This window comes from Oryctolagus cuniculus, chromosome 1 (assembly GCF_051225735.1).
Source record: "Oryctolagus cuniculus isolate XC-2025 breed Fujian yellow rabbit chromosome 1, ASM5122573v1, whole genome shotgun sequence".
In the NCBI taxonomy this organism is placed as follows: Eukaryota; Metazoa; Chordata; class Mammalia; order Lagomorpha; family Leporidae; genus Oryctolagus; species Oryctolagus cuniculus.
In genome coordinates this window covers 61,787,066-61,859,154 of record NC_142867.1, presented here as the reverse complement: position 1 = coordinate 61,859,154, position 72,089 = coordinate 61,787,066, and the positions used below count along the sequence as shown (strand labels likewise).

The following is a 72,089-nucleotide window of genomic DNA, read 5'->3' as shown; positions in this document are numbered from 1 at the left end:
GCATTGGTCAACTTTATGCTACAAAATTACTTTCTGGGCAAACACAATGGCCATGAAAAAAAATAGCAGAGACTTCTACTGTCTTTACCAATAAAGTGTTCAGCAATTTTATAAAAAACACACAAAGTGTTATTAGTAATTGCTTTTTCATTATCCCACGTAGGCTTTCAGTCCTTTAGTCTTATTTATAACTAATCATAATTATATGATGTTATAACAAAATAATAATTTTTAAGAAAACTTTGATGATGAGAATTTGTCACAGTGGTTCAGATGTTGCTTTGGAGAGCCATATCCCACAGTGGAATGTCTGGCTTCAATTCGCAGTTCCTGCTCCTGATTATAGTTCCCTGCTAATTAATATATTGGGAGGCAGCAGGAAACAGCTCAACTACTCTGGTTCCTGCCACTCATGTGAGAAACCCAGATTGTGTTCTGGGTCCCTGTCTTCAGTGTGGTATAGGCCTGACTGCCACAGGCAATTAGGGAGTGAACCAGCAAGTGGAAGATCTCTCTTTGTTTGTCAGTCTGTCTCTCTGCCTTTCAAATAAATGTGAAAAGAGAACAGTACAGATAATGACTTGATTATACATAGAATCTATAAACAGTTATGCACATTTGTAAAAAGAATAATACCAATATAAATTTTTAAGACAATCCATTTAATTAAACCACCAGATGGCATAATATATTTTATTGTTAATTATTATTACTTTATTTTATTATTTTGAATAATTATTTTATTTATTTTTATCTATGTGATGGGAAATATTTTAATTATTTTGTTAACTTAGAGATAAATATTTTCTAGTATATAAAAGGAATTATAATCACAGTAATTAGGGTAAATGGGTTTATAAATGATAAAATATCACCTAGATACTACAACATGTAAATAACAAGACTGATGTAGGAAGAGGAAAGCTAAGAAAATTTTACATGCTTATAAAATACATGAAATGAGCAGTAGATGTTCAGCTAGCAGTTAAGATGCCTGGATTCCATATCTGAGTACCTGTGCTAGATAATCTATCTCTGCTTCCAGACTCCTGCTTCCTACAAATGCAGATCCTGGCAGACAGTGATGATGATCCAAGTGATTGAGCTATTGCCATCCATGTTGAGCACCCAGTTCCTGGCTTTGGTTCTGTTCAGTCCATGGGAGGTCTTTTTCTATTTATATCTGTATGTTTCTCTATCTCTGTGCCTCTCAACTAAGTAACTAAGAAAATAAATTTTTAAGAGTAAAATTGATCCAGTGAACATAATCCTAATCAGATGCCATGATTTTTTCGTCTGGAGAACTGCCTTGGGATAGCCTTGTTCCTATTAAATCAGAATACTGAAGATACTACCAAGTAATCTGGGTCTTGCAGTCAGACCTAATTGGAGACAATTATATTCACTGCCCTGCAAATATTGTGTCTGAGACAAGTTGGTGTCACCAAACTCAGTAAAGAAGTACCTGCTTTCCTGCCTTGGAGGTCCTATAGCAGCCTAGTATTTGTCCCTCTGAGTCATACTTACTTATTTTACATTCTCTGATGTCCTAACACAACTCAGAATGTTTCCTTGTAATAGCCTGCTTTCTTGCTCATTTAATCTAATCAAAAGTGATTTCTAGAGTGTGTAGTCACAAGATGCTATATTACAATAAATAATAAAGGAGATAAAAATAGACATCTTTTGAAAACTAATGGAAGTATTAAGAAGAAAGAAAACCAAGAATTTAACCTATTTGATCTATAGGTCTTATATATAAGAACATATCAAGGATTCCATTTATAAATCATTCACAATTACTACTATTTGAGTGATTAAGCATTTTTCTGTTCAGGTAACATGTATTAAATTACCTGCATCTTCTGGTTCCTGTGATTTCAATGGTCATGCTGGGATAAGAAGTAACCCCTGATATCATGCATTTCACATTCTATCTTCTCCATAGGAAATTGGAATAGAGCTGGTGTTATCTATACCGAAAATGCATTTAAATTTCTTTTTTAAAAGTATCTATTCATATATTTATAAGAATTACAGAGATAGAGGGAAAGATAAAAGAGAGAAAAGGAGAGTGAGAGACCAAGAAAGATTCTTTCATCCTCTGATTCACTCCAAGTGAATGCAATGGCTGGAGCTGGACCAGGCAGAGCCAGAAGCCAAGAACTTCTTCTGGGTTTCTTACATGGGTGTGGGAACCCACACATTTGGGCCATCCTCCACTGCTTTCCCAGGCACATCAGCAGGGAGCTGCAGTGACTTGAATGAGCACTTATATTTGATGCTGGTTTTGCAGACAGTGGCTTAACCCACTGTGCCACAACACTAGCCCCAAATTTCATACTCTATTATGCTGACATTCCACTGATTATTATTTTAATACATTGAAATACTCCTTGTGGTGTCTAAATTCCATGCCTGTTTCTTGTTAGCTCCACCTTAGGAAGATAGCATGAAATATAAATATTTTAAATTCTAATCAAAGCTGAGATATTCTGGAAGTACATATTCCAACATTAATCAGACTTGATATTTAAAACATTTTCACCCATCCTAGGCACCCCTGTTCCTCTTTTCTTCATCTCTCTTGGTTCATTTCAGTTGGCTACAGAGTCCTAGTACTCGCACTCTTATCTCCTTGGTCTTTACCCCATAGACAATGGGGTTCAGGGTGGGTGGCATCAGTAAGTAGAGGTTTGCCAAGAGTATAAGGATGTGCCCAGGCACATGGTGCCCAAAGTGGTGGGTAAAGAAGGAAAAGAAGGCTAGAGTGTAAAATAATAAGATGACACATAAATGAGCTCCACAGGTTCCAAAGGCCTTTTTCCGGGCTTCCCTAGAAGGTAGTCGGAAGACTGTTTTCAGGATAAGCCAGTAGGACAGGGAGATGAGGACAAAGTCCAGCCCTGTGGTGAGGAGAGCAGCAGTGAGCCCATAAATGCTGTTAAGTGCAATGCTGTTGCAGGCCAACTTAGCAATGCCCATGTTCTCACAATAGGTGTGGCGGATGAGGTTGCTCCGGCAGAAGTGGAGCCTCAGAACCAGGAGGACACCGGGAGTGACCACAGCCACGCTCCGAGCCACCAGAACCAGGCCCACCTTGCCAATGAGAGAGCTTGTAAGTAGGGTAGCATAATGGAGAGGTGCACAGATAGCCACATAGCGATCAAACGCCATGGCCAATAGAACAGCAGATTCAGAGAGGAACAAAGCATGGACAAAAAACATCTGAGTGAGGCAAGCAGGAAACGTTACCAGGGAAGGGCCCTTCCAGAAGATGAGAAGCATTTGAGGCACAGTGACAGTACAAAGCAGGACATCGTTGAGGGCCAGCATCGCCAGGAAGATACATGGGTTCGTGGAGGCTCCTGTCCTGAGCCACCACTGCCGTGACCAGCCCATTGCCCATCACAGCCAGGAGGTACATGAAGCTGAAAGGGATGGAGATCCAAATCTGCAAGTCTTCCAAACCTGGGACACCAGTCAGCAGAAAGGTGGTGAACTGAGTAGCTGTATGGTTGGATTTCACTACTGAGAGATGGTCGGATTCTATTTCATGAAAATCAGAAAGAAAAATGCAGTAAGCATTATTAGGAAATTAGCAAGTATTCTTTCTTCCTTGTTAAGACCTAATCATTGCTTTTAGCATAATGATGTGGAAGGAGCAAGAAAAACAATAAAGTGGTCCCAGATAAGTTACTTAAATAATTCAATGATTGTGGACATATGCCTTTTCTTTTACAGGGAAGTTTGTTGTCTTTGCAAAAAAAAAAAAAAAAAAAAAAGTGAATCAGAAGATTTAAGAATTGCATTCTTTTTTCTTATAACAATTGTTCTAATCATATAATTTATGTCTATGTCTTGAACTTTTATTGCACCTATTTGATTTTTGTCTTTCTAACTTGACAATAAATTTTTAATTACATAAAAGTGCCTTTTATTTTCTTTCCATAAAACTGAATGGAAGACTGGATAGGGTAGTCCACGTCTGCATTTACAAATTGAATAAGAGGAGAGGAGTGAAATGGCAACTTGACATGTAACCACAGGCAGCATGAACTTGCCAACAATTTTTCCCTTCCTAAGGTAATGAAAAATATTCCCTTAGCCAAATTTTCTATCACAAAGAAAAAATCATTACTCATCTGCTTTTCCATGAAACCTTTGATGGTTATGAGTGAATTATGTAATTTAATGTGCTGTACAAAGTATGACATATTCATGCTCTAATCAGTACTGCCTCACAAGGATTACAACATGAAATCAAATTAGATAAATCACAATTCAGAGTACAGTATGCTTCCATCAGAGTAGCAAAACTCACTGTCAAATGTGAAGTCTATTAATAATTTCATACTTAACTCTGACAGAGCTTTCTCTAGAGTAGAGTGACTATCATTTTTCTATCTACTGACAAGAGTACAAGATGAACCCACAGCAACTTCTTAAATATAATAAGGGTTCTAATTTTAGTATATCAAATAGTATGTTAAACTAAAAATGGTTATTCTCTAAAAAATACCCCAAATGTAAAATTATTCATTATTCAGAGCTACAAAAAATTCAATCTTATAATAAAAATTAATACTTTTGGTAAATAAATAGTGCATGTTTATCAACACTTTGTGGCTTTAACTCTTAGGAAGCTCCAAAATTGTGGAGAATCAATGTTATTAATTCTAAAAAAGAAAAAAAAAGAAAAACTCTATCTAATCTAGAATCTACACAAGCTGCAGTTTTCATGTGAGTCTTCACAGCACCAAGATTACACTGTATTACAAGAAAGCTATCAACATCGCTTGCATTCATTGAAATCTTCCTTTTCACCTTATCCTGACCTCTAGCAAGGAAGGAGAGCAAATCATCACATTATGAGCGTGTGCTTGTCCTATTCTCCTTCACACTGCTTCCTCTCTCCTCTCCTCTCCTCTCCTCTCCTCTCCTCTCCTCTCCTCTCCTCTCCTCTCCTCTCCTCTCCTCTCCTCTCCTCTCCTCTCTTCTCCTTTCCAGTTCAGGACAAAAGTATAAGATTTCTAGTCTGAGAGCAAACACATACAATAAATATGGAGATTTTAATGAAAATTCCAAAAGACAAATATATTTGCATGATTTTTTTTAAATATGGAGGTAACCACTATTTTATAATGTCCTTAAAACTGAAAGTTTGTTTGATTTCTCCAGTTGCCTCCTAGCATTGCCAGTCTTTTCTGTATAACCATAATGTAGAAAACAGTTGCATATTTAAATATAACAAATTTAAATAGAAGTTACCACATAGCACAGAAATTGACAATATAGTAGTAATATAAATAATGATTAAAAATATTTATTGGCACTTACAATATACTATATATTTTCCTAAAATCTCTTCTAAGCACTTTACATGTAATATCCAATTTAAGCATCACTGCTACTATATAAAATAAATTGTTATCACCCCAATTTTATATAGAAAGAAACATGGGCACTGGAGGAATGCTGTTCAAGAGTGACAGTCACTACTGAGTATGTAGAACCTATCTTCAGATCCAAGGATAACAATTACATAATGCACAGTTTTCACTGCAGCAATGTTCTAATTTACCTTTTAGAGACATAGTTTTGTTTTGTTTTGTATTTTTTTCTAAATCATTGGGAACAAAAGGCAGATTATGAATTTCCTCTTGGCAACTCTCACAGTGATTAGTCTTAGGTCTTGGATAAAAAGATCTCGCTTGTGAGAACTCAGAGGGGATGTGTGTATATACTCATTTGCATTGTACCTCAACACCTGTAAAAAGAACCTTGGGAATAACATCTAGGCATAAGTCAATTGAATGTTTTCTTTGCTTAGTAGTTGCCTTTACCCCTGAGAGTTCACAGTCAATATTTGGATTAGTTTCCTAGATTAAGTTTTTCATATTCATGAAATGATGCTTCTAATTATGAACTACGTTTGGTAACTTTCTATATCAAATAGAATTTCTGAGCAGCATGTCTGCATATTTTTGTCAACTCAGTATTAAGTGTTTATAGAAAATTATTAGAAATAAGGAGATTCCCTGCACATGACAATTCGGGAACATGAATGTATTTGTGACAAGGCCATATTCCTGATGATGTTTTAAAATACTTCAATTAATTACCAAATGTCTTTCAGTGTGATAAGTTGAGGTTTACTCAGGGAAAATTGTGATGGTATATTTAAAAAACTACAACTTTTCAAACCTGGCTTTTAAATATTAATAGGCATTATTTTATAATGAACCGTTAGGGTTACAGAAAAATTATTCAGAAAGAATGGAAAACACACCTATTCCCTTACTGTCACTCTTATTTCCCTTTTCATTAAGGTCTTACATTGGTAGAATAAATTCATAACAATTGGTCAGTGAATTGTTGATGCCTTCTTATTAGCTGAAGTTCATATTTACATTAGACCTCACCCTGTATATTTATACACATTTTTGTTTTTAAGTTTTTTATAAAAAGAGAATGCATTTCATAAATACAGTTCTGATAATCATGTTTACCTCCCTAAATCTCCATTCCTTTCTTCCTTTCTTTTTTCCCTTTAATTTTTGCAATAACGTAATTTCAATTTAGTTTATAATGCACCACTAGTCATTATGTTCAACAAATAAAAAGTATGGAGACTGTTGTTCCACAGGAGTATAGACAAAGGTTAAAATCAATAATCAAATCATAAGATGTCAGTTTCTTCCTTATACTTTGCTTTTGTTATATTCTCTATTAACTACCACATATCAGAGAAAATGTTTGATATTTGTCTTTTGGGGTGACTTATTTAATTAAGCATAGAGGTCTCTAGTTACATCCATTTTGTTACAAAAGACAGGAGAATTTCATTCCTTTCTATGGCTTAGCAGTATAGTCAGTGTTACAGAGGGAGAGAAAGAAAAATCGTCCATCTGCTGGTTCACTCTCAAAATGACTCCAACATTCATGCTGGGCCAAGCTGAAGCCAGGAACCAGAAGCTTCATCTGGGTTTCACACATGGGATCATGGGCCCAAGTATGTGGGAAATCTCTCTCTGATTTTGCCAGGTCATTTGCAAGGAGCTGGATCAGAAGTAATTATTTTGGACATAAACCAGTGCCCATCTGGGATGCTAGTGTCTGGAGTCTATTCCAAGAAGTCTTTGCTTTTGTCAACATCTTGCAGTTTCCCCAATGTTCTCCTTTAGTGATTTGATGGTTTCAGATCACAGATTTAGATACTTGATCTATTTTGGGCTTCATTTTGACTTTTGTATAAGGTGCAAGTTTTCACACTTCTGCAAGTGCAGATCCAGTTGTCCCAGCACAATTTGTTAAAGAGACTGTGCTTTCTCCAGGGATTGATTTTAACTCCTTTGTCAAAGATCAGTTGGTTGCAGATGTGTGGATTGATTTCTGGAGTTTCTATTCTGCTCTAATTTGTCTACATGTCTATTTTTGTGCCAGTACAAAGATGTTTTGATTATAACTTCTCTGTAGTATATCTTGGAATCTGGTATTGTGATGCCTCCAGATTTATTTTTGTTTTATCAGATTGCTTTAGCTGTTTGGTGTCTCTTGTGTTTCCACATAATTTTAGCATAGTGTTTTCTAGATCTGAGAAGAATGGCATTGGTATTTTGATTGGAATCACATTCTGTATGTAAACTGCTTTTGGTAGTATAGACATTCTGCTGATATTAATTCTTCCAATCCAGGAACATGGAAGATTTTCCAATTTTTTGTATATTCTATTTCTTTCTTTAATATTTCATAATTTTCCTCATAGAAACATTTCACCTCCTTGTTTAAATGTATTCCAAGGTACTTATTTTTTTTTTTGACATTTAAGGTGATAAAGGAGTGTCGCTCCCCCTCTTCGTGGAGGAACGACACAGGACCCTGCGCTGTTCCCTCGTCTGCTCGGCCCTCCCCGGGTTTGCTGCTGGTTCCTCCCGGGTTGGCTACTGTCCCTTCCACCTCCGTGGAAGGGCAGTTCCCCCTGGCCACATTCCCCACTTCCGCAGGGGAGCGGCACACCGCCGGCCGGCTCGTCTCGGGGGGCTGCACAGGTGTTCCTTCAGCTAGATGTTCCCCATAGATGTTCCTGGTGCATGCCGTCTCTCTCCTCCTTTATAGTCCTCCTCCGCCAATCCCAACTCGGCTGCCCACACGCCGAGTACGCTGCTCTCCAATCAGGAGCAAGTCCTACAGTTAATTGGTTGAACTGGAGGCAGCTGTGCGGAAGCTGTTTACTTCTCTCCCAGCGCCATATTGTGGGAGAGCAGATGCATAGAATAAGTCTTAATTCCAGTAACTTAGTCTAGTCCGGATTGCTCCCCACAGATCCCCCTTTCTTTTTATTTTTTTGGCGTTGATACGCGCCTGTCTTCGGTGTCCCGCGGCACACACTCTGCTCTACTTGCTAGAGTTGCCACAGGCTCTTACAAGTCCTATCCATCAGGCAAACCGAATCCGGGTCCTCTCTTCGCCATGTTGTGAGGAGGTTTTTAGGCGCTGATGCGTGCCTGTGTTTGGTGCCCTGCAGCGCATGCTTTGCTCTGCCTGCAGGGGCTTACAAGCTCTATCAGGCAAACCGAATCCAAGCCTTCTCATTGCCTTATTGTGGGGGAGACTTATTAGTGTTGGTTCGTGCCTATCTTCGGTGACCTGCAGCTCATACTCTGGTCGAGCTGCTTGCTGGCGCTTACCGCCTTAAATCAGGCAGACCGAATCCAAGCTTAATATTGTTGTATTGTGGGGAAGCCTTACTGATGTTAATTCGTGCCTGTCTTCGGTGACCTGCGGCGCATAAGCTGCTAGCTGCCCGCAGGTGCTCATCGCCTCACTTGATTAGGCAGACCGAATCCAAGCTCTCACATTGCAGTGTTGTAGGGAGGCCTTTTTATTTCTCTATTTCTCTATCTCCGGGCATTCCTATTTCTCCCATTTTACTTCTGTCTGCCAACATTCCCATTTCTCTCACTCCACTTTTCTCTTATCCCCGCAGCTTCCCGCTGCCTCGCCCTGCCGGCAGCTTCACGGCTCCGCGCAGCTTCCTGGCGCCTCACCCCGCCGGCGGGTTCCCGGCTCTGCGCGCACGCTCCGCGGTCTCCACGCACTTCGCGCCCGCACCACGGCCTCGCGCCAATGCCCCGTGCTCTCTCTGCACGCGGCGGCTTCCGCGAATGTTTCCGCCACCACCGGCATTCAGTCCAAGTTCCCCGGACTAACCTGGCGAATCCTGGCGGCCCACGTCTCTGCCTCTGGTTCCAGATCTTCGCCTCTTGCTCCCCAGGGTGACTTGAAGAATTCCAAGATGGCTTGGCCTGCACTCGCGGCTTCATCCTCCCTAACATTTTTCTCTACCCGGTGTGTTTCCCTAAGTTTTCTTCCAACAATATTCCTCCCTCATTTCTCCTGGCCTCTCCCCACAGTCCGTATCCAAGTCTAAGTTTCTTATAGGTTTCACTTTCACTTTCAACCTGCAGTCCGTATCTGAGTCTAAGTTTCTTCTTGCTTTCACTTTAAATCCTAACTTCTTTCCCACAGTCCGTATCCGAGTCCAAGCCTCCTCCAGGTTTCACTTTCGCTTTCAATCTCCTAGCTTCCCCGCCATAGTCCGCATCCGAGTCTATGAAAGCTTTCACTTTCGCTTTCAATCCTAACTTCTTTCCCACAGTCCATATCCAAGTCTATGCCTAGGCTTTCAATAGCTTCTTCCAGCACCTTTCTCGTCCGGCTTTCCCCTAGGCTCTTCGCTAGTCTCTCTCTCCGGTATTTTCCTGCTTCTTCCCGTTTCTTCCCTCCTAAGTTTCCTATCCGTCCTAGGTTTCCTATCCGAGTCAGGTTTCCTATCCGAGTCACGGCACCATTATGTCGCTCCCCCTCTTCGTGGAGGAGCAACACTAAACCCTGCCTAGGCTTCATATCCGAGTCACGGCACCATTATGTCGCTCCCCCTCTTCGTGGAGGAACGACACAGGACCCTGCGCTGTTCCCTCGTCTGCTCGGCCCTCCCCGGGTTTGCTGCTGGTTCCTCCCGGGTTGGCTACTGTCCCTTCCACCTCCGTGGAAGGGCAGTTCCCCCTGGCCACATTCCCCACTTCCGCAGGGGAGCGGCACACCGCCGGCCGGCTCGTCTCGGGGGGCTGCACAGGTGTTCCTTCAGCTAGATATTCCCCATAGATGTTCCTGGTGCATGCCGTCTCTCTCCTCCTTTATAGTCCTCCTCCGCCAATCCCAACTCGGCTGCCCACACGCCGAGTACGCTGCTCTCCAATCAGGAGCAAGTCCTACAGTTAATTGGTTGAACTGGAGGCAGCTGTGCGGAAGCTGTTTACTTCTCTCCCAGCGCCATATTGTGGGAGAGCAGATGCATAGAATAAGTCTTAATTCCAGTAACTTAGTCTAGTCCGGATTGCTCCCCACAAGGAGGAGAGAAAAAGGTTTAAAATTAAACATATTCCATTTCACACATGTACCATGGTTTCTTTATCTGTTCAACCACTGATAGACATTGAGGCTGTTTCTGTATCTCAACTATCGTGAATAATACTGCACTGGAGGAAATCCTGCCATTGCCACAACAGGGATGAACATGAAGTACATCAAGGTAAGTGAGATAAGCCAGACACAGAAAACAAATGCTGCATAATGTTGTTTATTGGTGGAATCTAAAAAGTTGACTTCAGAGACAGAGTAGAACAATGGTTTCTAGGAGATGGGAAAAATGAGAAGTTGTTGATAGGGTAAAAATTTACAATTATAAAATAAATTAATTCTGGAGTTCTGTGTTCATAGTTAATAATGTATTGTTTATTAGAATTTTTCTGAGTGATTTTAAATATCTTTACTACACACACATGCACACACATAGAGGCATACAGATAAAATGGTAACTTTTTTTAGTGATGGAGGTGTTGATTAATATGTAGTAATTATTTTACTGTGTATATATCTACCAAATTACCACACTGTATACCTCGAATATTTCAATTTTTTAATTATTCCTCCATAAAAGTAAAACAAATTTAAAATTAGTGTGGCTGATATTCTGGCACAACAGGTTAAACTGTTGTCTGTAATGTCAGCATCCCATATGAACATTTCAAATCCTGATTGCTCCACTTCTGATCCAGCTCCCTGACAATATGCTTGGAAAACAGGGGAAGATAGTCCAAGTGCTTTGGCTACTTCCACCCACATGTGAGACCCAGATGGAGCTCCTGGCTCCTGATTTTGGCCTGGACCAACCCTGGCTATTATAGTCCTTTAGGCAGTGAACCAGCTCTCCACTATGCCTGGGAAAGCAGTGGAAGATGGCTCAAGTCCTTAGGCCCCTGCACCCACGTGGGGGACCCAGAAGAAGCTCCTTGTTTCAGACTTCAGATCAGCGAAGCTCTGGCAATTGAGGCCAATTAGGGAGTGAACCCGTGGATGGAAGACCTTTCTCTCTCTCTCTCTGCCTCTCCTTTTCTCTGTGTAACTCTGACTTTCAAATAAAATAAATAAATCTTTAAAATCAAATGGAAAGCCACTGTAAAAGATGTGAAATGAAGACTATTTTTAATGAGCTCTTCTAGACTCATAAAAACATAACAAAGATAAGACAACTTGAAGACAGGTCAATAGAAATTTCTCAGACAAAAATACAAGGATTGAGGGGAATGAAAAACACAATAGCAAACACTCTGGAGCCATATGATCTACTATATGAAAAAACATGACACATGCATGATTACATACCAGGAGAAAAAGAAAATGGAGTAGAAGGGACACATGAGGTGGTAATGTCTTTGAACTTTTGAAAATCAATGATTGAAACTACACCACAGACCCAGAAAGCCCATTCAACACCAAAGAGTAATAATACTAAGATGACCACATCTAGTCACATCTTACTCAGCAGAAGGAATCATCAATCAGAGAAACCTTGGAAAGAAGCTGTGAAGGGACCACTTCCCAATAGAGGTACAAAGGTGTAGCAAAACTGTATTGAGAAACATGAAAGCAAGAGAGTAGAGTGAAATACTTAAAGTACTAAAAAATCCAAGATATCCTAACTAGTTAAAATGTTCAAAAATGTGAGGAGAAATGCAGATATTTTTCAAATCCAAAATGACAAGAAAAAAAATTTATTCTGGGGCTGACGCTGTGGCATAGCAGGTAAAGCCGTTGTCTGTAGTGCTGGCATCCCATATGGGTGCCAGTTTGAGTCCCAGCTGCTCCACTTCTGATCCAGCTCTTTGCTGTGTCCTGGGAAAGCATTAGAAGATGGCCAAAGCTTTTGGGCCCCTGCACTCATGTGGGAAACCCGGAAGAAGCTCCTGGCTCCTGGCTTCAGGTCGGTGCATTTCTGGCTGTTGCAGCCAACTGGGGAGTAAACCAGCGGATGGAAGACCTTTCTCTCTGCCTCTGTCTCTCCTTCTCTCTGTGTAACTCCAACTTTCAAGTAAATAAATATTTTTTTTAAATTATTCTAAGACAGCAAATCTGTGTTGCAACAAATGTTGAAAGAACTTCTTAAAATAAAAGAAAAATTAAATACATCAGAAACAATCTTCCATTGTGAAAAGTGTCACAGGAGAAACAAATAGAAATAAAATGCAACACAACTTTTCTTATAGCTATAAAGGGAATAACACTCTAAGTGTTAATTGCAAATGGATAATGGAGTAGAATGCCCCTTCTATTTCAACTATAGGTCACCTCTACTCTGCTTTTTCTTTATGAATTTTCTCTTCCTAATATTTCATAGAAGTGAACTGATGCAATACTTGTCCTTCCTCTGGATTATTTCACTGAGTATAACGTGGAGGTTTATCCACTTTGTAGCATGTGTCAGAACTTATCGCTTTTCATGGTAGGGTAGTCTTCATCCCATATATGTATATCACATTTTATGTGTTTATTCATCTGTTGAGGGGGACCTGGATTATTTGTACATGTTGGCTATTGGGAACAAAGGTGCATTTAAAGTTGCCATATAAATGTATGTTAGGGTAGTTGATTTAAGTTATTTTGGATATTTATTTAGGAGTAGAATTTCTGAATAATATGGTTATCTATGGTTAGCTTTTTGAAAAATCATCAAATATTTTTGGGCAGAGGCAACCCAGTTTTATAAACCCATCAATAATGTATGAGAGTGCCAGTTTCTCCATATCCTCAAAAATATGTATTACTTTCCATTAAAAAAAGCCAGGGCGCTCAGTAGGTTAATCCTTTTCCTGTGGTGCCAGCATCCCGTATGGGTGCCGGTTCGAGGATTAATCTACTGCGCCACAACATCAGCCCTCATTTTGAATTTTTGATCTTCTCTTTTATTTCTTCTTGATTATCTCTTACACATGTTAATTTAGTTATTATTATTTTTAAAAAACCCTTTATTTAATGAATACAAATTTCATAGCTACAACTTTAGGAATATAGTGGTTGTTTCCCCCATACCCGGCCCTCCCACCCCGACTCCTGTCCCACCTCCTCCTCCTTCTCCCATCCCTTTCTTCTTTAAGATTCATTTTTAATTAACTTTATATACAGAAGACCAACTCTATACTAAGTAAAGATTTCAACAATTTGCATACACACACACGAAGTATAAAGTACTGCTTGAGAACAAGTTTTACAGCTAATTCTCATAGTGCATTTTACTCTTCATAGTAAAAATATAAATGACTTAATTACTGAGTTTATACTATTAGCAGATTCTGAATTTGTCTCTATGGTTACTTTTGCCAGTGAATTTCTTACTTTCTGATGTTCTCTTCTTCAGTAGCATCTATTGGTAGTTTGAACTAAGAGCCTACTCCGTATGCTCATGTGGACTCAGGGGTCCAAGCCCTTAGGCCATCTTCCATTGCTTTCCCAGGCCATAAACAGGGAGCTGGATGGGAAGAGGAGCAGCCTGAATACGAACCGGTGTCCCATATGGGATGCTGCCACTGCAGGCGGAGGCTTTAACCTATATTCTGAGGTGCCAGCCCCTGGTACAGTCTTCTTAACTAGCAATTTCTCACTCCTTTTGCACAGTAAATATCTTATCCTAGTGTCTCCTAGCCTGTAAGATTTTTACTAATAAGTCTACTGTCAGCTGAATTCAAATATCTTTAGATGTTACTCAGGTTTTTGCTTCCCATTGCTTCTTAAAACCCTGGACATTTTTCAACAATACCTCTTGTGGCGGACTTAGTAGAGTTACATCTGACTGGGGACTTTTGATCTTCCTGTACTTGGATAGTTGTATCCTTCTCTGTAACTTTGGCATTCTCAAGTCCCTATTGAGACCCAGTAATGTAGAAATTTGCTGTTATTATGCTATCCCAAAATTTCTGTATCGTCTTTCCATTCTTGTTCACTTTTTACTCTTTCTCCAACTCTATTTCTTTTTCACAAATATTTGTTTATTTTATTTGAAAGGCAGAATTACAGAGAGAAAGGGAGAGAGAGAGAGAGAAAGAGCGAGAGAGAGAGAGATGAAGGAGAGATCTTCCATCTGCTGGGTCACTCCGAAATGGCTGCAATGTGTGGAGCTGGACCAAACAAAGCCAGGAGCCTGGAGTTTCTTCCAGGTCTCCCACATGGGTGCAGGGTCCCAAGCACTTGGGCCATCTGCCACTGCTTTCCCAGGCACATCAGCAGGGAGCTGGATGGGAAGTAGAGCAGCTGGGAATTGCACTGGCACGCATTTGGGATGCTAGCACTGCAGATGGCTGCTTTACCTGCTACACCACAGCACTGACTCCCCTTCTACTCGATTTCAAATAGCTCATCCTTAAGCTCACTTACTAATTCTTCTGTTTGTATGCTTCTGCTAAAAGTAGATTCTTCCCCCCTCCTTCTTTTTCCATTTTAATTAGTTAACTATTCCACTCAAGTATTTCTGTTTGATTTTATTTTGTCTACCTCAAACTCTGTTAAGTTTCTCTGATAAAGTATTGAAATATTTCTGTGTTTCCCTGGAGGTTTTTGTTAAGTTTCTACGAATCAGATTTTTTTAAAGATTTATTTATTTATTTGAAAGTCAGAGTAACACAGAAAGAGAAGAGGCAGAGAGAGAGAGAGAGAGAGAGAGAGGTCTTCCATCCGATGGTTCACTCCCCAGTTGACCTCAACAGCCGGATCCATGCCGATAAGAAGACAGGAGCCAGGATCTTCCTCAGGGTCTTCCACATGGGTGCAGGGGCCCAAGGACTTGGGCCATCTTCCACTGCTTTCCCAGGCCATAGCAGAGAGCTGGATGGGAAGTGGAGCAGCCAGGTCTTGAACCAACGACTATGTGGGACGCTGGCGCTTCAGGCCAGGGCGTTAACCTGCTGTGCCACAGTGCCGGCCCCTACAAATCAGATTTTTAAAAATTCTCTGCTTGAGATTTCATCATAGTGGTTGCTCTATGGCTGCTTTATAGTGCTTTATTTTGTCTGTCAGGTGAAGATATGGGTCCTCAAATATTCTTGACACATGGTTCTATATAATAACTTCTTAATGTGGAAGGAATTGGTATTTATTACAGTCTTCATAATTTGGCTTTGGCTGTAGCTATTCTTCCTAAAAATCTAAATGCCTTGATCATGGACACTATTTCAGGGGTGAATAGTGCTCTACATATGTCCCTGGTTGCTATAGTTGATGTATTGCCATTTTTGAACACTAGAGGGTGCCCCAAGTCCAGGTTTGTTGTGATTTTACAGTTGATGCTTGAGATGAACTGGAAGATTGCCTGAAAGGGACAGTCTATGGGCATTGGCACAGCAGTTACACTGTTATTTGGAATGCCTGTATACTATATAAGAGTGCCTAGGTTTGAGTTCTGATTCCACTCTCCATTCTAGCTTCCTGCTAATGCACATACTGGGAGGCACGAGGAGACAGCTCAAGTAATTGGGTCCCTGCCACCCATGTGAGAGACCCAAGATTGAATTTCTGGTTCCTGGCTTTGACCTGGCCCAGCCATGACTGTTGCAGGCACATGGTAAGTAAACCAGTAGATGAGATATCTCTGTTTCTCTGTGTCTCTCTACTTTTCAAATAAATAAATAAAATTAAATTATTAAAATTAACAAGTAACTATATTTAAAAAAAATAACAATGAATAAAAGATATAGTCTGTTACTGCTAGCTCCACCTGGGCCAAGGTGAACCCAGATGTCTCTTTCACAGTTATCAACAAGTTTGGTCAGCTGTTACAGGATTCTCATTGACAGTGGGTCTCACTGTGAAGGGACCAGTCCTAGGCCCTTTGTAATGATTTAATACCTATTTCCCTCTTCTCCCAAGTGGCCAATGATTCTGTCCATATTGTACAGCCTGGCACTGGGGGAGGAATGGCTGGGCAGTATTTTGATACTCAATGCTACAAGGTTGGGTAGCACCTGGAGCCTGCAGCCTGCTGAGAAAACAACATAGTGGCAGCACCTAAATTCACGCTCTGTGGGCTGTATGGTGCTGTGGCGTGCCTGCATGCTCGGTCTGGAATAACCAGCTGCAGATAGTACTGGACAGAATACAAGTCCATCCAACTTGGCTGTGTGTTTCTTCCTGGCATGGGGTGGGTCCAGAAGCTCTGCCCATATGGCCCTGGTGGGTCCAGATGTTCTGTCCATAGGTACTGGCCTAGACAAAAGGGTTATTGCCATTATTCTGGTTTTAAGTTTCACCAGATTGGCACTGAGTTTCCAGGCAGATTCCTAAACTTATTTCCCTTCCTACCCCTAGCATGTGGGGTCTTTCAGGCTCTGCTGCCTGAGGTAAGGCAATGGGTGGTGAAAGCAATCCCATGACTACCAGTCTAAGGAAGTGTCAGAGGCTTGCCTAGCGGGTGCTGGCCTGGATGCCGAGGCCACGGGGTTCTCTATGTCGTGGGTTTCACCGAAGTGACCATGTGCTGGGTGCTAAGCCAAATGCCTGGACTTAGTTCCCCCACTCTTCCCTAAAAGAGCAGTCTCTCTCTGCACAGGGCCCTGCTTAGAGTTGTGGGAGGGGTGATGCAGCAACTCTTTTCTTTCTGCCTTCTTCAAGCCCTCTTTTGTTATAATTATGCTAAAACCACTTACTGTTTCCTCTCATCTGATTGCTTTAGCTCCTGTGCTGACAGTTATATGCAGAATAGCTATTTAAATCTCTGGTGAGATTATTGCAGGATTCCATGCTTACTTTCTTGGTCACGTCAATGTAACTTTAAGAACATTGCATTTTGAGTCAAATTTACCTCATAACAAACCCCAGTTTTGTCCACTTTTAACCATGTGATCAATTATCAAATATCACTGTTTCAAATTTTCACCTAAAATAAAAAAACATATATTTGATTTTAGAAAAACAAAACAGCAACGAGGGGCGGCCAGCACTGTGGTGCGGTAGATTAATCCTCTGCCTACAGCACCGGCATCCCATATGGGCACAAGTTCTAGTCCCTGATGCTCCACTTCCAATCCAGCTCTCTGCTATGGCCTGGGAAAGCAGTAGAAGATGGCCCAAGTCCTTGGGACTCCACAACAACGTGAAAGACACTGAGGGGGCTCCTGGCTCCTGTCTTTGGATCAGATCAGCTGAGCTCCGGTCATTGCAGCCATCTGGGGAGTGGACCAGCGGATGGAAGACTTTTCTCTTTTTCTCTCTTCTCACTGTCTGTAGCTCTACCTCTCAAATAAATAAATAAAATAAAATTTAAAAAATGAAAAATATAAAAGCAATATGTCAAGAACTTAGTAAATTGTAGATTATTTTAACTGCTCAATAATTAAGTCATGTGATATATTTTTAATGATATTAATATTCATTAATTCATCCTCTCAACAAATAACTTACTTAGAAACTATTTTAAACCAGCCACAGGGAAATAATAGCCTCATCCTCAATAGGCCTTCTCTGAGTTATACTTTTGCATCCAATTAGCTAGTTATTAACCACCTAAGTATTCCTATTTGAGGTTCAAAATGTTGTTTTTTTTTTTTTTCACTTTTTACTTGACTCATTTATTAAGTTTCTTTTTTTTTAATTTTATTTAGTATATATAAATTCCCAAAGTACAGTTTATGGATTACAAAATGTTTTATAAAAGTGTGGTTTGCCATTAAGCTTTCAATTGCTCCTTCCAAATAGGCTTGTAATTATGCTCACTCTTCTATATTTTTTAATAAGAATGCCTATGGATCTTCTAATATCAAAATTCACACTTATGTGTTTATGACACCTGGAAAAAAGAGGGAGGCATAAAAATTTTACAAAGCTAAGTACTATATTTGTTTATGATGGCCAGTTTTGTCCCAGGCAACTGAGAAAAATGTTATCTTCTGTCTAGCACCCCCAGTGCAACTTCCCCCTGCTTTCATTATATATATGTATACTTGAACAAAATGGTCTGCCTCATTATTTCCAAGGGAAAATTCAGAAAATCTCAGCTAATCCTCTCCTGTTTTTTATTTTTTATCTTGGACAACTCTTAGTCTAGGTGTTGGGTTCTCTTTGCTTGTTTTATCCTGTGGTCAGAAGCCCTGAGAATATATTTTCATCCTTAATGCCCCTGGAGGAGGTTGATAAGACAATTTTGCAGATATGTGTGTGAGGTAAATAAAAGATTTTTATTTGTTTTAATGTTTATCATTTATTCATTTGTGTCTGAGAGAGGGTGATATCTTCCATCTTCTGATTCGCTCCATCAAATGCCCTCAAAAGCCAGAATCCGGAACTCAATCCACGGCTTCCATGTAAGTGGCCAGGACTTCAACAGACTCTGATATGGGATGTGGGCATCTCAAGCAGCGGCTTAACCTGCTGTGCCACAACACCCAATCCTATGTATTTTTGTGTACACATCTGTTGTTCTTATTATAGAAATTTGGGAATGGAATTATATACCATTCATATTGCCTGATTTTAATTACAGAATTATTATTATGATGTTGTGTCCACTTAAATTTTTTTTTCTGAAATTGTTCCATTCTTTTCATGACTCTCAACTCTTTTCCCTCTGTGTTCAGCCCCAGTCATGACTAAATACCCAAAGCCACACAAATGGTGATGTGGACGTCCACCTTGCTAGTACCAGGTGATCTGCAGTTGTAATTGGTAATAATTTGAATAATGAATATTATTTCCTTGTTCTTTCTACTAGAGGTTTATGAATGCAATAAACTAGTTTATGGGAGTCTTTTTGTGCTATTTGGAGGACACCCACTTAGTGGATACTCAGGAGATGCTAAAGGTAATGAGGGAAATTCTAGGAACAGTATTCCACAGTTCAGAGTAAAGCACCCATAGAAACATTTACCAAGACTAAGATTTCTGCAGCTGAGATATTTGAAGACCTCTTGTATTAAACTATTTGTGTCTGTTTTATTAAAAACTAATTTCTCTACTCCATGTGATTTTCTGAGTCCATTTGAAACTAAATCCTTTCTCATTATCTCTAAATCTTGAGATTCCTAGAGTTTATTCTTGAGCTATCTTAAAATTTATGGACACTTTGTGTCTTTGTTTTTAATAATTTTCTGTATACTAATTATTAACCAATCACTTTTTGGAGTTCGCAATTCCTTCTCTGAGTTTTAGCAATGTATATCAGGTAGTTTTAGGTAATTATGAAATTATCTCTGGAGATCTTAATTAAACGCATATAGAATTGAACTCATCATCTTTTCATCCATGTTTATTACAATGTCAGTAAAACACATCACCATCTACCCAGATATTAAAATCCTAGCAAAAATATAATTAGGATATATAGTGGGAATAGCCATAGTTATCAACAAAATGTCTTTATTTTGTATTGATTTTGTTTGATTAGTATAGTTATTATATATGGGAAAGTTAGATCTCTTCTTTTTTATAATAAATATAGGATACAGGTGTCTTCCTAGAACATATTACTCAAAGTACATCTTTGGCATTGAACTTCTCATTAGGTTTTTGTTTCATCACTGTCAACTCCAATTATTGCAGATACTTACTGTATGGTGCCTACTGAAATTTCAGGGAATGAATAAATTGAACAAGTCTCTATAATAATTCATGTTGTGATTTTTTTGCCTTTTATCTACACTACACTTTCAAATTTTTCATTTTATTTTCTTGTGCTACTAGCTGTTAATTTTCTGCATCCATTCCATTGCATACCCCATTTAAGTTTCCCTTAAAAGGTGATATAATTGAATAAGCCAAATGTAACAGTTTTATGAAGAATATGTAAAGAAATACCTATTGCATTCAGCATGAGAACTATGGCAATGAATTTCATGCATTTTCTTTTTTTTTTTTTATTTGACAGAGTTATAGACAGTGTGAGAGAGAGAGAGAGAGAGAAACAGAAAGGTCTTCCTTCCTTTGGTTCACTCCCCAAATGGCTGCTATTGCCAGTGCTAATTCAATCCAAAGCCAGGAACCAGGTGCTTCCTCTTGGTCTCCCATCAGGGTGCAGGTGCCCAAGCACTTGGGCCATCCTCCACTGCCCTCCTGGGCCTCAGCAGAGAGCTGGACTGGAAGAGGAGCAACCGGGACTAGAACCTGGCGCCCATATGGGATGCTGGCGCCACAGATGGAGGATTAATCGTGTGAACCACAGTGCTGGCCCCCATGCATTTTATATTCAAATCATTTTTACTTTCAGGTCGGCAAATGTTTATGTTCAAGATCAATGTGATTTTTTTTTTTTTTTTTTTTTTTTTTGGCAGGCTGAGTTGACAGTGAGAGAGAGAGACAGAGAGAAAGGTCTTCCTTTTGCAGTTGTTTCACCCTCTAATGGCCACCGCGGCCGGCACGCTGCGGCCGGCGCACCACGCTGATCCAAAGGCAGGAGCTACGTGCTTCTCCTGGTCTCCCATGGGGTGCAGGGCCCAAGCACTTGGGCCATCCTCCACTGCACTCCCAGGCCACAGCAGAGAGCTGGCCTGGAAGAGGAGCAACTGGGACAGAATCCAGCACCCCGACTGGGACTATAACCTGGTGTGCCGGCGCTGCAAGGCAGAGGATTAGCCTATTGAGCCATGGCGCTGGCTGATCAATGTGATTTTTAAAATATAATTTATAGCTCAGAGAACTTGGCTTGTATTTCTTTCCATCATAGTGATTTAAAAAAGAGGGGTGATAATCTTCTGATCCGTAGTCAGACCCGTTATCCATTGCACTACTGGCCCCGTGCTGAGGGGTGATAATCTGGTCAGGGAAACTATTAGTTTAAGAAATGGTAAGCCATACCATCTTTGAAATTTCCATTGAACAAGAGAAAAAAATGGTAAAACAATGGAAGCCTCAAAAAGTGAAATTAAAATGTTCTTGTAGGCCTCACTTCTACATATCTGGAATTATACTCATTGTCACACAAACATTTCACCTTTATCAAATCTTCCTCAAATAAGTAACCCATTCATCCAGCCACTCTTTCACCAAGTAAATAAAAACCAAATACCAGATATATACATTCAGAGAACAGAATGCAGATATGAACAAGAAGGGGATATTTCCTAGTTCATGGATATTGTCTTTTAGTAATTTTTTTTAAAAAATTCTTTCAATATTACTGAATTTGAAACTTGTACATTAACCCACTTGACCAAAATTTCTCCTTCCAAATCTCTAAGACAAAGAGCCATGTATATATTTGAAGACAGAGTATTCTGTGTATATTTCCACAACTGTAAAGTTTATAAATTGTTTTAGTCTCCTTTCCATTTATAGTAAAAATCCCCTTCATGAAATTTAAATAACGTGAACCTCTTCTCCAAAGCAGAGGCTATATCTTAAGTTGCATTTTTATTTGCAGATGCTACAGTAGTATACTGTATGTGATAAGTTCTCAATTAAATTATTCAGTGAAAATTTGAGTGGAATATGAATTAATATTCTTCACTGGATGAAACTTCTTATGAAAGACACATGAAGACAGATGTCCTCTTTCTGGTATTCTTCTTGTTATTGATTTTACTGTGTATTGTGTGAATCATCATACAACAACCATAACTACAATATCTCCATCTTTTTCTTACTCCAATAGATATTTAATGACCCTGTGTATCTCTGACGACAGTTCTACCTGACCAGAAGAGGCGTAGCATCCTCTGTTGAATCTGCTTGGTCTTGATGGTATAAACAACAGGATTGAGCACCGGAGGTGTAAGAAAGTGAAGATAGGAGAGCAAAACACGACTGCATGGGGAAGCCTGTTTCCCAAATCTGTGGATCATGGACAGACCAATCATGGGCGTATAGAAGAGTAGTACGGAGCAGATGTGGGAGACACATGTGTTGAGAGCTTTGAGGCGCTCAGCCTTGGAGGCAATGGTCAGCACTGTTTGGAGGATCAGGACATAGGAGAGAACAATGAGCACTGAGTCCACACCCAGTGTAGAGAGAACTACAAAGAGACCGTAAGCACTGTTGATGTGGGTGTCAGCACAGGCCAGCTTCATGACGTCTGGGTGCAGGCAGTAGGAGTGGGAGAGCAGGTGGCTCTGACAGTAAGGCAGTTTCTTCAGCATGATCGGGGCCGGAATGTGGAGACTGATGCTGCGCACGAGGATGGCCAGGCCCACGATGGCAATGCGGGGACTCGTGAGGATGGTGCCATAGCGCAGGGGGTTACTGATGGCCACAAAACGGTCAAAAGCCATGGTCAGCAGCACAGAAGACTCCATGATAGAGAAACTATGGATGAAGAAGAGCTGGGCTAGGCAAATGTCCAGTGTCACTTCCCTGTGACCCAGCATGTAAATGGTGAGCATCGTGGGCAGTGTGGAAGCTGACAAGCCCAGGTCTGTCATGGCCAACATTGACAGGAAGTAGTACATTGGCTGGTGCAAGGCAGGCTCTACCTTCACCACCCACAGGATCAGGCTATTCCCTGCCAGAGTGGCCACGTACATGGCACATAAAGGGATGGAGAACCAGACATGCACTGCTTCCAGGCCTGGAATGCCAGTCAGGAAGAAGGAGGTGTTGGTGTGGTTGGAGCCTGACATGAGAACCTGGAGGAGCAGAATTCCAGAAAGAAGCGCAATAAGAGTCCTGGAATCAAATGTGTTACTGAATCAGATCATCTGTAAACCATGATCTTATGGACTCCTTCAAAGCTTTCTCTAACAATATGGCCTTACACTTTTTCCAAGTATTTTCCCTAGTTCATAAAAACAACTTTTTAAGAAAATGAGTTTGTATAATTATTAGAAAGAAACTTCTGTACATAGTAAGGCTGGCTCAGGTCACACCAGAAAATTAGCCCCCAAATCGGCATTGAAAACATGCCTCAAGATAGGCATTGAGGCGGTGCTGAATCCAAGTGTTCGTTACACATTTTGGGATATGAAGTAAGTAAGTTCTAACATAGTTAATATGTCTGATCTGAGACCAGAATCAATGGGTCCTCTATTTCTATCAAATTCTTTATGCTGTCTTTCAATAAGTAAATATGAGAATTTTGCACATATATTTGCTTTCATAACTAAACAATGCAAATCAAGACAATGCCTCTTAATACATTAGTCCCCCTACCTCTCCAGAGAACCCATAAACACCAAATCACACACACAGCTTAAACATTTTATTCAAATATGACTGATTCATTAAGTTATATGACTGATTCAATAAACTAAACATATATATTTAAGTTATATATCATTGTTTAATAGAATTATTCTCAACTCATATATTAAGCAAATATTTTAAATCTTATTATAACCATTCAATGATATACCAATAAGAATGTGGAAAATATAAAACAGCATTTAACTGGCAAGGAATTAGGGTTTGGATCAACTCCCAAACTAATTTTCAGAGGTTCATAGTAATGTGTGAAAAGAACAACTGTCTTCTTTGGATTCTGTCCCTTTAAGCTTTGACCACTGTTTGATCTCTTGCCATTTCAGTTGCAATTCTATATTTATTATATACATCATGCATTTCAATTTTAAAACACAGAGACAGAGAACACAGTCTGAAAGTTGTTTTTCTTTTCCTATTTATCATAAACGAAAGAAGGAAGTTTCTAGAGTTTTCTGGAATGCAAAATATTACAGAAAAGTAGCTAACAAGAACAACTCTATTTTGAAGGATCTTATTTAATCAAAAATTATCAGTAGTTTAAAATGTTAATTTTTTCTTCTATGACATTGCTCCTCTCTTCATTTTCTCACCTTCCCTTTCATTTGCTTTGAGATAGACAAGCTACTATTACTCTCTCATTGAAAAGGAAAATTCACATAATGAATTCTGTCATTTTTGTGCTACAGGTAAAAATATAAAACAGTAATTCATTGTGTTTGGGTATAATTTACTTTACCAAGCATGTTCACATACCGTTTAAAATCATTTCAAGCTTCAGAAGTTTTCACAAAGGTTTTTTTTTTTTTTTCTTTCAAACTAAGACACTTAATCATTAAGAATTCAAGTATATAACTTTGTCAAAGTCATTTGGATCATTTAAGAACTCAGGGCCAGAAAGAATTCTAACTGACTTTGTGCTTTGTATGCTGAGTCTTTTCTTTTTTTTTACTTATTTATTTTTTGACAGGCAGAGTGGACAGTGAGAGAGAGAGAGACAGAGAGAAAGGTCTTCCTTTGCCATTGGTTCACCCTCCAATGGCCGCTGCGGCCAGTGCGCTGCGGCTGGTGCATCGCGCTGATCTGAAGGCAGGAGCCAGGTGCTTCTCCTGGTCTCCCATGCGGGTGCAGGGCCCAAGCGCTTGGGCCATCCTCCACTGCACTCCTGGGCCACAGTAGAGAGCTGGCCTGGAAGAGGGGCAACCGGGACAGAATCCAGCTCCCTGACCGGGACTAGAACCTGGTGTGCCGGTGCCGCAAGGCAGAGGATTAGCCCATTGAGCCACGGCGCCGGCGTACGCTGAGTCTTGTAGACTGTATCTGAAGACAGACTCCAGCTGTTAATGAATGGGTTCCAGATATAAAATGTATCCTTATTCCAACGCAAACTGAAAGCTCCCATGAATTTTTAAATTTTATTTCCTGTATGGTCACCACCTATGATTTTCCTCTGGTATTCTATTTCACTACCTACAAATTTATTCATTAGTCAAACTGACCTAGGTACTGCTCTAGATGCAAAAATAAAAGTTATGAAGAAATGTCCTGATAATGAAAGAAACACCTGTATCAACCTACTTCAAATATACGAAGAAAATAAACCAATATTAAAGAAGGTTGGGGTTATATTATATAAAAAATTTAGGGTATTGTTCTCTGAGAAAGAGACATTGAAGAAAGAGTAAGCAGTAAGGAGGAACGGATGGTTGGAACTGTGCATGGGTGAATGTGTGTTTGGTAGGAAATGCATACAGATTCATCAGGAAAACAATAAAATAATTAGTAAACAAGTTAATTTAGAATCAATGCATGATATGGCTAAAATGTTGACATAGGAGAGGTAAGAGGTGATGGAGCTCCAAAGCCAACTCAATCCCTTAAGAAAACTGCAGGTAACTTGAAAGGGTCACAGCAGGTGGTAATTCCTTTCTGGGATGAATATGTGTGTGTGTGTGTGTGTGTGTGTGTGTGTGTAGTACAGTGGCTCTGAAAGTGTAGACCTTGGAGAGGTACCATTGTATGATATTGATATACCAATGTGTGATATTCAATCACACATTGATTGAATGTGTGATAAATTCAATTTAATAGGTGCAATCCAAACCTACTGAATCAGGATTTCTTGGGTTGAAGCCCAACATTTGGTTTTTCAATAATTCTCAAGATGATTCTGATGCAAATCAGTTTGAGAACCACCATCATCAACTACAACATTTTTTCTTAAAAGCTTACTGCACTGTGGTTGAAGACCCACTAAAATAATGGAGTGGGGAAAACAATGATTATGAATTAAGAGAAAAGGGGCACCCTTTGAAAGAAACTTCACTCCTCAATGTTGACCTCTGTGAATTTTCCTGCAAGTATACTCGGGCACAAATACAGATTCTTTGGGACCTTCTAAGTGATTTTTATTTCTAATAATTAAATATCAGAGTTTATAATAATTATAATAAAAAAGGAGATTATATTTCCCCTGATAACTTATTGTAAAAGATAATATTTTGCTTATAAGTAAATTGTATGACATTTAAACTCTGTTGCTGTAGGAAGTTGGGTAAGCAGTTTTACTCTTTATTTGTGTAGATTTCTGAATTTCTAATCAGTTGTGGTACAAATGTAAAGTGAAGTGAGGAAGTTCAAAGACACAAACTACTAAAAATTATGCATTCAAATTAAGTGTTTGCTTTTTTAGGAATTCTCCATCTTATGTTCTGTCTGCACCATTTCTTTAAAATTAGAGAATCCCATACATTTGCACATTTTTTTTAATTAACTGAAAGGTTCCTTGCTTACTCAACAGCACTAGGAGCCAATATTCTGCCACAATAGTGATAAGAAGATAATAAAAGCATGAGCTTCACATTCTCTATGGATTCTGTCCTCACACTACATATGTCTTCACATCTTCATGTGGATTTCAGTTTTCCCACCATCTAAAATTGACAGATTATAGTAATTCTTAAAACATACAAATCTTCAATGTATTATTTAATGGTAAACTAAGATAGGAAGAGAGTTTCCATCCTGTAAAGTGCTTAGTAAGTAAATAATTATTAATATTTGCCCATCCTTTAATTTTTACTAAATATACTTACCATGTAAAATACAAGAAACTTTTTCAAAGCTGATTCTCCAAAGAGGAAAGAATTAAAATTAATCTGGATAACCCTTGCTAATCAATTCACATCACCTTTCTTTTACTTTCCATCTCATGAGAAGGAAAAGAAACTGAAATATCTTAACAAATCAGTGGCCCCGCCTGTCGTTCTATTCTTCAAACTTTCCCTCATTTTCCTTTCCCTCTCTTGAGGGATCATAGAATCATTCTTCCTCAAAACTCAGGTACAAGCACATCAGGCAAAAGGAGAATTTTGCTGGTACATCTCCTACTTGCATAAATAACTGGCTTTATTTATAACAGCACATTTGAGGAGCTTTTCAGAAAGCTTATCTAATAGGCCCCAAATGGTACCTGAAGATGAAGATTCCCTTTCTTTCTCTAAATGTTCAATGTAGTATCTCTTTCTGCCTATTAGGGCATGATGTTAAATGATCAGTGGTAAGAACTTCAGCAGGTAGATTCAGCCTTTCCTCCTCCAAATCCCTTGTCGTTGACTCACCCACAAAGAGACAGCAGCTTAGACCATTTCTCTCCCTTATTGGGAATGCAATGGGAGGGAGTCCACAATGAAGACTAATTTTACATCACAATCAACCAATGCCCAGACACCATTCCCTGATGAATGCAATATGCACCATGGGCTTTGGGTCAGCAACTGAATTTAACCATGTCATTATTAAACACATTTTGCCATAGTCTAGGTAGGCTTATGATTGGAAGTGTTTCAATCCTGCAAAGTGTGTTTTATTAATTTAAAAATAATCAGCCATTTTGAGAGTACAAGTTTTAACATCTTAAAGACCAGAGATAAAGATGAGATCTACCCATTTTAAGTTACACAAACTCTTCTAGCCTCTTTGTTCTTGTATATAAAAATATGTTAAAACAATTATTGGAAAATAATAGATATATGGTTAACAACAGTGGTTTTGAGGTTAAACTCAGGTTTTTTTTTTTTTTTAATTTTTTGACAGGCAGAGTGGACAGTGAGAGAGAGACAGAGAGAAAGGTCTTCCTTTGCCATTGGTTCACCCTCCAATGGCCGCCATGGCTGGCGCGCTGCGGCCTGCACACCGCGCTGATCCGATGGCAGGAGCCAGGAGCCAGGTGCTTTTCCTGGTCTCCCATGGGGTGCAGGGCCCAAGCACCTGGGCCATCCTCCACTGCACTCCCTGGCCACAGCAGAGAGCTGGCCTGGAAGAGGGGCAACCGGGACAGAATCCAGCACCCCAACCGGGACTAGAACCTGGTGTGCCGGCGCCGCAAGGCGGAGGATTAGCCTAGTGAGCCGCGGCACCGGCCTAAACTCAGGTTTTAATTGCAGTTGTGCCACTCAATAGTTCTGGAGTAATTGTGAATCATTCAACTTCCTCATTCACTCATTCATGAAATTAGAATAATCAAAGAAAATAATGCACAGAATTATTGTGAGAATTAAATGGAATACTCTAGTAAAATTTTAGAATAATGCTTTTGGATATTCAAATAATGATTTATTTTATACCATTATTATTTCATAGTAGTATTATGAAAATGTCATATAATTATATGTACAAATTATCTACTAAGGATTTTTTAAAAGTACACATTAAATTTTAATAGATTATTACTAATTATTATGTTCATATAGATGCAACAAAGGAACTTTCTTTTATTATAACAAACAACAGAAGTTCAATAAAATGAAATACTTTCCAACTTTGAAGATACATCTTTCAAGTTCAACAAAAATCACAAAATTAGCCCTTATATAACCTAAAGACAGAACTTTCATAAAAATGCTTCATAATTTTTCTTGCTTCATAATCTAAGTACAATATGCAAAGGGAAATTCAATTTTAGATATGAGCGTACTCATTTGTCAACCTCCTAGCTGTGAATGTAAGAAAATATATGGCCCTGATGATTTCTAGCTCAAAGTCATATGTATGAATAAAGTGATGTATATTGAACATATGCTAACAAACAACTTTAACACTGTGCAAGATATAGTAGACACTGAAAAAAGAAGACAGTAAAAAACTGTAGTTACTGTGGAAAAGAAAATAGTAGGACAACTCCATATTGACTCAGGCTTTCTGCCTGAAAATACTTGATAAACACAGTGGAGGAGGTCAAATGTAAACTGAAAACAGCTCTTCCCTTCCTGGAGAGAGTAAAGACCTATTTTCAGATGGGCTGAGATGGATAAAGATCTGGGACAACTCTTGCACAGGAAGAATTTGAAGCAGGAAGGGGTCCAAAATTCTTCTTAGACATCCACTTGATTTTTTCCACCAAATACTTCATGGCAAATTCACAAGGGAAGATTCCAAAAAGTTCAGCAGAGAACGGCACTGGAGGAAAGGACCAGGCCGTAGGTTGAATGGACATTCTGGAATTCTTGTAGCATCAGGATACTTTGATAGCTTTGTATGGCCAAAGATCTAGCTCCCTTGCATGTGGATTTGTAACCTGCTAGATGGTTGAAACACCCATTCAGGAAGTATGAGCTTAAATTCAAGCTCAATATTGTGTCCCATCTTGAAACTGAAACTGATCTAAGTAATTTCAGAAAGTAATGTTAAGCACTATAAGTTTAAAATGTCTGTTGTGCTTTATTTGTACATTTGTTTCCTACAGCAGTACAGATTAATAATTTTAAAAATAAAGGGCATGAATTGATGATAAAATAAGTTAAAAATAGTGGAATCCAGATTTCGCTCTGCTAGGGGGAGATTATAACTAAGAAACAATATTTTGGGGCAGGTGCTGTGGTATAGCAGGTAAAGCCAACACCTGCAGTGCCGGTATCCCATATGAGTGCCGGTTTGAGTCCAGGCTGCTCCAACTTCCAATCCAGCTCTCTGTTATGGCCTGAGAAAGCAGTAGAAGATGACCCAAGTGCTTGGGCCCCTCATCCACATGGGAGACCTAGAAGAAGCTCCTGGCTCCTGGTTTAGGAAAGGCCCAGCTCCGCCCGTTGCGGTCATCTGGAGAATGAAGCAGTGGATGGGAGACTCTCTCTCTCTCTCTCTCTCTCTCTCTCTGCCTCTGCTTCTCTGTAATTCTGCTTCTCAAATAAAATAAATAAATCTTTAAATAAAAAAGATGTAATATTTTAAAAGTAGTATAATCTTGCAACTTATAACTTTTATCTATTAACAGTTTTCTTCAGAACTGAAGAATAAAGGCATGTTCAGATGAGAAGTATCATCCCAGAATAAACATAGGTTAAGTACAATTTCTCAGGCTGAGAGGAAATGATATCAGATATAAGGAACACAGGGTATGACTTGTGATAATAAATATAACTTTCTCATTTAAGAATTTGTTTACCTGAAAATTGTGGTATATCCACAAAGTGACATATTTAACAATAAAAGCAAAAAGCATAGGAAGCATATGGATGGATCTCAGTACAGTCCTGGTGAGTGAAAGAATAAGATCTGAAACAAAGAAGAGCAAACATTTTATAAATACATGTATTTAAAGTTCTAGTAAAATGCAACCTCAACTGTATCAAAAGCAATCACTACAGTGTTTGAAACAGTTTGAGTGGGGAATGGTGTCAGAGTGGTATGAGTCACAGAAAACCTCTGGAGCTGATGAATATGTTAATTATATTGGTTGTAGTTACAATTTCATGGGTCTATACAAATGTCAAGTTTATCAGACTATATACTGTAAATATGTGCATCCATAATATATAAATTATATCTCAATAAATATACTAAAGTTAAAATGAAATGTTAGTAAGGTAGACATGCATGTAATATTATGGAATCATGACTCAAAGGACAGTAATAGGGCCTGATGTTCTGGCATAGCAGGTTAAGCCACCTGCAAGGCCAGCATCTCATAAAGGTGTCTATACGAATCCCAGCTGCTTCATTTCCAATCCAGCTCCCTATTGCTGAGCCTGGAAAGGCAGCAGAGGATGCCCCAAGTCTTTGGGCCCCTGCACCCACATGGGAGACCCGGAAGAAGCTTCTGGCTCCTGGCTTCAGTCTGGCCCATCCACAGTTGTTGTAGATATTTTGGGAGTGAAGCAGTGAATGGAAGATCTCTCTCTTCCCTGCACTCCTTTCTTTTCCTCTCTCACCTTCTTTTTGTAGCTCTGCCTTTCAAATAAGTAAATTTTTTTAAGAAAATGGATAGCAATAAAATTTATTGTCAGTGCACTCCATTGTATATGTGTGAGAGGGAGGAGAATGAGAACTAGGTATTGCAGGGAGTTACAAGATGAAATAACAGTTGAATGCCAGAAATTGTAAAGTGTTCATAGAACACATCATCTGTTTTTGCATTTCTGGAGTACAAAAACTAAGGCAGGATCTGTTGAGAGATGAGGTGAGATCAAGTATGGTTGTATTTTTAAAGATGTCCTCATTCTAATCTCCAATTAAAATCTGTCACTTCAATGAAGTGTCTGTTGATACAGCATCAATAAAATGGCCCTGCATGTATTTTCACCACCAAATCTGCTGTCTTGGGGTGGGCATTATGGTTCAGCAAGGGATTCTGCCATCTGGGACACTGGCAACCCATAACTGAATGCCTGGGATCAAGCCTCAGCTCTGTTTCCTATCCATATCCTGCTAATACCCCTGTGGAGCAGCAGATGGCAGCACATTGAGGATATAATATTCTATTTTGAATAGAAGGTGACTCAGTGTAGTTGAAAAAAATATTTACAATGAACATATATCTAAAAGGGAAATCAAATATTAGCAATATATTTCTTTCCTCCCTGCATCATAAATTGTAAATAGTTTTGTAATAAAATCTGACTGAATATTTTAGCAATTGACAAACTTAATTGAACTATCCATGGTTATATTTTTAATAGAGAAATTTTATTGGCAAAGTTAGCTGTAAGTTAAGTCCAGAAGGAAAGAAACCACAAAAGAGTGACGAGATAATAAATTTCTCTGGTTCTGACTTGTTTATCAGAGTCTAGCCAGTTCTCATAAAATGGCCTTTCAGGGTATCCATCTGGCTTATATATTTTCATCTTCCCTAGAGAACTGAGAAAAAATTGAATTGTATATGGAGTCTATCACACCAAAGTTATAGCATTTTCCAGTAGTTTATGAGGGCTCAGAATTTTCTGTGTACCTATTGAAAAGTGAGAAGCTGTAATTGAATGTCATACCCAGAGCTAGAGAATATCAGTTTCTTTCTACATTTCACATGTTCTACAGCCTCAAATATTGAGCTGGAGTGTTTATGTTGTGAGACACTAAATTGCAGTAAATAGACCTTTGTTTTATTATTTTATGTGCCTTTATTTTAGAGTCTGACAATAAGAGAAAGAGTTGAGTGATGATATAGATGGGCAGACACAGAGCTAATAAATGAATAGATGATAGAAAAAAACAGAGAGATGGGTTGAAAAGGAGCTCCCATGCACTAGTTCACTCCCTAATTTCTACAGCAGTCTAGGCTAGACCATGCCAAAACCAAGGGCTGGAGTTCAATCCAAAACTCCTATGTATGTGTCAGGGGCTCAATTACTTGAGCCATCATCTTGCTGCCTCCCAGGGTGCATATTAGTAGAAAGCTAGAATTGGCTGGCGCCGCGGCTCACTACGCTAATCCTCCGCCTGTGGTGCTGGCACCTCGGGTTCTAGCCCCGGTTGGGGCGCCAGAGTCTGTCCCGGTTACTCCTATTCCAGTTCAGCTCTCTGCTGTGGCCCGGGAAGGCAGTGGAGGATGGCCCAAGTGCTTGGGCCCTGCACCCACATGGAAGACCAGGAGGAAGCACCTGGCTCCTGGCTTTGGATTGGCGCAGTGTGCTGGCCGTAGCAGCCATTTGGGGGGTGAAACAACTTAAGGAAGACCTTTCTCTGTCTCTCATTGTCTAACTCTGCCTGTCAAAAAAAAAAAAAAAGCTAAAATTGAGAATAAAGCTGGAATACTGGTATATTAGCTGCTAGGCCAAAGGACCTCTCCCGAATCTTTATTTTTTAAGTGTATTTATTTATAATTTTAAAATTCCATTTATTATTACTTCATAGGGAAGAGGAAAAGAGAGAGGATGAGAGAGGGAAGGAGGGAGGGAGGGAGGGAGAGAGAGAGAGAGAGAGAGAAGGAAAGCTCCCATCAACTGGTTCACCTGGCTAATCCTCTGCCTGCACGCTGGCACACCAGGTCCTGGTCGGGGCACCGGATTCTGTCCCAGTCGCTCCTCTTCCTGTCCAGCTCTCTGCTGTGGCCAGGGAGTGCAGTGGAGGATGGCCCAGGTCCTTGGGCCCTACACCCACATGGCAGACCAGGAGAGGCACTTGGCTCCTGGCTTTGGATCAGCGCGGTGCGCCGGCCACAGCGGCCTTTTGGGGGGGGTGGTGTGAACCAACGGAAAAGGAAGACCTTTCTCTCTGTCTCTCTCTCTCTCTCACTGTCCACTCTGCCTGTCAAAAAAAAAAAAAAAAAAAAAAGCTATGGCTGAGCCAGGGCCTAAGCTGGGAGCCAGAATAAAATCCAGGTCCAGGTCTTCTACATGATAGACAGGATCCCAATTATGTGAGGCTTCACTGCTGCCTCCCAGAATCTGCATTTAGCAAGAAGTTGGAGTCAGAAATTGGAGCAGGAAATCAAATCTATGTGCTTTTTTTAACTGCTAAGCTGAACGCATGCACCATGCATTTGAAGTAATTTTATTCATTTATATTTTACAGTAAATCATACTACTATAATTATTATGAAAATAAGAATAATAACACTTTTAATAGAAATATTTGCCAAATAACTGAATGGACAACCAAGTAGGAGCCTTTTGCACTACATTCTGTAGGTGTTAGGGTTTTTGTTGTAAGAGATTTGGGATGCTATTGGATCCTGTTCTGGCAATCTTCTTGCTTTTACATGTAAATTGTAAATGATGTTCTCTCTCTCTCCTTTTTTTTTTTTTTTAACAGGCAGAGTGGACAGTGAGAGAGAGAGACAGAGAGAAAGGTCTTCCTTTGCCATTGGTTCACTCCAATGGCCGCCGCGGCCTGCGCGCTGTGGCCTGCGCACCGCGCTGATCCGATGGCAGGATCCAGGTGCTTCTCCTGGTCTCCCATGCGGGTGCAGGGCCCAAGCACTTGGGCCACCCTCCACTGCACTCCCTGGCCACAGCAGAGAGCTGGCCTGGAAGAGGGGCAACTGGGACAGAATCCGACGCCCTGACCAGGACTAGAACCCGGTGTGCTGGCGCCGCAAGGCGGTGGATTAGCCTACTAAGCCACGGCGCCGACCGAAATGATGTTCTCTTAAAAGGATATGAGTTTCCTAAAAACCCACATCTTTTAAGGTTGAGATTGGCTTTGGCAGAATGAGAAACCTGATATTCCCTATTGTACAGGGGCAGTTCTGATGTCTGGAGAAACACCACTATGTTCATCATTGAGAGTTTTTAAAATGATTAATTGATTGACAGATTTGATGGAAGCTACACTCCTGTTCTGAGATGTTTTCAGGCAGCAGCCTAGGACTGTGATATTGCCAACAATATTTAATCCCTGTGACTCAGAGTGCTTTTGGGTAAAGCATTTTTAGAATGCGTACTCGAATCTCTTTGGTTTTGACACTGTAGACAATTGGGTTGAGCATTGGAGGCATAAGGAAATGCAGATAAGAGAGAAGCATGTATACTTGAGGTGGTAACTTCTTTTTCCCAAAACGATGTATGACGGAGAGGCTAACTAGTGGAGTATAAAATAGTAGTACAGCACAGATGTGGGAAATGCAGGTGTTGAAAGCTTTGAGCCGCTCAGCATTGGAAGCAATGCTCAGCACTGTCTTCATAATCATCACATAGGAGAGGAGGATGAGTACGGCATCTATCCCAAGTGTGGAGAGCATTATGAAGAGCCCAAAGCCACTGTTCACAAGGGTGCTGGAAGTGGACAGCCTTAGAACATCAGGATGAACACAGTAAGAATGAGACAGAGTACTCACATGCTCAAATTGTAGTCTTCCAAGGAGTACAGGCAGGGGCATGTGGAGGGCCGCACTGCGGGTCACAATGGCCAGCCCAATGGTTGCAATGCGTTTGGATGTGAGAATGGTAGCATAACGCAACGGCTCTCTGATAGCCACACAGCGGTCAAAAGCCATAGCTAGCAGAACAGCTGATTCAATGACCGAGAATGTGTGGATGAAGAAGAGCTGTGTAAAGCAGGCTGCATCTCCTATCTTCCTCTGGCCCAGGATGAAGACAGCTACCATGGAAGGCAGTGTGGAAGCTGAGAGGCCCAAGTCAGCCATCGAAAGCATGGAGAGAAAGAGGTACATGGGTGTGTGGAGGCTGGGTACTGACTTGACAATGTGCATTATGGTGATGTTCCCCAGCACAGAAAGAACATAGATGCAGCAAATAGGAATAGCTGTCCAGCAGTGAGCAGTCTCCAGGCCTGGGAGGTCCATCAAAATGAAGAAGAAGCTGCTGACATTACTGTACTTAGGAATTGTCATAATTCCGGGAGGGGGTTTCTCTGGAAAAATTTGTAAAGAAAGCAAAAGGTATTTTTTTCTCACAGCATTTTCCTGCTATTTCAGTCCACATATCATATATTACTCTCGCCTAATGCACTTGGGAAAGAAGTGGAAGATGGTACAAGTACTTGAACCGACTTGGAAGAACAAGATGGTGTTCTGCATTCCTGGCCTTAGCCTGGCCCAGTCCCAGCCATTGCAGTCATTTGAGGAGTGAATCAACAGATAGAAGGTGATTCTCTCCCTCTTTGTCACTCTGTCTTTTAAATAAATACATCTTTTGTAAAAACATATTCAGATAAATCTTTTATTAAAAAGCAAATTTATTCTTCATTTTTAAGACATTTATTTGAATTCTTGAAAACTACAAAGGACAACCCCATCTTAACATAGGAACCATATGCATGAATGAGATTATTTTTAATACCACAATTCAGGCAATAGAAACTAAAAATAAGGCTAATTGTGTTTAATGGCTTCTTGGGAGTTAGAGTGCAGACTATAAGTAAAGAAACTGAAAACTGACTGAACTGAATGCCAGGAACAAATGTGACAGAAAAGCATCAGGAAGATTTGGATATGGTATGTACGTTCTCACCCTTTCCACAAAATACTTCCTAAAAATGTCAGGATAGCTGGCGTAAATATAGGAGGAAGAAAATAAATTCTAGCCACTATTTATGGATGGAAATAAAATAAATGCCAATGGCATCAGACATTTACTGAGTTTCTGATTTGTACTCAATCTTAGTAGTATAATGACAGACAATACAGCCTTTATCTTTGAAGAGTCAATGATTTATCAGTCAAAATAGAACATATATACAAACTAATTCAGAAGGACAAGTACTGTGGGACAATATACAGGTCCCAATTGTGAATCTACTTTCCATGTCTATAATTCTTTAAAAGAATGATTCTGAATGTCATCAGAAACCACTTTCTAAATAAAGGAATAAAGTGTCTGAAGGAAACCTTGGTGTTGCATCTAAATTCTGCACTGAATGGTGATTTCCTTTCTCAAAAAACTTAGGAAAATTCAGTTAACAATGCAAATCTCAGAATTTTCCTGGAAGGTATACTATGTAGCATCTGCAATAATTGGGTCAATTTTTATCATATTCTAATTATTTCTCACCAACCATTCTAATACTTTCTTATAAAGTCATTATTACTATTTATAATACCAACTCCACATATTAGACATATTTGGTCTAAAGAATAACCAAAGTAGAAATTCTACCAAGAGTGAATAAAGTTGTTAAAAATTGAGACAGTCAGTAATTATGAGAAGTAGTTCATAGCTACCTATACAGAAGGTGACAATCAGAGGCAAATTTATTAGATTTCAGACAGCAGTAAAACAGAGAATTGAGCATTTGCTGTGAGTGCACTTTTGGAGAGGGTGAAGCTGGCTGACTTTTACTAGTCATCTGGGATGCTCTGGGAAAAAAAAAAGACACTTTCCCTTTGATATTGGTGGTAGAGGGACAGAGGGATTACAGAGTTTGTATTTCTCAGTCTGCCTCTGACAAGGTTTATCTCTAGGTAATCCGCCGTGTGTTTACAAAAGCATGGAAAAGTACTTGCTCTGCTCCTCCAAAAATGTTTGCCAATAAACTGAAAATCTCATAAACATAAAAAGCTTTTCATTGTATTAATAAAAATAGCCATCTGAGATTTATCAATCTTCAGAGAATTTTAACAAACTGTTATGATTTAAATAGCAAATCCATTTCTGAAGCGTGACAAAGATAGTAAATACAACAATTTTATCTTTAGAAAATAAAATCCAAGAGGCATGAGACCTGCTGGTGAACAAATCATGAGAAAGGCCTGGGGTCTACTTCAAAGTCTTTGTTGTGACTCCACATTCTAAAGGATGCCAGAAAACAGAACCTGTCTTACAGGCTTAAATGCAGGGACTTGGTCATCCCCATTAGCATGGATATGAGCAGGAATAGATCTGAAATGTATAATGATGCAGTCACATCATAAATGTAAGCATCCATCTGCCCAAGCAGAAGAAAAGGACCTTGGAAATATGAGACTGGGTGGGCAGAAGCAAGGGCACTAGAAATGTATGCGATTACCTGAGTCGGGAAAGCAGGAAATGAAAAGTGAGCAACCTCTGTGTTTTGGGAATAGTTAGTAACAATTTCTTCAATGGAATTCAGCATCTGCTGTTTTTCAGTCACATTGCTGGGTTCTGAAGAGAGATAAAGGAATATAAAGCCTAATTATGATAGAGAACATAGATGATAGACTAGCAGGATTTCACTTTTATTCAATGCAGAAATCATTTACGGAGACAGAGAGTCCTAGGAAACCTAGGCATAGCGCCGAGTTCAAGAACTCCAAAGACGCAATCAAGCAGAAGTTAGAACCATGTATTTGGGTGGCTGTTTCTTCCAGTTCTTTCCACTTCTGAGTGAGCAGATCGGGGGACTACTTCTCCTCCAATAAACATTTGGAAAGACCATTTTCAGCCACAGAGTAGATAGTAAAACCACCATCTTCTTTCTTTGACATTTACTAGAAAAAGACTCATAGATAGAGAACAAAAAATGTATAGGAATGAAACTGACATTTTGTGACATAATTGTCCTTTTCATCCCTTGTTTATACTCCTGTGGAACTGTCATCTTCCTACTTTTTACTTTGAATATTATGGTTAGTGGTGAATTAAGCATGTGATTATAGTGTGGATTACAATTATGGCTTTTGAAAATTAATGTAAAGAAAAGGGTGGAAAGAAGGGGATTGAGGAAAGGGAGGGGGAGAGAAAGGGATAAGGAGGGAGATATGGTTATCTTCTTAGAGCTGTGCCTATGAAATACATGAAATTTGTTCCTTTTATATTAATAAAAATAAAAAGATAAAAAAGACACAGAGAGAAAGTGTGATATTTTTCAAATTTGTTAGTCCAGTTCCTGCTAAAATGACATTAAATAACATCCTTAAAAGATGAAACTTTATGTCTGCCTCAGAAATTAACTCGTTCAGTTGTGACATTTAAGTACTTAAGGAAATCTACCTCCCTGAATCTCTTCTCTGTATGTTAAATAAGTCCTCGCTAAAGAACTGAGTGTCACAGCAGACTCATAGAATGACAAACTCCCTAAACAGCACTCTGACCTGAGAATCAGCCTCTAAGGCATTTGGATCTGCTGAAAATCCCATGAGAGTATTTCAGTCATAGAAAGCCAAGACATAGTGGCAAAAACTGTTCTGTATGAAAAATCTCTGTGAATGAGACCCCAGTGGAGAGCAGGGCCATCAAAGAAATCAAAGAAGGAGGTACCTTTCTCTGCAGAGAGAAGAGAACTTCCACTTTGCACGTGGCCCTGTCTAAATACTGATTGAGTTTGTGGACTCAAAAGACTTCCATAGCCTTGGCTGCTCATGTAAAGAACCTCGGGTGGGAACTGACATGAAAAATCAGAGTGTTAATTGTTAAATCAACAAGAGTCACTGTGCACTTACTTCCCACTTTAGACCTCTGTCCTTAATGAGGTGTACTATGAGAATTAATAGTAAAACCTGTCTTCAAACTGTACTTTATACGTTGTGTGTCTGTGTGCGTGCAAACAGTTGAAATCTCTACTTAGTGTAGAGTTGATCTTCTGTATATAAGATCAATTAAAAACAAATTTTAATGAAAAATGGAATGCTGGAGGGAGTATGAGGTGGGATGAGACTGAGGGTAGGAGGGAGGGAATGAGGGGAAGAACCACTATATTCCTAAAAGCTGTGCATATGAAATTTGTATTCATTAAATAAAAACCTTCTAAAAAAAAGAACTGAGTGTCTAGATTTTAACTGTGTTAAATTATTCCAGTCTGCATTCTTATTTGGTAAAACAAACTATCTGGATATTTCCTTTAATCATATATTCTATATAGTCTATAGAGGATTGTTATGTGTTATGTTCAATCATTGAACATTTTGTAAAGAGCAGCAAAACACCATTCAGGTAAATTTATGCAGCTAAGACAGGCACTGAAAAATGTCTGGATTCGCTAAAATGGCAGGAATTCTCAAGGAAGAGAAAGCAAGAATCCTTTTTAAACAAGGGTGAAAGTTTGTAGTGCACGCTAATGATACTCTTCCCTGGTTAATGATTCCTCCACAGTGTTCTGCTTAACTGTCCCAACATTTTAAGCTCTGAGTGGATGACAATTTGTAGAACAATATCCGATATTTTGAAAAATTGTGTAATTTATATGAATTCTGGGTTTTTAAAATTAACATAAAAGGAATTCAACTCAAGTTTTTTAATAAATGTCCAATTTTCTGAGACTTATTTTACCATATTGCCCATGTCTCAGGCAGCTTTTTAGATACACAGATCTTTAAATTTGATAGTGCTTTGAAGTATCAAAGCTAAAAAATGTTTCCTAGAGTTTCTTTTGTTGCCTGGAAAAGTACTACATAATCTGAATTATAGAAGTTCTTTAGACAAATGTGAAACTATCTATGTTTTAAAAATTAACCTTATAGGCTGGCGCCACTGCTCACTTGGCTAATCCTCCTCCTGCAGCGCCTTTACCCCAGGTTCTAGTCCCGGTTAGGGTGCTGGATTCTGTCCCAGTTGTTCCTCTTCCAGTCCAGCTCTCTGCTGTGGCCCGGGAAGGCAGTGGAGGATGGCCCAAGTGCTTGGGCCCTGCACCAGCATGGGAGACCAGAAAGAAGCATCTAGCTCCTGGCTTCAGATCAGCGCAGCACGCCGGCTGCAGTGCGCCAGCTGTAGCAGCCATTTGGGAGATGAACCAATGGAAGGAAGACCTTTCTCTCTCTCTCTCTCTCACTGTCTAACTCTGCCTGTCAAAAAAAATTAATCTTATAAACAAGGATAAATTTGATCAATTCCTTAAACTACTGCTTTAAGGTTAAATCTCCATATAACTTCCTTTTTGAAGCTTTGGTGGCTATTTGGGTTTGCCTTTATTATAATTATGTTTGAGAATTATTAGTCATATTTCTAGTTTTTTTCTCCTTCTATCTTCCCTTCCTCCCTTGTTTCTTTTCTTCTTTGATTATTTCCCTGCCTACTTTTTTTCACATCAATTATTTGTCAATTTCTAATATATATCACAGATATATATTAGATATATAATATATATCATAGATAAATGTAGTTTGGCTTAAAGTTCATTTTGAATTTCAAGTTCAACAATTGAATAACTGCTGGGTGAGGAAAGAGGGATCTGAGATTTTTTTCCGAATTATAAATATATATACTATAAGAAGATTAGAGGAGCAATATACTTCCCAACAGTGTCCTTTCTGTCTCCGAGTTCTTCATACAGAGTTTGAAAGCAGGTCTTGAATAAACCATGACTTCCCGTGAGTTCTAGTCCACCTACACATCTCACATGATTTTACCTAACCTAGCCTATGATGTTCCCATCACTCACCAGCTCCCAGGTCAGGGGCGTAGACTGTGTGTGTGGTGTTGTTGCTGGAGCTCCATCAGGCTCCCTGCCTTGATAATGTTAAGTGAGTAGGTTTAAGTCCCCTGTTCTGTCTCTCTCCAGAGGCCATGTCTGATCCCTGTGGTATAGGCTATGAGAGCTGCATTAAATGGACAAGTACTAGACACAGCTGGCTATTATTAACCATTATGAGCCTTTTGTATCCTCCAGCCATACATGATACAAGCTTAGAACTTGCACCCAGTTTGGTTTCAGGCTTATTTTCTTCTGTTTCCATTTTAAGACCATCATAACTCTGGATAAACAAAAATCACACAAGACTCTAGATATTCTGACCCAAGTAACAACTTGTATCACATTTAGCATTCCAACACATGCATTCCTCTATATCCTTCTCCTAAAAAGCACATTTCCCTCCAAATCCAATATTTTGGAAGTTAGAATAGAGTATCTTCAGCACCATTTCTGTGATTTGTAACCATAGTGTTTTCCAAGATAACTAAATTTCACAGTAGCTGGCCTTTGTTTCAGTAGCATACAGCATAATTTCTTCTAGCATTCTGCCTTTTCCTCCATTTACTCTCCTCAGAGTAAGCTCTTATCTTCTGAGGAGTGATTTTCTGAGGAGTGATTTTGAGGATCAGAGGAGAAGGAACTCACTAGAAACATATGAAATGGATCGGATTTTATTTTGAAGCTAAGTGGTGAGTGATATGATACAAGTTCTGATTGCAATAGGTGTGGACATGGGAAGTTGAGATCTAGAATAAGTCAGGAAGGAAACACAGGAGCCATCTCAGGTGAATCACACAGGTTTGATGATTCTCTAGGAGTACTCACATGGCTCAGTTTAAAGTTACATGCACAGTTTAACATCACAGGGAACATTATACAGGATCAACAGGAAAAAAACTATACATAGTTAAAAGCTAGCCAAGTTTAGGCTTCCAAGAGTATCCTCTCTCTGCAAGGTTTGTTCCAGCTATGGACCCCACAGACACATGAGAGATGCCTTTATTCAGGGAAGTCTGCTTGCATTTTGGAGTCTATCATTCTTGAAGCAAACTGGTAACACAGGAATATATATCTATCACATAATCAGCATGTGCAGATCTTATACCCTGCCACAGGTGCACATAATAATACTCTTATTTACTTTACATATGGTGTGAAACATTTGAGATGTTGCTTTAGGCATAATTAATAACATTTTTACTTGGTAACTGTTAGAATATTTCAGAAACTCTGAATTTTATCAGAAGACATTGACATGACTACAAAGATAGGCAGTAACTGAGTAAAGCAGATCCCCTGTTCTATTTTCTTGTGGGCCTCTCTTATCAGTATCTGGAATTTGCTAAGCCACCACTGGACTTATATCAGAAATGTTGTCATTTAGCATGCGTGAAATATCATTAGCTGTTATGTGACCTAAGAGTAGTTTATATCTCAAGTGAGAGAAAATATGACTATCATGTACACAGACACATACATTAAATATAAAACCAGTAATGGGGCTGGATGTTTGGAGCAACATTTCAGCCACTGCTTGGTTTGTCCTTATCAAAATGCCTTTAGGAACAGAACCAGGACTCAAACTCAGGTACTCTGATATGGGATACTGTGCCTCAAGAAATGTCTTAATAACTGTGCCAAATGCTTAGGCCAAAAGCTGCCAATATTTGAATGGTTTTCTATGAATAGAGCTTCCAAAAATTCTAGCACTGCATGTACATGGCTAGCACAGAAAGTTCAAATGCGTTTGATATCAGTAATATATAGTCATTCCAACAAGAAAATTGCATACTGTTCTTAATTAGAAATCAAAAGTTCAGATGAAAGAGTGGAAAATGTAAAGATATTTAAATTGATTCCAAAGTTTAATTTAATGTTAAAAGGTATAAAAATAATACAGCATAAAAATCAAGTGTTTTTGAAAATGGACTGTGTGTGGTCTGTACTAAATATGAAGCATATAAAACAAAGCTACTTGCTATAGATTTATGTAATGTAAGCATAAAAATAAAACAATAAATGAATATCTATTATCAGGTAATTGGAAAAACTATATAACCATAAAATGTACAATATCGGCTATCTCTACCTAAATTCTCTGTATCAACATCTTTTTGCCAGAATCAAAAATTTATCACTGTTTATAAATGTAATGACCTTCAAACACAGTCTGTCAATCTGTGGAAAGTGTCAAGCCATTATGTCCATCATTTGCAGTGTTCTCTGTGTTATATAATTTAGTAAGGACAGGAATTACACTGAGCATGTTGTGTGCCATACAAGAGAGAGCAGTTGTGATATAAACAGTTCAACAATCTTCATTGACTTTCATGGATTTCAGTAGTTATACTTTCACAGCTACAAAATTTAAGACCTCTGTCCAAGAGTAAATCAAAGATGCCAATACTACATCCATGCATAAGGGAATAATGATATTGGAAAAATATTTTCTTATTAGCACTTTAGAAATGAGTTTTCTATCTTGTCTCTCCTAGTGTCAGCAATACCAATACCTACACTATTTTTCTTATATGCTTTTCATTCGCAATCTTACTAGAATTTATAATAGCTTTAATCCAACTAGACTAGAAAAAAATCTTACCCCTATACCCTACACTTTTCCAATCTATGTTGCTTTATAAGATGTCACAACTTATATGACATGAAGAATTGTAAAACGGCAGTGAAGAGGCTGCATTGCAATGAAAAATTCATTGAAATATTAATGTAATGAATGAATTAATGTAATGAATTAATGAATGAAGATTGTTGAACTGTTTATATCACAACTGCTCTCTCTTGTTATAGAATTGGATTGATAAATAATAATGATAGAATGTCTGAAGGAAAATTTATTTTCTAGAAAGCAAAAGAGAAAATCAAAAGCCATGTTTTATAAAACAAATTTAAGATCTGTAAAACAAATTTATAAAACAAATTTAAGCTTAAAAGAAGCACCTGAGCTAGAAAGCAATTGTAGGAGGAGATTCACATGACAAACTTTAGCCATAACTATAGCTGGAAGAGAAAACCACAGCTTGTGTAATTTGTAAAACTGTGATATCCGGGCTGGCACTGTGGCGTAGCAGTGCTGGCACCCCATATGGGCTCCAGTTCGAGTCCCAACTGCTCCACTTCTTACCCAGATCTCTGCTATGGCCTGGGAAAGTAGTACTATAGATGTGAAGCCCTAGTTCAAATGGAAGAGTTGGATTAGTGTCCTAGTGTTGCATTCGTTTACCAAGGTTTATGTTATAAATGTGACTTAGAATTCTCCTGGTCCTCTTTTGATGCAGAGCTTCAGAATTTTGTCTCGAATCTGCTTGGTTTTTACCACATACACAATGGGATTCATCACAGGAGGAATGAGGAAATGCATGTTGGCCATGGTCACATAGATATGGGAAGGAAGCCTTGGACCAAAGCGGTGGAGCATAGACAGACAGATCATGGGTGTGAAGAATAAGATCACAGCACACAGGTGGGAAATACAGGTGTTGAGAGCCTTGAGGTGGCCACCACGGGATGCAGTGCCCAGTACAGTTTTCAGAATCAACACATAGGAAAGGAGAATGAGGAAAAAATCAAGGCCCATAGTGGATAGCACCACAAAGAGTCCAAAGACACTATTGATCCTAGTATTGGAGCAGGAGAGCTTGATGATGTCAGGATGTAGGCAGTAGGAATGAGAAAGAACATTGGAGTGACAGAAACACAACCTCTTCAAGAGAATGGGGAGGGGCAACTGTACAGTCAATGTTCGCACAACAATAGCCAAACCTATCCTGGCAATTACATTACTGGTGAGGATGGAAGAATAATGCAATGGACAAGAAATGGCCACATAGCGGTCAAAGGCCATTGCTAGTATGATAGCTGACTCAAAATCCTGGAAGGTGTGAATAAAGAACATTTGGGTGAAGCAAGCCAAAAAGGTCAGCTCTCGAGCATCCAACCAGAAGATCTTCAGCATTGTGGGGAATGTGGAAAGGGACAGACCAAGATCAGAAGCAGCTAGCATGGCCAAGAAGAGGTACATAGGCGCATGGAGCGTCTGCTCCCTCCAGATAACTGTCAAGATGGACACATTGCCCACCAAGGTACTGAGGAACATAGTGCAGAAGGGTATAGAAATCCAAATGTGCACAGCCTCCAGCCCAGGGATGCCTGTCACCAGGAGAGTGGAGAAGATGGAGTTGGTACTGTTAACAGGAGTCATGATGCCAAAGCTGCATGCCTTTCCTGGAAGCAAATGTGTTGTTCCTGAAACAAACGTTGTAATTTGACTCTAATATTTATCTGAGTACACATAATTATGTTAATTTACCTAAGTTATTTAATTGTTATAAGCAAAAACTCTAAAATACACATTTTAATTTAAATATAGTAGTCCCACCATATCTGCGTTCTGGTTCTGTATAGTTCCAATTATGCACAGTCAACCTTTTTTCTGTAATAGTAAGTAGAAATTCTAAAAATAAACAGTCATAAGTTTTATATTGTGCAGTATTGTGAGTGGCATTCTTACATCATCCTGCTCTATCCTTCTTGGGAAATTAGTCATCCCCTTGTGTAGGTGGCCACCTTGTACAAAACACCCATCTTCCACTCGCCTGCCATCTTGTTTATCAGATTGACTTGTAGACTTGTGTTCAAGTAGCCCTCATTTTCTTTATGAAGGTCCCAAAATGCCTGACGAGTGATACTGGCAGTTTGAACATGCCAAAAAGAAACCTTATAATGCTGCCTTTAAGTGAAAAACTGAAGTTTCTAAACCAATGAAGGAAGAAAAAAAAAATGGCTGAGATTGCTAAGATCTACTGTAAGGACAAACCAACCATGAAACTGGGAAAAAAGAAAACTAAATCCAAGCTAACTTTCCTGCTGTACCTAAAACTGCAAAAGTTTTGTCCATATTAAGTGTCAAGTATTTATTTAAGATGGAAAAGCGATTGTATTAATCATAGGAATGTATGCATAAGAAAAAACATGGATTTTATATGGTCCAGTACTTTTCAAGGTTTCAGGCATCCTCTGGGAGTTGTGAAAGCATTCCTCTCAAATAAGAAAGGGCTACCACAAATCCATAGCTGTTAATATAATTATAGTATTGGGTGAGGACTTGGGTTTTTCTTACTGGCGTGGTCAATAATGATAGATATTAGCAGTACTTAGACTGAAGTCTATGGACTCAGCGTCATATGGTATGTTTTGTACCTGACTACAGAAATTGAAACTAAGTTTTTAGAAACTTTTGTATTATTTTAAATAATCCTTCTATGGTTCTTTAATAATAATTATTAATGTACAATAACACAATAATTATTGTGTTTTACAAGAAAAACACTTTTGTTAAATATAGAGAAATATTTTAATAGATTAAAATGTTTTCAATGACCAAGTTTCATTACCAAGTTTATGAAGTCCTGTCATGATAATTCACTGATGAAAATAAACATATTTTCTAAAATTTAACATAAAAATTCTTTATAATTAAAACATAAACTATTAAATAGATACACATATTCAAAATTCACATTCATTGGTTCTCTTTTTGTTACAAAGATTAAATATTTTCAATTTTAATTAATAAAATCTAGGGATATTTTACATACAAAGTTTATTTGTATTATATAGATAGTGTTAACAAGTAATTCTAATCACAAACAAAAACTTTATAATTCCAAAGTTATTTATTTCATATAGGTATGATTATTTATTCTTAAAAAATTAAATATTAATTATTACATGCCTGATTCTAAACTACATTTATTGATATGGAAAAGCTTTAAGCCAGAGCAATTAGCTACGTTGATTTAAACAATGAGAAACCTGTCAAATATTTAATTATAATATAAGATATGTGAGACATAAGGCCATTTTCATGCTCTGCATTATCAAAAATTATTCCTTCAGGTAAAATCAACTATAGTTATTGTAAGTCTCTTTCTCACAGAGAGCAAAGCACACATTTTTCCTCAGTCAATGTCTCACCACATTCATATTTAAGGAACTAAATAGACATTACATACATAATCTTCAAATCCACATGCTATTTCCTCAAAAATATTGTCAAGCAAATATTTGCATATTCTAATCATCTCAATTCCTCACTGGTTCTCCCCCATTAATGTCAGCCTAGAACTGTGAACAGAGGCCTTTGTGGAGACAACACTTCAGTCTTCATTCCCTGTGTGAGGCATATAGACCTCAGCTCTGGTGAACAGAGTATTTCTCAGCTGCTCCTGTTCAAATGCTCCATTTGGTAAGGGGAAGATTATCAGAGAAAAACAGCAATAATGATAGCAACAAAAATAATAGAAGGCTTTGGTATTTTATTCAATTTTGTATAACCTCAGTCTGTTTCAATGTGGATGACACTTTCAGAAAACATAGGTAGGGGTTACTAAAAATCCTAGGTTTTATCCTTAAAAAAGTAAATTGATAATCACCTCAGAGGCTTTATTAGCATTTTTAAAGTGTGAATTCTGCTGTTAAGGATAGAGAAGGAAGGAGGAGATCCTAGGAAAGTTATTTTTGTTTGATAAGTTTACATTCTGCTAAATATGAAACATCGTGCTTCCAAATGACGAGGGCATGGTGTCAGATTTCTTCTCCATACATCTTCTCTCCTTCATGGGTTTTAACCATTTTCAGAATACTCACTCTGATCTGTTGATATTCCCATTCATGGATGAGACTAAACATCATGGTTGTTGTTTCCATAGGCACAGATAATTCTGTCCTTGTCCAGTTCAGGAATACCTTAAGCTCATGTTCTTTTATTTGGCTTAATAATGTTATCCAATACATCAGGCGCTTGAACAAAACAAACTTGAAATAGTTTCATAGAATGACACATCCTCTTGATCCCCATGATTCCTTGTTTTACACGCGACAGTTTCTCTACTCACTAATTTATCCAAAGTCTCTTGTTCTTTGTCCTTTCCCAAAAGCAGGTAAACCATGCTTTTATTCTTACCTGACATGACAAGATGGAACTTTTACTAAAGTCCTACACCGAAAGCTTTCTCTTCCTTGTCCAAAATCAAGTACACCTGTAGCTTGGTTTGAGCTTCCTTATTATATATACAGTTCTCTCTTGAGGATAGTAACCTTTTGGGGATCCTCTTCTTGATTTGAAATTCATCTTGTACTGCTTCCTATGAATATTTCACAAATAGTTCATTTGCTTCTGAAGTAGCCCCCTGACAGTAGGGACTCCATTTTGGAGTCCTTGAGACTCCAACACCCCCCCCCCCCACCACCATGAGACTCTGGTCTGAAACTATGGTTTCAAATAGTCAAACAATAGCAGTACACTATATCACCCTTGGCAGAGCACAAAAACCCCCTAGCATGATTGCTCAAGCTTACAAGCACAAAAAGTTGCCCCTGGGTTACCTGGGTTCATAATGAAGATGTGATTTGTCTGTGTCTTACATTAACGTCAAGTCCTAATTGCTAATTGTAAGATTGTAACTGGTATTGTCAAGATTATGATAAATATTAATTTCACTTAGGTTTTAGGTTATGTTGATCCCAGTAACCATATACTCTTTTGATTTTATGTACTCTCTTTTGATCTTAGCAATTGTGTATAGCAACCATGCATAGCAACCGTGTATTCCCCCCCTTCCCGGTTTTGCGGTTTTTGCCTTTATAAACCCTAACCTTTGGTTATTCGGGGATGCTCTGTTCATGTATGATCAGACAGCCCCAGCATGCTGGATAATCAATAAAACTTCCCCGTGCTGTTTGCATAAGAGACGTGTCTCTTGGTGACGTTTTTCGGGCGGTCAACTCTAACACTTCTTTGTATTAGGAGGTTTGACAGTCACTCACTGTATATGGACACTATCTAAATTCATATACCTAAAATTCATACACAGTATCTACATTTTGGGATTACTCATATTTTATATAATATATTCTGGCAATTATCAAAAGTTTATTTTATCAAAGACATCTCTTTGTACTATATACTATTGTTAACTTCATATCTTATATTTCAAATATAAAACACTACTAACTATATTTAGACATTACTTTAGAAATCCGAAATGATAAATTATACCTGTTTTCCTGTTATTTCCCATTCTACTCATTCACACACAATACTCACTTTATTCAAACATATACATGTGCATGTATGTCAAAGTGGTCTATTTTGTTATGTAGCTTCAAATAAAAATACAGACATGATATTTTAGACTAGTCAAACCCAGATTTTATTGACAGTTACTGGAATGATACAGCAGTGGATTCTCTTTATGAAGAATCATGCTTGGGAATTTAAGAATCAATGTCAATGTACCTTTTGTTATTACTTTTTCACTTATAAAATAACATTTTTCTCCTCATGACAACCCAGTAAATTACTGTTATCTTTAAAGATACCAAAATTTATTGAGATTGATTTTTGACTCCCAATATCAGGCCATTAATCCATAGGCATAGTAGGAATTAAAAGGTGTTCTGGTATAGATAATTTTCTCCTTTGTGATGGTTATAATTTTGTGTCAAATTCATCAGTATAACATTACTTCACATATGTCTATGTGAAATTTCCAAAAGAGATTAGAATCTGGGTTTGTGAACTCTGTTAAGTAGATGACCCTCCTTGTTGTAGGTGGGCATCACCCAATCCAGTAAGAGTCTGAATAGAGCAAAGCTATGGAAAAAGAATAGATTCTCTTTCTCTGCCTGGGCTGAGCTATCTGTCTTCCTATGCACTCTGACATGGGTGCTCCTGGTCTCCTGGAGCAGCAGAAGATGGCCCAAGTGCTTGGGACCATGCACCCACATGAGAGTCCAGGAAGAAACCCCTGGCTACTGGCTTCTCAACCTGACCCAACCCGGCCATTGAGGTCATCTGGGGAGTGAGCCAGTGGATAGATGATCTCTTTCTCTCTCTCTCCTTCTGCCTCTCCAACTCTCTCTCTCTTCTTCTTCTTCTGCCTCTCCATCTCTCTCTCTCTCTCCCACCATAACTTCGCCTTTCAAATAAAATAAAAATAAATCTTCAAAAATTCTCATAGAACTATGCACGTTAAAATGATTATGTTCTCTCGGTTTAAAGTTTATAACCTAAACTGGTCCTTAATAAAAGATAAATAACTGGGGCCGGTGCTGTGGCATAGCGGGTTAAGCTGGCATCCCATATCGGCAGTTGATTTGAGATCCGGCTGCTCCACTTCTGATCAAGCTCTCTGCTATGGCCTGGGAAAGCAGTGGAAGATGGCCCAAGTCCTTGGGCCCCTGAACCCATGTAGGAGACCCAGGAGAAGCTCCTGGCTCCTGGCTTCAGATCAGCTCAGATCCAGCCGTTATGGCCAACTGGGGAGTGAACCAGAGGATGGAAGACACCTTTCTCTCTCTGTCTCTCTCTCTCTCTCTCTCTCTCTGCCTCTCCTCTCTCTGTGTAACTTTGACTTTCAAATAAATAAATAAATCTTTAAAAAAAGATAAATAACTATGACTTTTATGATATAATATTCCCGAGAGATTCTGAGATGGAAAAATCTGAGGAGGCGAAATCCCAGCAAGGATCGGTTTTTGACAGCTACTATGAATGGTATCCTGGTTAAGAAGTTCTGATTTTAACAATGTTTTCCAATCACATATCTACAAAGACTGAATAATAATTAGTTGGACTCTATTTTAAAATATAAAGTTAGACCTAAACTAGCATGAACTTGTATAAATATCCATTAGAATATTTGAAGTGCCTATTTGAAGTGTAATTTTTGTAAAATTACAAAAGAAATTTACAAAGGTAAAATAGATAAAATGAGTCTTATTCTCACTAATTATCACTTTAACAACATAATTGAAATAAATAGCAATCCAAACTTTTATTTAGCATGTTAGGCACTCCAGCATGGGAGTCCAGTCTTAACAGCTGTGTTCAATATTGTTACATTTTTCTGGGAAAAGGAACTGGTATCTTTGCCCTAAAATTACAATTATATTGTAACTTTTGTCAGCTTGTATGCACAGATTTATATTAAATACCTTTAAACAGTTATCATTTTATTTGTTAAGTAGCTTAAGAGTTGGCTTTCTCTAAGCATAGCTCCTACGTGTGTGCCTTCACTCAGATTTGGCTTTCATACAATAAAGAAAAAAATTGCTTGCTTTTCTCTCTGAAGAAGACTTTCTAAGAAGTCTAAATTCTAAGATATGCTTCTCCCCTCACTCCCTTTCCCTTGAGGGGAAAATGGATTTAAGCTTCCTGGTTGTAACAGTTGGGAACTCCCAACGCTCTTTACATCTCAGGGGAGCTTTCCAGATAATCTGGGATATTCTCACTTGTTGGTCTGTTAAAGCACCACAGCATTACCAAACCCTTGAAGGAAGCTTCACTTCTTCACATGGTGCAGTGAAGTTCTGTGTTACAGGGACGGAAAAGCCAGTCAACAGATATATTTGAAAGTGAAAAGGACTTTCACTGTGCAGAGAGTGAAGTGTTTCAGAGATAAGCAACATCAACTTCCACTTCCGTTATAACTCTGAGAAAGTCCATTCAGGTAAATTGATATAATTATAACCAGATTCCATTAAAAACAAATTTAATACGTTGAAAATAGAAAGCATATGTAATAAGCAGTTTCCCAAAATAAAGGAATGATACCAATGACTAGCGCTGTTATATCAGGATATGTGAGATTTGGATATTAAATTGTTTAGAGAATTCCGTGTCTGATTAGCAATATTTTAACGTTAAATGATTGGTTAATTTTACCTGTTTTCTTCTAAGTAACAATTATTGAATTCATCAACAATTCATTCAGAGAGTATTTGTTTATGTAGTAAGTCCATATGTGTTTATGTGGGTAATTTTAGATTCCCAAATTTCAAGAATTTGGCATTTTTGTTTTGTTTTGATTACTTTTTACTGAGTCCTGAGGCATGCCATGAGTACAATTTTTAAGTATTCATTAGCTTTGACTAAATCAGCATGTTCTGTTTTCCATGCTGAACCACAGAGAACACTTAGGGCTTTTCAAAATTTGGAAAGAGTATTTTTTGTTCTCATTGTTTGGGTCCTTCTTTAAGCAAAAGAACTTTTAAAAACCTAACTGTTAAGTTAATGCATACTGCTGATGTTTGCCATCTTCTTTACAAATTTCAAGGCCAGCAAGTAGATAATTTTGTTTTGGAAGCATCACCATTCAAATCACCAGCATTAAATTGTCAGATGAAAATATATAGCAATGAGCTGGCTGAAGAGCTATTCTGCTGCTGCTTTCAGAAGAGATGTGTAACTTCGACCTGGAGTAGACGATTCTAGATGGTTGTATTTGTGAATCCAAGCTGTTTTCTAAGTTACTACATTTTGCAGATAGTGTTCCTCTATATAGGAAATGCATTTGCCTTTTCTCAGCTGATAAAATCCCGTATGCTGAAGTTAGAATATAGGAAGCAAATTAGATACAGATACAAAGTTGGTACAGATCTCTGGGGTAGATCTCAATACAGTAACTTTTAGAGGTTTTATTTTTCAATTCTATCAGCATTATATGTTTTTTGTTGTTTATAGGTTTAATCTTTCTAATAGCCGTTAAGACAGGTGTGTTGATTAAGAATACTTTGACAGCAAAGTACTAGTTCTGAGAAAGTTTAAAGATGAAGCGATAAAGCCATTATTTAAACCATAAAAATTAAGTGTCTGCCACAGTGCTGTTTTATTTCTCAATATTTTTGAAATTTTCAATTACTGCTTCCAATGTTTCATAATATAAACTAGGTCTCATTTGAAAAGTTCAAAACTGTTTAATTGGTACAAGTTGGTACACATAACATCATATGACATAATGTGAGAAGAGAAGCAAAGGGAGCAGAACTTTCGTTCCAGCAACTTACAGAAAAACGGGTAGGAGGGAGATCTTTCTTTTATAAAACAAACAAAAAAAAGGAAGAAAGAAACAAAAGAAGAGAGAGGAAAAAAAAGAAAGAAAAGTAAAGAAAAGAAGAAGGAGCAGAGCAAAGAAGCTGTAGTCAAAGGCGGTTCCATTCAATTTGATACTTGAAACTAGTTATTTCAAAGCAAAGGGCTTAATTAACAGAAATGCATAACAGAGATAAACATACAAGTGAATATGTTTATAAGTATACAAGTTATATATAATTTAATGGTTTATTTATTTATTTATTTATTTATTTTTTAATTGATTTTTTTGACAGCAGAGTGGACAATGAGAGAGAGAGACAGAGAGAAAGGTCTTCCTTTCGCCGTTGGTTCACCCTCCAATGGCTGGCGGCAGGCGCACCGCGCTGATCCGATGGCAGGAGCCAGGTGCTTCTCCTGGTCTCCCATGCGGGTGCAGGGCCCAAGCACTTGGGCCATCCTCCGCTGCACTCCCTGGCCACAGCAGAGAGCTGGCCTGGAAGAGGGGCAACCGGGACAGAATCCCGCGCCCCGACCGGGACTAGAACCTGGTGTGCCGGCGCCGCAAGGCGGAGGATTAGCCTAGTGAGCCACGGCGCCAGCATTTCATGGTATTTTATTTAATTTAAGATTTATTTTTATTTATTTGAGAGAGAGAGTTACACAGAGAAGTATAGACAGAGAGAGAGGTCTTCCATCTGCTGGTTCACTTGCCAGATGGCCTCAACTGTTGGAGCTGTACCAATCTGAATCCAGGAGCCAGGAGCTTCTTCCTGGTCTCCCATGTGGGTGCAGGGACCCAAGGACTTGGCCATCTTTTACCACTTTCCCAGGCCATAGCAGATAGCTGGATCAGAAGAGGAGCATCCGGGACTTGAATTGGCGCCCATATGGGTTGCTGGCGCTTCAAACCAGGGGGTTAACCAGCGGTACCACCAGCCCCTTCATGGTATTTTATAACATGATTTGTTATGTGGTTTTGACCTACCTCTCCCAAGGGCATTCTCACTTAAAGAGAAATAAGGTGGAATTTTCAGTAAATTGAAGTTACACATTTTGAAAATTTGCAAAAGAATATGTAATCTGGTTGAATTATGAGGAGGAAAAAATACACACACACAATACATCAAATATCCATATGTCTTTAGATTTATTTAGACAAATTATTTTATAAATTTTATTTTTATATATTTTCCAACATAAATTCAAGTAATAGAATAGCATAAAAATATACTGGCTTCAACACGGGCATACAAATATGTGCCAGATACCAAATGGTCTTTTTTACAAACAATTTTAACTGATACATAAAAATTGAACATGTTGGGGGCTGGTGCTGTGGCTCAATGGATAAAGCTGCTGCCTGAGGCCTCAGCATCCCATATGGGTTCAAGTCCCTGGTGTTCCATGACTGACCAAGCTCTGTACTAATGTGCAGAAGATGGCCAGGTTCTTGGACCTCTGCACCCACCTGGGAGACCCAGAAGAAGCTCCTGGCTCCTGGTTTTGGATCAGCCCAATGGCTGCTTTGGCCATTTGGAGAGTGAACGAGCAGATGAAAGATCTCTCTCTCTCTCTCTTTTGCCTTTCAAACAAATAAATCTTTTTAAAAAATTGAACATATTTATGAGACACCAAATGATGTTTCAATAAATGTATGTATTGTGTAGCGTTCAACTAAAAATTGACATTTATCTCTTCAGAGTGATTTCTTCTAGCTTAAAAGGTACAGTATATTACCTATAGTCATGCTACTGTACAATAGTATAATACTCTACACCAACCCGTCTTTCTTCTACTTAGCTGTAACTTACTACACATTAAATAAGCTTTCCCCATTTCTTCCATATTATTTTCCCTATTTCCTGGTAACCATCATTCTATGGTCAACTTCAATGAAATCAACTTATTCAGATCCCACAAATGAGTGAGATCATGTGATACTTGTATTTGTGCCTGGATTATTTTATTTAGCATAGAAACCTTCTTACCTATCCATGTTGTTGCAAATGGCAGCAACAAAATCCTTTTTAACAGCTAAATATATCCCATTATGTATAGGTACCAAATTTTCTTTATCCATTCATCAGTTGCTATGTATTCCAATAGCTTTTTAGTTAATTTTTTCTAAAATTTTCCTCCTTCTCTCCCTCCATTGTTTTCTCTTTTCTTGTTCTTTTATATCAATTTCTGCCTTTATTGCCATTTCTGTTCATACCTGCTCTTTTTTTAATATCCAACACATATTTAAGATACCATTTGTTTCTCTGAAATACTTAGTGTATAAAACATGGTCTTATATTTATATGGTGCTCGAAAAACATATGTAATGCATGAAATTGATTAGAACAATAGACATGTAAACACATAGATTATTTCATTAACATATGTGTAATTATTTTATATACCATATTTTCTTAGGATTTTTAATAAGAGCATATATATGGTTTTAAATCTTGGCTGTACTATGTATGTATACATACTATGTATGTATTTTATTTATTTATTTGAAAGAGTTACACAGAGGGAGAAGGAGAAGCAGAGAGAGAGAGAGAGAGAGAGAGAGAGAGGTCTTCTATCCACTGGTTCACTCCCCAATTGGTCACAATCGCTGGATCTGAGCCAATCTGAAACCAGGAGCCAGGAGCTTCTTCTAGGTCTCCCACATAGGTACAGGGGCCCAACTACTTGGGCCTTCTTGCTTTCCCAGGCCACAGCAGAGAGCTGGATAGGAAGTGGAGCAGCCGGGACTCAAACTGGTGCCCATACGGGATGCCAGCACTGCAGGCAGTGGCTTTACCTGCTATGCCACAGTGCTGGCCCCAGTTGGTAATATTTTATAATGCCTATAATTCACTTACACACACACACACAGGCACGCACACAAACACAGATGTATATTCGTGTTGCATTGAATACCCTAGAAGCCCAGAAACAAATGCTTATGGATTAACATTCAGGTCATTTGTTATGTGATGATGCTCTTTTGTCTCAAAGAATAAATTCTTACAGCAACATTTAAATATAGCTCTAGTATTACAAATATTTAAGGAAAATTGGGATTTATCAAAAATCAAGGAATTCATTTCAATCATTCTTAACTAACTCAATCACTTCTTTAAAATCATTTTTCCTAAAGCCTAAAGATTTTTTAGAACAAAATATCTCAGAAAAACCAAAATGGGTGGAATCTCATGTACTTGCAGAATAGTTTACAGGTAATAAAAACAATCAAAATTTAAAATTTTTTTTGAGTGCTGTGATAGAATATTTAAAGGTACTAGAGAAACTTTAGACAAATTTTTTTTCTATATTAAATGATTGGAGAATATTCTCTGGAAGAGATAAATCAATCATTAATTAAAGATAGCATAGGGCCGGCGCTGTGACTCACTTGGTTAATCCTCTGCCTGTGGTGCCAGCATCCCATATGGGCATCGGGTTCTGGTCCCAGTTGCTCCTCTTGCAGTCCAGCTCTCTGCTGTGGCCCAGTAGGGTAGTGGAGGATGATCCAAGTGCTCGGGCACCTGCACCCACATGGGAGACCAGGAAGAAGCTCCTGGCTTCTGGCTTCGGATCGGCGTAGCTCCGGCCATAGCGGTCATTTGGGGGGTGAACCAACAGTAGAAAGACCTTGCTCTCTGTCTCTCTCACTGTCTAACTCTATCTGTCAAATAAAAAAAAAAAAAAGATAGAATAGAGATTCACCAGATACCTAGTTAGAGAGCGTGGTATAAGCAAAGGTATAAAGACATGAGATGATAAAATATAAACATAGTTCTAGAATTTTTGAAAATATCTGAATAATAAAATTTTAATTGAATTTTTGTGATAGAAATTTCAAAAAGTTGTCAGATTGTTTTAAAGCAATAGTGACTATACTAGAGCATAAAGGCAAGTTTTATAAATATTAGCCTCTTCTTAAATAGTGTTTATTACAGCAAGAATTCCTTAGTTATTTCTCATCAGAACACTAGGGAGAGTTGATGCTGGTATTGTCATTTTAAATGTAGGGAAGTAGGCATAGAGAGATAACCAGAGACAAACTGTTAGTATGGGATAAAATCACAAATGAAACTCATGCAATTTGGCTTCTGACTTCGTGTTCATTATAACCACAATATCTACAAGTAAAATAGTCATTAAATGAATGGTTGACTCATTAATAACATTTCTAATAAAAACACAAGGAAAAGTTGTAAGTTTTGGGAGGGTCAAATTAACTCTGTTGCTTACAGCATATATCTGAAATTCCTATGAGGCACTTAGGTTGAAAGGTCTATGGGTCAGTGAAATAAATTTATTCAAAAAAGGTTCACTGGATTGAGTGTAGGGATTTTGGAGTGAATTGAAGGCTTGAGTGACTCAGGTTGGGTAGAAATTTTACATGCATCAAAATATAAGATAATTAACCTAGAAGTAAACCAATGAGAAACTGAGAATTCTTACAAGTCTCTTGGTAGCTAGTTTCTTAACACCTTCTGTCCACCTCCAACATCTCTGATCAACTTTTCATCACTACGACATTGTCTTCTCTTGAATTACATGTAAATGAGACCATTTTTTGTGGCTTTGTATTTGTTTTCATTCACATAACATAAGTGATTCATTCAAGCTCTTTTATCTGTCACTGATATCTTCATTTTAAAGTTAATTTGTATTTACCACACGTTATTTACCACACTCAATAATCAACGTATATTTTGTTCCCTTCCAGTTTTTTGCTGTCATGAGTAATGCTTCTATGAATATTTTGTATAAATCTTTATGTATTTTCATTTATCTTGGTAAATTCTTAGAAAAAATTGGCTAGATAATGTTAAATATATGATAAATTCATATTTAGCCCTAAATGAAACTGTTAAATTATTTTCCAAAGAGGCTATATAATTTTCTCATCCATCAACATTGTGAGTATTCTAGTTTTTTCACATTCTCACCAGCACATGCTATTTTTAATATTTTCAATATATTTCTTGCCATTCTATTGGAATTTTACTGTAGCTCTCATTTACATTTTCCTGATAAAGAATTATGTTGAACATCTTTTATGTGGTTGGTTTATGTTCCTATGTCAAATAAAACTATCAGTAGGTTAAAAGTATAATCTAAATTGTGAGCTTTCCATATCATAACTCTGTAACTACATGTATGAGTAGTCTTTTTATTCCTGATTTGCTTTTAAACTTCCCTAACATATAATTTCTCTTTTATAGGCTTGACAACACCCTGAACTTCAGCCCCACTGATATCTCACTATGTTGGCTTTTAATACCACTTCTAATTGGCCCACTTTTTCTTTTATTGGTATTCCTGGTTTGGAAGCTGCACACATGTGGATCTCCATCCCCTTTTGTCTCCTGTATCTGGTGGCCCTGGCGGGTAATGTTCTCCTCCTCATTCTAGTTAGAACAGAACAAAATCTTCATGAGCCCCAGTTCTATTTTTTGGCCATGTTAGCCCTTGCTGATCTAGGCCTCTCATTGTCTACAATGCCTAGTGTCTTGGCTATCTTCTGGTTTGATGTCCACCATATTGGCCTGAATGCCTGCCTGACACAAATGTTCTTCATTCACACCCTGTCTTCAGTGGAGTCAGGTGTCTTGGTGGCCATGGCTTTTGACCGCTTGGTAGCTATCTGTGCTCCACTCAGCTACAGCAGGATCCTGACTCACTGCACCGTTGCCTGTCTTAGTGGAGCTGCTCTCGTCAGAGGGGCCGCTCTCCTGGCTCCTCTGCCTTTTTTCCTCAGGACCTTTCCCTTCTGTGGGGCCAATATCCTCTCTCATTCTTACTGTTACTATCCTGATATGTTGCACCTGGCCTGTGGGGATGTCACTTTCAGTAGCATCTATGGATTGATCTGTGTGCTCTGTACATTTGCTGTGGATGCTGTCTTCATCCTAGCCTCCTACATGAAGATCTTGGGCACTGTTATGAAACTGGGGACCCAAGACAGAAACTGGAAATCACTGCAGACCTGTGCCTGTCACCTGTGCACAGTGCTTGTGTTTTATTTGCCCCTCATCAGCCTTGCAGTGCTTCATCGTTACACCCAGGAGACATCCCCAATCCTGTATACCACCATGAGCAATGCCTACCTCCTCATCACACCACTACTAAACCCTCTGGTCTACAGTCTTAAGTCCCGGCAGATCCAGGCTGCTCTGCGCAAGCGATTTGGCATGCAACGTGTTGTTGCTGGGGAATGAGAATTTCTCTGTGTCATAGGTTGCAATCAACTGAGAAAAGCTATGCAAGTTCTGTAATGTGCCAAGCAGTATGACAGGTAACTTGTATTCAAAAGAAATAAAATGCTCTGAGGTATTCCCCTCAAGAAATAATAATCTAAGAGAAGAAGGCAGAATGTTTGAATAAGTCATCCTGTGATCAAACGTGATGATGGTTGTTTTGTAGTGATAAGAGAAATGTCAGTATGAACCTAAGCCCCATGTTTCTGGCACACAAGTAGGGTGAAAGTCAGATTTCTCGCCCAGGCAAATTAAGGGGTCTGACTCTGATCTGTAAATGAATAAGGAACTGATCTTAGACAGAAACCAAGAAACTACAATGATTCTTGATTTCTAAACTTATTTAAGTATAGTCATTAACAATTCAAAATTGGAGGTGGGGGTTGTGGCACACTGAGTTAGGCTGTCACTTGTATACAGGCATACCACATCAGAGTGCCAGCTGGAAAACATAACAGCAATATTCAGAAACAATATATTCTTCTACTGAAAACAGAATATCAGCAAACCATACAACGGTTGGACTTTGTCTATTACATGCAACACATAGTTTTCTGTATTCCCAGATTAGGCATTTTATCTGCTTTTAAATTTGTTATGTTTTAGGCTATTTTACACTTAATAATATTGGCAGATATTAGATGTTAGAAATTGACATTACCAAATATTTATTGTCTGAGAATATGAAAAATTCCTCCAAAGGTTATTTCTATTGAGATTAGTACCATAGCTCACCTTGTGTCTAATTTAACAATTTTATTTGAACAATTATTAAAATACCTTTTTTTGAGAGACTGGTGTTGTGGCACAGTAGGTTAAGCCTCTGTTTTGGACATCCATTCCTTTATTGGATTGCCAGTTCAAGACCTGGGTATTCTGTTTGCAATCCAGCTTCCTACCACTGCATCCTGGGAAACAGAAGATGACATAGCTCAAATGCTTGGGCATCAGCCACCCATGTGGGAGTCTGAATAGAGTTCTTGGATCCATGTTTTGGCCATGCCACATCCCAGATGTTGTGGGTATTTGGGTAATGAAGCAGCTGATGGAATATTTCTGCCTCTGCCTTTCAAGTGGATGAAAACAATAAATAAATATCAAATGAAACCTTTTTTGAAACTCTTATTTCTCAAATACTCTTTGTATCATCATTACTATCTTGCAGTTCCCTCATTAATGAGTAAACTAATAATTACTGAATTGTGCTATTTCTGTACTTATATTAGTTTCTTTTCTTAATGTGATGAAAATCATATTTTAACAGATGAAATTCAGAATAACTGGTTTTCAAATATAAATATCTGGGAATTGACATACCTTAGAATAAAAAGCAACCTTGGTTCACCTTCATGACAATTAGTTGAAAACTCAAGTTTCTTTAACACACGTCCAGGTATAAAATCATTTATGATAGAAAGCATAATGGAAAAAAAAAAAACATGAGTTCAGTTCTTGGGTCTAGTATTTGAATTATATGGAAAGTAAATTAACAAAAACTCTAACAATATGACCAAGTGTTTATGTTGTGAGAACCATTCAGTTATTACCTTACATTTTAAAGTGTATTTGTTGAATGAAAGTTTTTTTCTTAATTTCAAGGATATATATTTATCTCAGTATGGAGGTTGTCATCATATCCTCAATTATGTCTCTTAATGAAATAAATTTTTTAGAAAAATTTTATGAAGTTTAAATCATTACTTCTTTCTTATACTTCACGCTTTTAAGTCATAATGAATCATTTCTTAACCAAAGCTAATATAATAAATATATTTTCTCTGGGTATATCTTTTAAACACTTATTATTTTTAATTTCACTTTTAATTCTTGCTCTAATTAGAATTAATTGTAATATATGATGTTAAATTAATATTCATATTTTCCATATGAACATATTCTTTTATCATCAGTATTTATCATATCAAATTTTACACTTTGGATTTTTCTGACAATATTATTGAAAAAATTAATTAGTTGAATGATATATGTGACTATCTTTATGTTAATAACTGTCATAATTTTTATTGCATTGTGATCAGGCTTAAAGTTAAACATGTGAGTTTTTCAACTTTGATATAAAAAGTTGCCTGTCTCATCTGGATCCTTTGTACCTCTAATGAATTACAGATTCATTAGAAAAAAATGAATCATCTATTGATCATTCAAAATTTATATTTGTTTATCATGACCCTTCTCAGATAATGTCTTAATCTTTACTATCTTATTTCTCTCCTATTCACTAAGGGAATTGAAGGCGATTTGTGTTGAGATGCTTCTGATAACTATCTGTGTTCCCTGTGGTCTCAGAATGTTCAGTTGACTTTCTTACCTGATGCTCTTCTTACTGAACACTTCCTTCTCATCTCATAAACACTAGATTCTGGGAAATTTTAGGGTAATTGCTTCACTAGTGATAAATGTGTTTTGCGCATATATTTTATGAAAGAATGACAGTGACAGAGAAAGAGAGAGAGAGAGAGGGAGAGAGGCTTTGAACCAATACCATCGGGAACATTAGCACGACTAATAAGTACTCCTGTTTAAATTCAGGCACTGGAACTGGAGTGCCAGCTTTGCTCAAGTTCTCCAGCCATAGACACCAAGGTAAACCTAAACCTGTAGGTGTGTTGGATGGAACATAATTAGTAAGAAAAGCTAATAGGAATTTAATAGTCAGAAATTTTCATTTTCTGAACTCTGAAAAACTCTTTATGCTAAGGTGTGAACATTGTTGTCTTCATCTTATACTGGGGAAATCTTATCTACCCGCCTATGAGTCCATGATATGTATATTGTGGACTGAGGGCCATGATCCCCAGATGTGACTGCAAATATCTTTTTTGATCATCATTTAATTTTTAGCTAGATATCTATAGAAATCTAGATTCAAAAAAATTTTAAAAAAAGTATTTATACACCAGGTAGGTATAATCTCACTTTTTATACAATCCAGGTTTAATAATAAAAAAGTGCAATGTCTACTGGTTTCTCTGTTTTATGAGTTCTTTTTTTTTTCTTTTGTTAGCAGTAGACATTTAAAATGTTCTTGTTTTCTATTGAGTTTCCAAATGTCAACAGATGTTTCAGTAATCATGATTACTGATATAATAATCATTCTGATGGAAGCCATAGTCTGAGAATAAGTAGTTTATATGCTACTTTGTTTTATAAATGCAATTATTTTTACATATTACATTTGATATGTTTCTGAGAATACTAAATTATGTATTAAGTTTCTTTTCTAGTACATACACTTTTTTAATTGATACAATTTTTAAAATTTTTTTACAAAATGATACACTTGCTAATATTTCTTGTTTCATTACTAAGTCTCAAAACTTTATTATGTCTTTATATTTATCATTGATGGACTATGCTTATCCTAGTAGACCACTATTTTTATTTTATTTTACTATCTATTTTGACATTTCTCTTTCAAGTTTAGGAGTCAGATCTGAAAGTATTTGAGACAAGGTTGATATAGGCTACTGATCATGGTCCACAAGAGTTGGCATCAGGTCATTCCTCATATGGATAAGTCCCTTACTTTGCGTGAAAGTCTGATACAGACAATAATGCCATTAATTCTCCTCCAGATAGTTTCTTCAATAACTTTTTCAATATATGTGCTTTCCTTTATTTGATAAAGAGTAAAGTGAAAATTCAGGATTAAATGAGAGTCTGTAGTAATATATTTAATTCATTTAGGCTATATGATGATTTGCATGGCTAAGATTTTAAGTGAAGATTATTGGATGGATATAGAACAGATGCTTTTAAGATGTTTTACTCTGTGTGGAAAGTGAGTGTAGTCTTAGAAATGCTAAATTTGAGGTACATGGAACTAATCTTAGAAAACAAGGAATAAACTGTGAGAAATAGAGATTGAGAATGGGATAATACTATTATTTATTAATACATAGAGAATGATAAACCTTAAACATGACTAAGGAGTATTTATTAAAGAGAAATATCAAAGTGTGTATAATCTTATGGAAGTTCAGAAAGATAATTTCTCATGGATAAAGAAGTTGATGGGGTCAAATACTGCTGAAAGCTTCAAAGAGTTAGGTAGAACACCAAATGATGTGAATGTCATAGCTAGTGTGCATCCACTCTAGTTTGCCCAACTGAGATTTGTGTAGATAAGAGTTTAAGCTCTGTATTTTATAATAATAATTATCACTCAAAAACATGAACCCATTTGAAAAATATATTTCCATCACAGTGGCAAAAAATAAAACACAGATTATGGAAAATAAAGAATGCAATTGGGATGGTAATTTGGATCCAGGGGGATTTTTTTTTTTAACATATGAATCAGAGAACCTAATTAAGCAAAGAGATTTTATTAATAGGAGAAAAAAGTGGGATGACATAGAATAATATTCCAGCATTCATTGAATTGAGAAGGAGATTATCTTAGGTAACAGTAAGCCTGTAACCTTGGTTTGACACACAGTTAGAATGGTTGATGGCAGTTGGGTATGTTGACCTGGAAATTGAAAATGTTCCTTTCTGAAAGTTGCAACAGATCTAAAACTGGAGATACACACAAATACACACACACACACACAGAGAGAGAGAGAGAGAGAGAGAGAGAGAGAGAGAGATAAGGAGGCAGAGACTATTTTTTAGTTTGGAATCCTTCTGTTTCTCCATAGTGACCAACAGTTCAGAAAAGTAGATTAGCCTGCTATTCAATCTCAGGTTGCTTATTCCTCAATTTATTTTCTTAAAAAAATCACAAGTATATTGTATTTTTCAGCCAGAACTACTTTCTATTACAACTGCAGGATTATTTTTAAAAACTTATTTATTTATTTGCAAAGTGACATAAAAAGAGAGAGGGAGAGACAGAGAAAGATAAACAGAGACAGAGAGACACACACGGAAGCAGAGAGAGAGAGAGAGAGAGAGAATCTTCCATCTGCTGGTTCACTGCCCCAAACAGCTGCAATAGCCAGGGCTAGGCCAGGTTGAACCTGGTGCCAAGTCCAACATGGGTGGCAGAGGCCTTAATACTTGGGCTAACTTCTGCTGCCTTCCCAGGCATCATTCTGTTATGGGAGGCCAGCATGGCATGCAGTGCCTTTCCTGCTGTGCCACAATCTTGGTCCCACATGCATGACTCTCATCCTAGGTTTCCGGACCTGAAAGTACACTAATCATTTTTACTTCAGGATTTATCTTGTTTTTGTCTTAGGGTCCAATTTGCCATTGATGAGACTTTTAATAAAGGGATTTTCCTATCCCATAGCAATATCAGAAAAAAAGAAAACTTTCTTTCTCAGGCATAAGACTTATTAATAATATTTCCCTTTTGTTAAGTTCTCATTTCTAGCCTTCAACATTCATTGGGAGAATTTGACAACTTAGAGCAATCTCCTGAATTTGACATTTCATTTTACTTTGTTCCTTCTTAGGTTCCATATCTGGGAAACTGAGCAGGGATTCTCACACTTTTCCATGTCTGAATTCAACATCACCACTTTCCAGCCTTCTCTCTTCATCCTCACTGGCCTCCAAGGGCTGGTTTGTTCTCGCCTGTGGCTGGGACCACTACTGAGCCTCATGTACATCACCACGATGGCAGGGAACTGCATAGTAATATACCTGGTGAGGACTGAGCATAGTCTGCAGGAGCCCCAGTACCATTTCTTGACCATGCTGGCTGGGGCTGATATTGTCCTTACTTTCTCCACACTTTTCTCTGTGCTCAAAGTCTTTGTCCTCGGCCTTCATGAAATTGCATTTGATAGCTGCCTTGCTCAACTCTTTTTCATCCACACATCCTCTTCCATGGGCTCAGGAATCCTGTTAGCCATGGCTTTTGACCGCTTTGTGGCCATCAGTCACCCCCTACAATATACCACTATACTTACCAATTCACGAGTCACCAAAATGGGGCTGGCAGCATTGCTGAGGGGTGTCATGCTCATGACTCCATTGCCCATCCTGCTCAAGAGACTACCTTTCTGCAAAGGCCAGACTCTGTCCTATTCCTACTGTCTCCACCCAGATGTCATGAAACTAGCTTGTGGCCAAGTCAAAATCAATATTTTCTACGGGCTGGTTTTGGTTGTCTTTTCTTTTGGAGTTGACTTTCTGCTGATAGCCATTTCCTATGCTCTGATATTCCAAGCAGTGCTGGGCATTGCTTCCAGAGAAGGCCAGATGAAAGCACTCAACACCTGTTTGTCTCACATTTTTATTGTCTTTATTTACTATGGACCTCTCTTGGCAATAACTGTAATGCACCGAGTTAGCCACCAAAGTTCTCCATTAGCACATGCAGTCCTGGGAAATATTTACCTCTTTATGCCCCCTATGCTAAACCCAATTGTGTATAGCCTGAAGACCAAGCAGATCCGTGCTGCCCTGAGAAAATCTCTCAAGAGCCAGAGAAGGTGAAAACTTAGAAAAGTTCATGGTGGTTTAAGTGAGGGAAAAATAGACTTTCTATTTTATCATTACTTAAGAATTATTGATATTTGGTGTGATTTTATTTATAAATGTTGGTATAGATATGAATATAAAATAAGATGCTATAAATTATGGTTTTAGTGAATAAATATATGCATTTTTATATTCATAATCTTTCCTTAGCTCCCACTTCTTTTCAATACGTGCTTTGGGATATTTGAGACCAAAATTGAAAACAAATGAGAAGAGCATGGTCACAGTATTTGTGTTAACTCCTTGTTGTGGACAAGTCTATAAATATTTTCCATATTTACAAATAAAGTTTAAAATTTTGAAATGAATTCAGAAATTTCAATAAATTTCAACTCTGTTTTATTTCTTTCCCCCATTTTACTATATTTCATTTTATTTTTAATTGCCTCCCTTTTCTCCTGCATTATCTTTATGAAAAAATGCATTTGTATCTTCAATACTTTTTCATGAGGAGTGCCTTGGCCATAGTAGTAAAGTAATAAATTATTTGGTGGATTCTTTTCTGTTTGTTTAAGTGTTGATCATATCCAAGAAAATCATTCCCAACCTTCCCTATCAATAAATGGAAATCCATGGTATGAAGAAAAGAATATTCATGTCAGTTTCCTGAAGATTATGCCAATGCTGGTTTATTTGCTCCATAGTTATGGAATGCATTATATAAAATTACTATTTTTTTATTTTTTATTTTTTTTTTATTTTTGACAGGCAGAATGGACAGTGAGAGAGAGACAGAGAGAAAGGTCTTCCTTTGCCGTTGGTTCACCCTCCTATGGCCGCCGCGGCCGGCGCGCTGCAGCCGGTGCACCGCGCTGATCCGATGGCAGGAGCTTTTTGAGAATATTTTTACTCATTTTGGCTCTCCAGATAGGTGTGTACAAATAACCATGTTCCTCATGATAACAGTCCACATATTCAATATAATCCAAAAGTAAGCCCATGCCTTTTACTCCAAGTGCTTTTTTCTTCTAAATTTTCTCTGCATGTGAACAGTGATTGGTCCTTCTCTGCTGCTGTTGTGAAAAAAAATAGTTCTGTTATCTCTATGTACATACTCTTAGATTTTTCCACCTATAACTTTCATTAATTACATTCACTTTCACCTCTTGAATAATATAAATGTGTAGTCACCTCTTGAAAACATATTAAATGTATTTAAATAATTAATTAAATACATATTAAATGTTTCACCTTTTGAATACATATTAAATATTTATATAGTCTTTCCTTAATTCAATGATTTATAGTTTCCTTCATTATCATAATAGTCAAGTTTTCTTCTTCTAATTTTACCTTATGATAAAATTATTGTTTACATTTCTGCATTTGCTTTGTAAAATGTATGAGGTCATTTTTGAATTTTAGTTTTTAGTTTTTGCAGTAGAATTTATCTTTATATGATAAATTTAAACTAATGCATATGCTGTGTACAGTTCTCCATGATCTCATCTATCTTTTCTTCTATAAGCCCATCTTACTAAACAATATTTAGTTCTCTGAACAGGGAATTGTGGGGAGCAATCCGGACTAGACTAAGTTACTCGAATTAGGACTTATTCTATGCATCTGCTCTCCCACAATATGGCGCTGGGAGAGAAGTAAACAGCTTCCGCACAGCTGCCTCCAGTTCAACCAATTAACTGTAGGACTTGCTCCTGATTGGAGAGCAGCGTACTCAGCCGAGTTGGGATTGGCGGAGGAGGACTATAAAGGAGGAGAGAGACGGCATGCACCAGGAACATCTATGGGGAACATCTAAGGGAACCCGTGCAGCCCCCAGAGAGCCGGCCGGCGGTGTGCCGCTCCCCTGCGGAGGTGGGGAATGCGGCCAGGGGGAACTGCCCTTCCACGGAGGTGGAAGGGATAGTAGCCAACCCGGGAAGAACCAGCAGCAAGCCCGGGGAGGGCCGAGCAGATGAAAGAACAGCGCAGGGTCCTGTGTCGTTCCTCCACGAAGAGGGGGAGCGACATAATGGTGCCGTGACTCGGATAGGAAACGTGACTCGGATAGGAAACCTGACTCGGATAGGAAACCTAGAACGGATAGCAAACTTAGGAGGGAAGAAACGGGAAGAACTGGGAAATTACCGGAGAGAGAGACTAGCAAACAGCCTAGGGAAAAGCCGGCCGAAAAGGGTGCCGGAAGAAGCTGTTGAAAGCCTAGGCATAGACTCGGATACGGACTACGGGGGGAAGCTGGGAGAAATCTTTAAGGTCGAAAGCGAAAGTGAAAGCTAGAACAAACAGACTCGGACGCGGACTGTGGGGAGAGGCCAGGAGAAATGAGGGAGGAATATCGTTGGAGGAAAGCTTGGGGAAACATACCGGGTAGAGAAAAATGTTAGGGAAATTGAAGCCGCGGGGGGCAGGCCAAGGCGGAAACGAAAGCCACTTTGGGATTCTCAAGTTAGCCCGGGAATAGGGGGCGAAAAGTTAAAACCAGAAGCTGAGACGCAAGCCAGGTTGGGATCCGTCTGATTAGCCCGGGGAGCAAAGGACGGGAAGCCAAACCGTGGGGCGGAGACGTACGCTGGGTTGAATTCGCCAGGCTAGCCCGGGGAACTTAGATTGAATCCTAGTGGCGGAGACGCAAGCTACGCTGTGCTACTCGCGGAAGCCGCCGCGTGCAGAGAGAGCACGGGGCGTGAATAGATAGGGAACGCTGGCGTAGGCCGTGGTTCAGACGCGAAAGGGTTAAGCGTGGAGACCGCGGAGCCGCGCAAAGCCGGGAAGCTGCGCAGATGAGAGAGGCGCGCGGGCTGAAGCGGCGCAGAGCCGGGAACCCGCCGGCGGGGCGAGGTGCCAGAAAGCTGCGGGGATAAGAGAAACAGAAGTTTAGAAGTAAAAGAGAAATAGGAATGTTGGCAGACAGAAGTAAAATGGGAGAAATAGGAATGCCCGGAGATAGAGAAATAGAGAAATAAAAAGGCCTCCCTACAACACTGCAATGTGAGAGCTTGGATTCGGTCTGCCTAATCAAGTGAGGCGATGAGCACCTGGGCGGCTAGCCGCAGGTCACCGAAGACAGGCACGAATTAACATCAGTAAAGCTTCCCCACAATGCAACAATTAGGAGGCTTGGATTCGGTCTGCCTGATTTAAGGCGGTAAGCGCCAGCAAAGCTCGACCAGAGTATGAGCTGCAGGTCACCGAAGATAGGCACGAACCAACACTAATAAGTCTCCCCCACAATAAGGCAATGAGAAGGCTTGGATTCGGTTTGCCTGATAGGTTTTGTAAGCCCCTGCGGGCAGAGCAGAGCATGCGCTGCAGGGCACCGAACACAGGCATGCATCAGCGCCTAAAAACCTCCTCACAATGGCGAAGAGAGGACCCGGATTCGGTTTTCCTGATTGATAGCACTTGTAAGAGCCTGTGGCAACTCTAGCAAGTAGAGCAGAGTGTGTGCTGCGGGACACCGAAGACAGGCGCGTATCAACGCTAAAAAATAAAAAGAAAGGGGGATCTGTGGGGAGCAATCCGGACTAGACTAAGTTACTCGAATTAGGACTTATTCTATGCATCTGCTCTCCCACAATATGGCGCTGGGAGAGAAGTAAACAGCTTCCGCACAGCTGCCTCCAGTTCAACCAATTAACTGTAGGACTTGCTCCTGATTGGAGAGCAGCGTACTCAGCCGAGTTGGGATTGGCGGAGGAGGACTATAAAGGAGGAGAGAGACGGCATGCACCAGGAACATCTATGGGGAACATCTAAGGGAACCCGTGCAGCCCCCAGAGAGCCGGCCGGCGGTGTGCCGCTCCCCTGCGGAGGTGGGGAATGCGGCCAGGGGGAACTGCCCTTCCACGGAGGTGGAAGGGATAGTAGCCAACCCGGGAAGAACCAGCAGCAAGCCCGGGGAGGGCCGAGCAGATGAAAGAACAGCGCAGGGTCCTGTGTCGTTCCTCCACGAAGAGGGGGAGCGACAGGAATGCTCCAAACTTTGTTATACTTGCTGCTCCCAGTACCTGATACACACTTTTTATGATTCATTAGTAATGTTCTTTCTCATCTTTTAATAATTAGATTGATGGGGCCAGTGCTGTGGCTTAGCAGGTGGAGCCACTGCCTGCAGTGCCAGCATCCCATGTGGTTGCTCTATTTCTAATCCATATCTCTGCTGTGGCCTGGGAAGACAGTGAAAGATCCAAGTCCTTGGGCTCCTGCACCTGATTGGGAGACCCAGAGGAGGCTCCTGGCTCCTGGACTTGGATCAGCTCAGCTTTGGCTGTTGCGGTGGTCTCTTGGGGAGTGAACTAGCTGATAGAAGACCTCTCTCTCCCTCTCTGTCTCTACCTCTCTCTATAACTCTGTCTTTCTTTTTTTTTTTTTTTTTTTTTTTTTTTTTTTTTTTGACAGGCAGAGTGGACAGTGAGAGAGAGAGACAGAGAGAGAAAGGTCTTCCTTTGCCGCTGGTTCACCCTCCAATGGCCGCCGCTGCAGCCGGCGCACCGCGCTGATCCTGGCAGGAGCCAGGAGCCAGGTGCTTTTCCTGGTCTCCCATGGGGTGCAGGGCCCAAGCACCTGGGCCATCCTCCACTGCACTCCCTGGCCATAGCAGAGAGCTGGCCTGGAAGAGGGGCAACCGGGACAGAATCCGGCGCCCCAACCGGGACTAGAACCCGGTGTGCCGGCGCCGCAAGGTGGAGGATTAGCCTATTGAGCCACGGCGCCGGCTATAACTCTGTCTTTCAAACAGATGAAATAAATCTTTATTAAAAAAGGAATTAGATTGATGATGTTAAATATTTGCATACATCCAAAATTTCAAAGAATACAATTTCTCTGTTGGCCAAATGACCCTAAGAGAAGGCAATCTTCTGGTACTGAGCCTTTAACCCATGGGATTTGCTGCTATGTCCAAGTAAAGAGTGTCGGAATTGAAGTGAATTAAAGCATACCCAAAATGTACTTGCTAGAGAACTGTTTTCCTGTCTCAAGGAAAGCATTTCAATGCTCTGAAGAATACAGCATTGCCTAATAGACTACTAAGCTTAATTAATCAATATACAAATAATGTTTTAATTAATTTAATATAAAACCATGGTTAAGTTTCTGTTAGCCATTCCATTGCCAACCTTACTGCAGAATATATTCTGTTATCATACTCTATTATTTATATATCTTCTAACAAAATGCGCTGACCTACCATGTTGTAGTACATGTTATTAACTTTGCCTGATACACAATCCACCTTCCCTTGGCTAATTTCTGTGTGTTGATTTTCACTCGTTATTTCACCTCAGCCCCGCCAGTGACTCTTTCTTGACTCCTACAGTCTAGCTGAATTTTCTATATTATGAATTCCATATGAACTCTTACCTTATATCTGTCATGATATGTTCTATATCGCAACTACTATTTTATATCTACCACAAGAGACTCAACTCAAATCTATGATCAGAGTCAGTGAACTCAGGGGGCTTCCATAGCCTTTGCAACTCATGACAAGAGCCTAGGGTGATTATTGATGCCATAAACCAGAGTGTCAATTTGTTAAGTCAACAACAGGAGTCACTGTGCACTTACTCCTCAAATCTAAAGTAATTTTATAGGTTACCCTTGTATAATTAACTTTTTGAAAGCATTGTCAGAAAAAGAAAGAGGGAAAAAAAGAAGAAGGGAGACTAGCAGTTTGGCAGAGATGAGTACATTTGTTATATTTGGAAAATGTGTATTTATTTCCACCTACAATGTGCCAGATGCAGATACAGATGCTAGGAATGTATAAACAAGAGAAAACAAATATCCCTCATTGTGGAATTTGTTTCCTCGTGAATGAAGAAAAAAGAGAAATCAAGAGACACCACTTTTTGACACTTAGTTCACTGAGGATTATCTTCTCTATGCTTTCTTATGTAAATGCACCATCCCTTCTTTTCACATGTCCATCTTCTCCTTTCTTAATGTATTTTATGCTAGAATGTGTCCTCAATGTATCTGCAGACTACATGAACATCCACTGGGCAAAAATAAACTCTTCTCCAGTCAGACTGATCTCTGACTTCTAAGTGTACACTATGGTCGTCAAATGGAGAAGACATAGCCTAATTGTGTCATTGAATTAGAGATATGGAGAGGTCAATGTTGTGCAGTGTATTAAGACTCCACCTACAATGAGCCAGGGTTGGGTCCAGTCTGCTCCACTCTGGAAAACACTTTTTCCATATGCCTTTCCCAGGACTTTAATATCTGCACATATGTGTGTGTGATTTTAAGACACATTTTATTCTTATTTGAAAGGCAGAGTTACAAAGGGAAAGGGACACACACACACACACACACACGGCTGGGGGAGAGATCTTCTACCTGCTGGTTCACTCCTCAGATAACTTCAAGGACCAGGGCTAAGTCAGGACAAAGCCAAGAGTTTGGAATTCCATCCAGCTCTCCAACATGGGTAGCAGGGTTCCAAGTATTCAGAACATCATTGCTTCCTTCCCAAGCAGCATTAACGGGGAGCTGCATTGGAAGCAGAGCAGGCAGGACTTTAATCAGGCCTCTGATTTTGGATGCTGGAATCTTTTAGACATCAACTAATTTCTATAATACTATTTAAACATTATATGCCTCATTTCCTCACTCAATATTACACTTGGGATAATTGTTACTATAAACACATTGCTTAAGTTTGAAGTCAATGTACAAAGATGTGTGTGTGTGTGTGTGTGTGTGTGACTAATAAATACCAAACAGGGTACTGTATATCTCTAGGAAGAGTAGGGATACACTGGGTGTTTCAACTACATTTATGATGCTATACTTATTGTTGGACAATGGGTAGTTGGACTTAAAAAATATTTGGAAATGATTTAAAACTTACAAAAACATACAAAAACAAGAGTAGTATGCAGAGCACTCATACAGAATTTACCATGATTTGCCTGTGAAAATTTTGCTCCAATTGTTTTAAAATGTACACTTGCTTTACAGCATGTGTG

General features: G+C 38.8%; 5 protein-coding genes and 1 pseudogene across 5 annotated transcripts; 2 read left to right on the top strand and 4 right to left on the bottom strand.

The window, feature by feature from the left end:
* Nucleotides 1–2,592: 2,592 nt before the first annotated feature.
* On the bottom strand, nt 2,593–3,493 carry LOC100350878 (olfactory receptor 52B2-like; annotated as a pseudogene).
* An 18,478-nt stretch (nt 3,494–21,971) lies between these two features.
* On the bottom strand, nt 21,972–22,931 carry LOC100349126 (olfactory receptor 51G2-like). The gene has a single exon (XM_051825852.2). The coding sequence runs from the start codon at nt 22,929–22,931 to the stop codon at nt 21,972–21,974; it is 960 nt and encodes a 319-aa protein (XP_051681812.2).
* Nucleotides 22,932–34,123: 11,192 nt separating this feature from the next.
* On the bottom strand, nt 34,124–35,071 carry LOC100351125 (olfactory receptor 51G2-like). The gene has a single exon (XM_002708558.2). The coding sequence runs from the start codon at nt 35,069–35,071 to the stop codon at nt 34,124–34,126; it is 948 nt and encodes a 315-aa protein (XP_002708604.2).
* An 8,739-nt stretch (nt 35,072–43,810) lies between these two features.
* On the bottom strand, nt 43,811–44,764 carry LOC100351379 (olfactory receptor 51G2-like). The gene has a single exon (XM_002708559.3). The coding sequence runs from the start codon at nt 44,762–44,764 to the stop codon at nt 43,811–43,813; it is 954 nt and encodes a 317-aa protein (XP_002708605.3).
* Nucleotides 44,765–57,696: 12,932 nt separating this feature from the next.
* Nucleotides 57,697–58,650, top strand: OLR107 (olfactory receptor Olr107). The gene is given in 1 exon segment (NM_001171448.1): nt 57,697–58,650. A coding segment is annotated over 1 exon segment (954 nt).
* A 5,508-nt stretch (nt 58,651–64,158) lies between these two features.
* Nucleotides 64,159–65,103, top strand: OLR108 (olfactory receptor Olr108). Its single transcript, NM_001171449.1, is given in 1 exon segment — nt 64,159–65,103. A coding segment is annotated over 1 exon segment (945 nt).
* Nucleotides 65,104–72,089: the final 6,986 nt, after the last annotated feature.

Bases quoted from the DNA above. Each gene is read 5' to 3' on its own strand.
- LOC100349126 (XM_051825852.2), bottom strand. From the start codon at position 22,931: ATGTCAGGCTCCAACCACACCAACACCTCCTTCTTCCTGACTGGCATT.
- LOC100351125 (XM_002708558.2), bottom strand. From the start codon at position 35,071: ATGACAATTCCTAAGTACAGTAATGTCAGCAGCTTCTTCTTCATTTTG.
- LOC100351379 (XM_002708559.3), bottom strand. From the start codon at position 44,764: ATGACTCCTGTTAACAGTACCAACTCCATCTTCTCCACTCTCCTGGTG.